General features: G+C 35.9%; 3 protein-coding genes across 4 annotated transcripts in view; 2 read left to right on the top strand and 1 right to left on the bottom strand.

The window, feature by feature from the left end:
• Nucleotides 1–3259: 3259 nt before the first annotated feature.
• Nucleotides 3260–17073, bottom strand: LOC122276860. The gene is made up of 4 exons (XM_043086756.1): nt 16822–17073; nt 4275–6847; nt 4103–4190; nt 3260–4009 (listed from the first exon to the last, which is right to left on the bottom strand). The coding sequence occupies exons 1-4, from the start codon at nt 17071–17073 to the stop codon at nt 3260–3262; spliced, it is 3663 nt and encodes a 1220-aa protein (XP_042942690.1).
• A 28734-nt stretch (nt 17074–45807) lies between these two features.
• On the top strand, nt 45808–49327 carry LOC122276259 (protein SRG1-like). 2 transcript variants are annotated; one of them, XM_043085850.1, is made up of 4 exons: nt 45808–46181; nt 46291–46538; nt 46979–47303; nt 48005–48421. In XM_043085850.1, the coding sequence occupies exons 1-4, from the start codon at nt 45915–45917 to the stop codon at nt 48209–48211; spliced, it is 1047 nt and encodes a 348-aa protein (XP_042941784.1). In that variant the 5' UTR covers nt 45808–45914; the 3' UTR covers nt 48212–48421. The 2 variants fall into 2 exon arrangements, with proteins under 2 accessions (XP_042941784.1, XP_042941783.1); XM_043085849.1 differs by lacking the exon at nt 48005–48421 and adding an exon at nt 48832–49327 and having other exon boundaries at nt 45810–46181.
• A 3309-nt stretch (nt 49328–52636) lies between these two features.
• LOC122276859 overlaps nt 52637–52656 on the top strand; it is a 4450-nt gene continuing 4430 nt past the window's right edge. Inside the window, exon 1 of the mRNA XM_043086755.1 lies at nt 52637–52656. This exon is cut by the window's right edge and continues 155 nt beyond it. Coding sequence (XP_042942689.1) covers nt 52637–52656 — 20 coding nt within the window.

Below are 52656 nucleotides of genomic sequence, written 5' to 3'. Positions count from 1 at the left end.
CCTGCTAAGCAAATGCTATACTCTTTGCCTTTATCATAATGCTTGCAATGCATATTTGTTATTGAAGATGTCCTAACCTTTTGGCAAAGTAGATCTGTCATTCCTAAGTTAAGGGCCAGATTGGAAGGGAAATGCCATGATTTTGTTGAACACGGTTTCTACCACCCTACTCTATACCTTCTATCAACAACATATTTACAGTAGATAAAAGAAAGGTTTTTTCTTTTTCAAGTTCATGGTTATAAAATGGATACCCCAGCATGAAAAGTTATTCCTGTGTTAAATGTCAAATCTAGCTGAGTGACCAATGTGTAAATGTTTTTACATTCAGACTGACTCACAGATCTATGTATGTTTAGAAAAATCCCTTCTTTTAACACAGGAAAACTTACATAGCTATAAACAGGAAAATCAGGAATCATCCATACAAAATAAGGCTGGGCTGAGTGTAACTATGTACCTGTTCTTGGGTATGTTCTGGTAATCCCTTTGTCACACTGAATGAACACGATGTTAAATCTGCAGGTCTGAAAATCTGATCCCGTGCAAAACCAATGGCTTTTGGGATTGTGCTTTCAGACACTACCCTCTTCTCAGTGCTTCATTCTTCAGCCAAGACTGAAAGTTCTCAATAGGTTTTTATTTGACAACCCTCTGGTACCCACGAAGCTGTGATGTAACTGGGCAGCTGTCACTTCAGCAAAAAAGTGTGGCGCGGGTTTTGTTAATTTTTTTGGAAGCTGAATTCCCGCCTCCAGCAACTCATCAATTGGTTTGAGACTATGTAATAGGTTATTTATTTCTAACAGGACGTTAATGTGCTTCAGGATTTTCTCTTGGGCTATTTGTACATGTTTCTATTAACAAACAAACCCATACGTGTAATGGAGAAAGTTTACCTTTGTAATTAATATCTTATTTGTAACCTAGCTAGTATGTAGGGGACACATGGGCCACATACGTGTAGGTAATGCATGCCACATGCATCCCAGCCCTCAACATTTGTCATTCAAATGTTAAATTTTTTTGCATGCCAATTGTGGCCCACGTGTACAGACATTATGGGAATGTACTCTTGCATGGTCCATTTCACATTTGTACCATAGTAGAACCCAATTAACATGAATTGGGCCTATTGTTTTGGACACTATATGCATAATGGTAACAATAGTTTCCATTTTCCCATTATAAATACAGGCCTGAACACGAATAACATTCTAAACTCTTACCTGTGTTCTTGTTTACGCATGCCCCATTGATTATATAGTCTTGCCCTGTTATTTGCATATGGTTTGATTACGTTCATGATCTCTGTGTATACAATGTTAAAGGATTGATTACGTTGGACATTCCCCCGTATACAGTGGAAACATATGCATTAGGGCATAAATATATTAATTCCCTTCTTAATTCTTTAAAAACTTATCAATATAAGTTTTGTTGGCCATTCCTAAGTTAATAACGCTGTTATATAATCTGTCGAAATATACTGAACAAATCTAGCTGAAAGTTCACATATTAAAAACTCCTCTTCCTCATTATCATTTATGTTGAAATGGCGATAATGATTGGATCATTACCTCCAACATTTATTGGAGGATTATGAATGTTAAAAACAAGTACTTTTCTTGCCCAACATTCTGTACAAAGTTTACTGCCACTGCAATATTGTTTGTGGATGTAAGTTATTCATATCTTATTTGCATCACAAGCCAAACCAATGTGATCTCTTCATCGTACCTGTATTGTTTTATGCATACTTAGTAACCTCCCTTTCATGCACTTTTACTAATGTTCAGCTTAGAATATTCATACTAGCCTCTTCACAAAATTATATCACTCTGCCAAATTATTTGTTGCACAGTTCCAATTCAGCCTTATTCCATAAATCAGTACGTCATTTACAATTATGCTGAACCATTCTTGAATGAGTTTGATGCTCTGCTTTGGCGTTGGTGACATAATGTGCCAAATATACCTTGCTTCATGCACTTTTAGTTATAATCATTTGGATTATATTCCATTCTGAAAAGCAGTGTTTGAATATGTCATACTTACAACAAATATGCCGTTAAGATATTTGCTGGTCCTTTATATATGTTTGATTGAGTGGCTGGTGTATGGTGAACTATATAGGATGATGATCAATAGGAGTCTCTTTCTTGTTAGTTGGGTGTTGATATGCTTTCAGCCATATTTGTATATGGCTGCTCCCCCATAAGCCATTCATGACACCGTGGTAATCATATTCCAAGGTGTAAATTAAAGTGTTTGCCTAGTTACATCAGCTAGGGATTAATGTAACTAATCCCTTCTGCGTTGTATCACATTCATTAACTCAATGCTTGGGAGTATGATTCATATCATTTAGCTACCCCAACATATCCTCTGCCAATATTGCTAACTACTGGGACAAAGTGGGGCTATATTAAGGAGAATTGAAATATATATATATGTTAATTTACCTGTAACACCCATACCAGTAGGTAAAATCCCTTCATACTAATAGGGACATTTTAGGTGATATAAAATCTTCCAAAATATACTCATGCATACTGCCACTACACACTACTTGACGACAACCTTATATCAACTAAATATCCTGGGCAGAAAGCTAAACAGTTTTCAGTACATGAAATATACTGTTACATAAGTACCATAATTAGACTACAGATTGCTTATAGTTCAATATCAGGTACGTCATAAACAGGCAGATCATTACAAAACCCACAAAATGCATCACCACATAATATGCAAATCAGTGTAACATGAGCATTTAATATATCACAAAAGTCAGCCTTAAATGCATATTGTAAACCAACTGAATAACAAAATGACCTCACATGCTGAACCACATTATCATTTGTCTACTCCCTTGACACATGCATTGTTGAAGTGTGGAGATGGAAGGGCACAAGTTGAAATACCTCACGCATTGTCTGCAAGGATAATCATTTACACCAAGTCAGGCCACAATATAAATCATCCTAAGTTAATATATACATGTTTGGTTTTTATGGAAATACTTAATATTTAACAGAATAAGAAAGTTGAATATGTGATAAGGTACTGCTTTAATCAACTGAAATACATGTCTGGTCGAGTTAAACTCTCTGAACTCTTTAACTTAATGAAAGCAATCAGATGTTAAGTGACCAACCACATTCACAAGAATTATATGGTATATAATTCTTTCCACAAGTGCATGCTGTTTATAACTGGAAATCAAGTGTCATATTTAGTACCACCATTATCCCCGTCATCTATGTTCTCCATCCAAAAAATCATTGTTCTGCACGTCATCATTATCAGTGTCCTCATCATCACTTCCTGGGGATAATTGTGATCTAGATATGGTTGATCGATCAACTGGTAATTGCTCTTCCCCGACCCGGGTCAATGGATTGAGAAATCCATCATTTTCATCAACAGGACCATAGTTCGCAGCATCAGTGTCACTATCGTCTTCTGCGTCAACAGTGGAGGAATCATCATCATCATCATCATGGAATTCTGATGATTTATGCCCAATATTGTAAACATTCCTAGTTGATATCTTGTGTACTGCATGCCAACTTCCCCCCAAAGTTGGGTCCTTAATGTAAAACACTTGCAATGCTTGGGAGGCTAGGGCGAAAGGCTCATCTTTATACCATTGCCTCGAAGTATTGACACTTGTGAAATGATCCCCAACTTGTATCCCTCTTCTCTTGTCGCCAATGTCCCACCAATCACATTTGAACAAGAAGCACTTACGCCAACCCATGTAGCGTAATTCTATGACCTCCGTCAACTGGCCGTAGTAGTCAACAGGGTTACCTTGATGGTTGCCATAAACAACAACCCCACTGTTTTGGGTGAGTCGACGCGTTTCGAGGTTCTTCGAGTGAAACCGAATTCCATTCATGATACAGCCATGGTATGATGCGACCAGTGGATCTGGTCCACATGCTAATGCATATATGTCATCTGTCACCTCGGGAGGAGTCATTGCATGCAACTCCGCAATCTACATTGAAATTAGACAAATGACTTCAGAATCATGTTCATGCTCCTTTTCCATTAAAGGGTATTGTTTATATTTAAATAAGGGAAATCTTACGCGTGCTCTGAACCATGATGGGAATTGACTTTGGTGCCTATGCTCGAAGTTACTCAAGCCCTCTTCCTTCATCTTGTTATAATGGTCACTACAAAAACCAGAATCGACATTAAGTTATTCCATCACAATAAAAGACAATTCCAAGTTAATAACATCATGAGGGTGCACTTACTCTATATAGTGCTCAATCTCCGGGCAATTATTAAGCACGTACCACTCAGCCTTGGACAACACGGTATCAGGCAATACAGATATTTTTGCCCCACCTAATGGGCGAACCTTTTGGGAGAAAACAGATAAACTTGGCTGTTGGGAGCATAAACCAACATCAATGTTCCTTTCCTCTCGGTTATGTCTAGTCTCGATATCATTAAGGTACATAGAGCAAAATGTCAAGCACTCTACGTGAACATATGCTTCAGCAATGGATCCTTCTGGACGAGCTCTATTGCGAACGTACCTCTTGAACTTACCCATATACCTCTCAAAGGGGTACATCCACCTGTACTGAACAGGTCCTGCTAGCAACGCTTCATCCGGTAGATGAATAGCAAGGTGTACCATGATATCGAAAAATGCAGGTGGGAATATCATTTCCAGTTTGCAGAGAATGATGGGGATATTAAGCTGAAGCCGTTCCAACACTGTTTTATCTAGTGTTCGAGAACATAATTCTTTGAAAAACAAGCACAACTCTATTAGGGCTCGACGCACATTAGCAGGTAGGAACCCACCAATTACAACCGGCAACAAGTATTGCATGAATATATGACAATCATGGCTCTTCATTCCCATTATTTTCCCGTCACTAACGTTGACACACCGGGCAATATTTGAGGCAAAACCATCAGGGAATTTGACGTCTGCCAACCGAGCACAAAGACTCCTTCGCTCAGTTGCATTTAACACGTAACATGCACACTGCATAGAAGTACGATCACCATCATGTTGTAGATGTAACTCTTTCCTTAGTCCAAGATGTTCCAAATCCCTACGCGCATTGGCAGTGTCCTTACTTTTGCCCTCAATATCCATCAAAGTTCCCAACACATTATCACAAATGTTTTTCTCAATGTGCATGACGTCCAAGTTATGTCTTAATCCCAAGTCTAACCAGTATGGAAGCAAAAAGAAGATACTTCTTTTTGTCCAATTAAGTTCATTGGGCAAACGTTTCCTCTTCTTTGAAATAGATTTACCAAACTGCACATCTGAGACCTCATTTAATTGTTCCAATAAAGCATGTCCTGTGATCAATTTAGGTTGGAGACGGTTTTCCTCCTTACCATTAAAAGCACTTTTTTTCCGTCTCCAACTATGATCTACCTCCAACCAACGACGATGGCCCATATAACAGTGTTTTCGGCCATGAACCAACCACAATGAATCTGTTTCAGCATTACAAGTAGGGCATGCCATCTTACCCTTTGTGCTCCAGCCGGAGAGATTAGCATATGCAGGGAAGTCATTAATAGTCCAGAGCAATGCCGCCCTCAACACAAAGAATTCTCGTTTGTATGCATCATATGTACGAACTCCCTCTTCCCATAATTCTATCAACTCATCTATTAGTGGACGCATGAACACGTCAATATCATTTCCCGGTGCCTTTGGTCCAGGGATTAACAAAGACATCATCAAGTACGGATCCTTCATGCATAACCAAGGAGGCAAGTTGTAAGGCACAAGTAGCACCGGCCAAATACTATACGGCTTGCTCATATTATTGAATGGGTTGAACCCATCACTCGCTAAACCAAGTCTGACATTACGAGGATCTTCAGCAAATGAGGCATGCTTCCTATCAAAGTCTTTCCAGACCTGTGAATCTGCCGGATGTCTCATGTGGGTGGTATCATCAACACGCTCTGTTTTATGCCACCTCATGACTTGGGCAGTCTTCTTTGACACAAACAATCGTTGCAACCGCGGCTTCAAAGGGAAATATCGGAGGACTTTTTTGGGTAACCTATGTTGGGTAGATGTGCTTGAGGCCCACCTAGATGCATTACATTTAGGGCACTCATCCTTCTCAGCATTCTCTTTCCAAAATAAGGCACAATCATTTGGACATACATGTATCTTTTTGTAACTAAAGCCCAAACCACGTTGTAATTGGCGAGCCTCGTTATATGAGGCAGGGAAATGTGCTTGAGGAAATGCAGCTTGCAACAGCTTGATAACCATGTCAAACGACTTCACAGTCCAACCACCAACAGTCTTTATATGAAGCAACTTGACTATGAATGATAGCTTTGAGAACTTAGAACAATTTGGATAGAGTGGCATTTTGGCATCATCTAGCAACTCATCGAAGTTAGGGGGTATTGGAGTATGAGCGGTGTGTCCTTGGGGAACTCGGTCTGCATCACCTTCTGGACTAGAGGAATTGTCCATGAAGGATCCAACACGGATGTCATCTAACATCTCGTCGACATCATCAATGTAGTCATTGTAGGAATAGTCATCAATACCCTCTTCATCCGACGATGTGGTGTATTGCAAAGTTTCCTCCTCGCCATGGAATATCCATTCCGTATAAGATGTATCTATCCCGACAATGAACAAATGATCCTCAACCATAGAGATAGGATGGAAAGATCGATTTCGGCATCGCCTACATGGACACCTAATGCAATCTCTCCCCGGTGCATGGGCCTTCGCCATATCTATGAATTTTTTTACGCCCTCAGCATATTCGTTGGAACGCATCCTATCTTCAATATGCATCCAAGCCCTATCCATCTGGTAACGACACAAGAAATTGTACAAGTTCAGAAGGATATGAAAGAATTCTTGGTAGACTAGAGAAAGTAGGAACGATTATAATGGTTTGGGGGAGGGAAAACTCTTTCATCTCAGAAAGAGTGGCAGAAGTTCCATGCTGACTATTCAGATCACATGAAAGCCTCATATAGTTTAGTTGATGAGGTCCAATTGACTTTACCTAAGAGAATTGGTTCAGGTAAACTCAGGCTAATGAATATAGGTTTGCTTCTATGGTCATTTATTCATGGTCTAAGTTGGACAGTTTTTTATAATTGTGTGATCACATTAGCTAGGAAGTTCTATGGTGTTAAGGTAGCTAACGTGCTTACTTCTGGGCCGTCCAAATGTTTTTTTCCAATTTACATTTGAAGGTAGCACAGAGAATGTCTACCATACAAAAACATTTAATTGCGAGAGTTTGAGGAACCATATGAACTGAAATATACATTAATTTCCGGTATAAAAAGATGGTGAACGGCTTATTGCTTCCACTTAGTTCTACAGAATTGGCCCTCTAAGCTATTGGGTTTGCAAAAAATGTTTTTACTGGCTTTTTTGTATACATAGATGTATTGATGGTGTTATGACGGACTTGCATGGGGAACAGAATTTCTGTAAGGTATGACTTGTATTGTTAAACTTATGTATGAATAATCCCAATTAGAGTGTAGTGGTCCTCAATTGTTGTTGTAAGGGAGAGCAGGTATTTGATTTAAATAGATTTCATATACAATGATCAGTTTATTGTACCAACATGTCATAATAGTATCAAATACAAACTTCGACCCAAAAATGGTTAGTGTAATTGTTCAAATGGAAAAAATTAATAAAAAACTGTATTAAGGGAAAATAATAACATTACACAACATTATTGTTTTGTCTAATCCAATGTGGAGTGATGAATAGGGAGGTATTAACATTTTAATTGAAAACATGTATCTATCAACAAAATTCTGAAGATGGCTTTGAATAAACCCCATAATTAGTATGATATCATGTGAGTATATAGAGACCCAAAATTCTGAGAGCCATTCTTGGGAAACTTACACATAACTGGTGTTCTGATTAATAAAAGTATCAGAAATCTGATTATTTAAAAAGACAACCAGGTTTTTTTATATAAGCAAAACAGAGAGGTGGTTATTACATTCTACCAATGGAAGGCATCATCCCCCTAATTTCCAAACCACATACCTGAATTTGTAATAAACGATCAATTTATATATGGGGGATACATTATTAATTTAATCTAATGTCCAGAATCAGTCCATTATATGATTAAGACAAGACTGTTAAAGCAGAGAGAGGTCTGTATCACAAAACTAAATTTCGTTGATAATTTATTAACCTTGACACCAGTGATTTTGACATTGGATTGGGTACCAACTGAAAAAGCAACTTCAGTACTGCTCTTTCCATGCATCAAGGTTAATAAGTACTACAAGGTCAACATCCTGGTTTGTGGCAAATAATTGTGGCATTTAACCTATTTATTTGGAAACATCCAAACATGCTCAATCATTTGCCATATCCTATCAATAAAATACTTGATAATTTGGGGTTGCTATCATCTAGATACGTGAATTTTTATATGGGAGTGTGGCTATCATCTATCACCCATGAACGGCTATGAGCACAAGAACTCAAGAAATCTGATGATTTCTAGCACTAACAGGGCAGATCTCCCTGTCCTGAGATATATAATCATGTAATTCCAAGTGTAAAACATTCATAAGCCTAATTCACATACCAAATAGCCTAAAGGGATAAACAATCCATCACATAAAAACTACTTGTCCTGCGTGATGCCACAAAACCACCAATCCAATTCAATTAAAGAAGCTGCAAGTGGGATTTTCACAATACGAAAAGTGCACAAAAATCGTACTAGGCCTCAAGAACCAGAGATACAGAAGCATAGAAATCTCTTCCTATAGGCGATAGAATTACCAGGGGAGAGAGAGAGAGGGAAATTTGAGAAGAGAAATTAAAATTAGGCAAATGAAATTAAGAGAGAGATTAACCTTTTTCCGTAGCTATTCAGCAATCAATAGCGTAGCCGTGAGTTGCGGCAACCATCCTACAGTGAGGTTCCACGGGGCGGCGAAACGAGAAACCACCACCGGCGTATTTGGTGAGATTATGCGGTGTTGAACGGGTCAATTTGGGCTAGGGATCTCTTGGGCACAGATTTAAGAGAGAGATGGAGATTTATTCCAGAAATTGCAGCAAAAACAAAGCCGGTGTGATTCTCTTGCCCGTTTGTGTCCTCAACTGGCGGTAGTGATTCTCTCCGAGGCCGTGAAAAGAGAAATTTTGGCCGGATTATCCCTCAGATTATCCGGTGTTAAAGGGCACGATTTGGGCGTTAGGGTTCTCTCGGGCGCAGATTGAAGGCATCGATTTCTGGTGTGTTTAGTTTATATTGTTATGGGCAAAAATTAAAATAGACTAGAGGTAACAACGGCAAACTTATTAACACGAACACTATCTCCTCGCTTTAATAGGTTAAAGGCCATGACTTTCCATCCGTCGCACGTTTTTTGGTGATAAACGTCAAAACCTATTCTTCACGGAAGGGATTTGTCCCATTATCTAGTATTTCCCACAAGCATTAGTCACGGAAAATAAAATCATAAAAAAAAACGCTTTTTCTTGTAGTGTGAAGATGAGGAAAATGATAATAAAGATGAAGAAGTTGCGATGATAACAAGAAGAATTCAGAGATTCTTGAAGCAAAATAGAACTCCTCCGAGGAAATCTTTCAAAAAGTTTTTCAAAAAAGATTCAGGTAAAAATGACACTTTAATTTGTTATAAATGCAATAAGCCTGGTCATATCAAGCCAAATTGTCCTCTGCTAAAGAAAGATCGAAACAAGGGCAAGAAAGCAATGAAAGCTACATGGGATGATGATTCAAGTAGCTCAGATAGTGAAGCAAGCAATGAAGAATCAGCAAATCTTTGTCTTATGGCTAAAGATGACATTGAGGTAACAAATCTTGATAATATTGAAAATCCTTCATATGAAGAATTGCAAAATGTTTTAGAAGAGATTTATGAGGAATTTGAAAAATTGGGTATCAAGTATACTGCTTTGAAAAAGAAAAATTCTTCTTTAACAAACGAAATTGAAATTTTAAGAAAAGAAAGTATCATTTTGAAAGATGAAAATCTTGAATTGAATAATAAGAAAACCGATTTAGAAAATATTGTTGAAAACTTTACGAATGGAAAAATAAATTTTGAAAAACTTCTTGGTAGTCAAAGATGTGTTTTTGACAAGGCAGGATTGGGATATATGCCAAAACAAAAATACAAACCTTATAAAAATTTCTTTGATAATCATTCTACATCAAAGACTAATATTCAAAATTCTTTTCATAAAAATAATTTTGTCAAAAAAGGATATTATTATAATCATTCAAGTTTTTCATATATGTCACATGCTATTTGTAATTTTTGTAATAGAAATGGTCATAATTATCATACTTGTCCTATTAGAAGAAATCATACAATGACTATTAGGGCCATATGGGTACCTAAAAATCTTGTTTCTTCTAATACTAATAAATAAAGGACCCAAGGAACTTGGGTACCAAGAAAAATCATTTTAATTGTTTTTATAGGTATGCATGAAGTCATCCACAAGCAAAAATAAGTGATTTTTAGATAGTGGATGTTCAAGACACATGACGGGAGACAAGACTAAGTTCTTTGATCTTAGATCTAAAGAAGAAGGACACGTGACATTTGGAGACAACTCGAAAGGGAAGATCGTGGGAATAGGTAAAATTGGTAATGAATCTTCTCTCATAATTGAAAATGTTCTACTTGTTGAAGGTTTAAAACATAATCTTTTGAGTATAAGTCAATTATGTGATAAAGGATTTACAGTTACTTTCAAAATGGATAAATGCATTATTTTGAATGATCATGATTGTAATATTTGTTTTATTGCTTTTAGAAACAATAATGTTTATACAATCGATTTTGAAGAAATTACCTCACAAGATGCTATTTGCTTTTCAGCTCAAAATGAAACTAGTTGGCTATGGCATAGAAGATTAGGTCATGCTAATATGGAACTTATTTCCAAACTTTCAAAAAATGATCTTGTGAGAGGTTTACCAAAAACAAATTTTCTTAAAGACAAAATTTGTGATGCATGTCAATTTGGTAAACAAACAAAAACTTCTTTTAAAACTAAGAAACATATTTCCACTACTAGACCATTGCAACTGATACACATGGATCTTTTTGGACCAAATAGAGTTGCAAGTCTAGGAGAAAAATATTATGCATTTGTTATTGTTGATGATTTCTCTAGATATACTTGGGTCATCTTTCTTGCTCATAAAGATGAGGCACATAATACTTTTACTAAGTTATGCAAGAGAATTCAAAATGAAAAGGGCTATACTATTTCAAGTATCCGAAGTGATAGGGGAAAAGAGTTTGTTAATAAAAATATTGAAACATTTTGTGATGAAAACGGTTTTGTGCATAATTTTTCTGCTCCTCAAACTCCTCAACAAAATGGGGTAGTAGAGAAGAAAAATATATCTCTTCAAGAGATGGCAAGAACAATGCTCAATGAGAACAAATTGTCTAGTTATTTTCGGGCCGAAACGGTAAGTACTGCATGTTATGTTATAAATAGAGTTGTGCTAAGGTCTAAGTTAGATAAAACCCTCTATGAGCTTTGGAATGAGAAAAAGCCCAACATTGGTTACTTTCATGTATTTGGATGCAAATGTTTTATTTTGAATGACAGGGATAATTTAGGCAAATTTGATGCAAAATCTTATGAATGTATCTTTCTCGGGTATTCTACTAATAGTAAAGCTTATAGAGTATTCAATAAAAAGACTTTGACTGTACAAGAATCTATGCATGTAGTATTTGATGAATCTAATTCTTCACTCTCCAAGAAATCTATTGATGAAGAAACATGAGGTATAAATAATACGGAAAGTCTCAATATCAACAAAGAGAAAACAATAGAGGAAGTTCAACATGGAGCCATCAGGAAAGATCATCAAAATTTAATACAAGATGCAACCAAACAGTGAAAATTTGTGAAAGATCATCCAGTGGAACAAATTTTGGGAGAACCTTCACAAGGTGTAAGTACTCGATCATCTCTTAGAAATATTTGCAATCATACTGCTTTTCTATCTCAAATTGAACCCAAAAATATTGATGACGCACTTCTTGATGAATCTTGGATTCTAGCTATGCAAGAAGAGTTGAATCAATTTGAAAGAAATAATGTTTGGACACTTGTTCCTAGACCCAAAAATCATACTATTATTGGAACAAAATGGGTTTTTAGAAACAAGAAAGATGAGTCCGAAGTCATTACTAGAAATAAGGCTCGACTTGTAGCCCAAGGTTTTAATCAAGAAGAAGGAATCGATTATGATGAGACATATGCACCTGTCGCAAGATTAGAAGCTATTCGAATGTTACTTGCATATGGTTGTTATAAAGATTTCAAACTTTTTCAAATGGATGTTAAAAGTGCTTTCTTAAATGGTTTTATAAATGAAGAGGTATATGTTGAGCAACCTCCAGGTTTTGAAAATCATATTTCCCCAAATCATGTTTTCAAACTCACAAAAGCACTATATGGACTTAAACAAGCTCCTAGAGCTTGGTACGAGAGACTCAGTGGTTTCTTGATTGAAAAAGGTTTTTCAAGAGGAAAAATCGACACAACTCTTTTCATTAAATATGAAAATGATGATATTCTTTTGATTCAGATTTATGTTGATGATATAATATTCGGTGCTACTAATGAAAATATGTATCAAGTTTTTACTAAGACTATGCAGGAAGAATTTGAGATGAGCATGATGTGTGAACTTACATTCTTTCTCGGATTGCAAATTAAGCAAGCAAAAAGTGGAACATTCATCAATCAATCAAAATATATTAAGGAATTACTGAAAAAGTTTGGGATGGAAAATGCTAAGGAAATTGGAACACCAATGAGCCCATCAACTAAACTTGATAAAGATAAATCCGGTAAGCCAGTTGACTCGAAGATATATCGAGGTATGATTGGTAGCTTATTATATTTAACAGCCAGTAGACTAGATATTATGTTTAGTGTGTGCTTATGTGCACGCTTTTAATCATCTCCAAAAGAATCACATTTAATTGCAGTTAAGCGCATTCTTAGATATCTTAGTGGTACAATTAACCTAGGGTTATGGTACCCTAAGCACACATCTTTTGATCTAATCAGCTACACAGATGCAGATTATACTGGTTGTAAAATAGATCGAAAAAGCACTAGTGGAGCATGCCATTTCTTAGGTCATGCATTAGTTTCCTGGTTTAGTAAAAAACAAAATTCTGTTGCACTATCTACTGCTGAGGCAGAATATGTTGCTGCGGGTAGTTGTTGTGCTCAAGTTCTCTACATGAAGCAACAACTTGAATATTTTAAACTCATGTATAATCACATTCCAATCAAATGTGATAATACAAGTGCTATAAATCTTTCAAAGAACCCAATACAACATTCTAGAACTAAGCATATTGAAATAAGATATCATTTTCTTCGAGATCATGTGCAGAAAGGTGATATAGTACTAGAATTCACAAACACACACAATCAGTTAGCAGATATTTTCACAAAACCTTTACCAGAAGATAGATTATGTATGATCAGAAGAGAAATAGGTATGATGCATGCTATGAATATCTCTTAAAAGATAGACCAGAGTCAATAAAAATAGAGATAGATTTTTTAAATACTTTTACATAAACTTGAGATTCTTAGCCTCATGTTTGAGACGCTCATTCTCTTCATACAATATCATGTCATTCTTATTCATGGGAACCGGCAAGCGGAATGAAGAATCTAATAAAGATTTCAACTGTTTATTCTTCTGCCGAATGATTACTTCCCTTGTATGAGACTCTTGAACAATTCGTTGAAGTACAACAATTTGTTCTTTGAGCCTTTCAACTTCATGATTTTTGGCTTGTAGCCGCTGAGAAAAAGCAACAATAGAGGAAGAGTAGCGAGTCCCAAGACTCACCAAGTCATAAATAGCATCAGAATCTGACTTATTAGTCCGATTATTATTTTCTTGCTGCAACATGGCACCAATGGCAGCTGCAGAAAGGACAGGAGGTTGAGATGCAGAATGCCTCATGGATGGATCTAGAGAAATGTTAGAAGAATGAGCCATGGAGAAAAGAATAGAAGGCTTAAAACAAGAATGCTGAAGGAATGCGGATGAGTTATAGAGATGAGATGAAAACTTGATACGGATTGGATGAACTTCAGGACTGATTTTATAGAGATAGCATAAAGAATAAGACAAACTATTTTCTCTTCAAATCTTATTTAGTCAAAAGAAATACAAGATATGCTGGACACACATTGTCAAAAGTTTTCTTACTAACCCAGCGAGATTAACAGTAGATTGTCCCTATTTTTCTAGTAAACGGTGAACCTCTGCTGTTATCTGCCGATGTTGACCTTGTATCTGAACCCTTTCTCGCTCCAACTCCTCTATTCGTGGTTGCAGATCATGAGCATACCAATCTGCAAATTTTTTCAACTCTTGGTTTTCTTGCTTTAGCCTTTTATTCTCACTATCCTTATTAGCAAGCTTCTGTCGTAACTCAGATATTTGCATGTTAAGATGATCAATCTCACTCACCCTCGCCATTAACCTTCGAGACAAGATCGTAACAGAGGCAGCATATTGACTACTGAGCATTCTTGATTCTGCAATAATCTCATAATCAGTCTTACTAGAAAAACGATTCACTGCTCCTATCATGGTATTGATGGCCTCAGGAGAGAAGATTGATGATTGATGCGTCAAGGGTTCCTGATTCAAGTCTAGAACATTAGTGGAAGAGAATTGCTCAGCCATTCTATCTTTGTGGAAAAACAGAACTCAGGTCAAGAAGCGATTATTTTTTTGGCAGCCGATAGATGAAAATGATCATTTTTTTATAGAAACTCGGAGCCTTTTTTTTCAACAACATCAGACGATTGTTTAAATCTTCAGCCGTATTAAATTCATAGAGTTAGGCCTCGAGGCTTTGCAGCACTTGTCGGGTCACGGACGGCTCCATTTTTTCAACTATCTATAGTGTCTACTAACGCACCGTTTTCTTCAGTCTATTTACTTGTTGCGGATCCTTTTTAATGATGCCAAAAGGGGGAGAAGTGTTAGACTAGAACATTAACATTGTTTGAATTGCTAAACTTATTATATATACTTGGAATTATATTTATACTTTTGCTTGAAAAACTAACGCACATTTTCAGGTGGAGCTTAAGTATTAATACAGGTTCAGGTTCTATCAAGTATTTGTCATCATCAAAAAGGGGGAGATTGTTGAACCCAAGATTTCAAGTTTTGTGTAATTATATATTTACACATGGATTTTGATGATAACAAATGAATTCAAAGAATAAAGAAGTCTCAAGCTCAAGTTGTCTACACAATGGAGTCAAGCACATCAAGGAAACAAGCATGAGCAAGAAGAGAACAAGTTCACATTAAAATTATAGAGTAATGTTGTAAATCTCTTCAAAATTCGAAATTAGGATTAATGCTCAAAATTAATATTTTATCATAAAGCATTAAAATACATTTTCCACATGTGCATGAATATTTTTGAAAATTAAATTTGAAAATTTTGAAAGATGATTGATTGTCATCTTTTGCATGTGCATGCCTTGATTAAAGGGTTGAATTTTGAAAATATTAAAGATGATTGATTGTCATCTTTCACATGTGCATGTTTTATTTGAATATTTTTAAAAGTGATTGATGCTTTTTTAGACTTATACAAAAGGTAGATGATTTTGTTTGAAAATTTTGAAAAGTAAAGTGTGCTCATTTTGTCATATGCAAAAAGTAAAAGATTAGGTTTGAATTTTTTGAAAAGGAAAATGTACTCATTTTGTCATATGCCAAAAGTAAAAGATTAGGTTTGATTTTTTTTGAAAAAGTGAATGATGTTGTCTTTGACAATTGAAAAAGAAGAACCTTTTATTTGAATTTTTTGAAAAAGTGAATGATGTTGTCTTTGACATGTGAATCTTTTTAAATTTGAATATGAAGTCTCATATGCCTATAAATAGATCATTTGAGAGCTTCACATTCACAACACCAAGAACATACAACATTCATTCAAAGTTTTCATTCTCTCTTCTCTAAGTATTGAGCCTTAATCCTTGTTCATTTTAAGAGATATAGTTTGCGCTGTATTGTTCTTATTTCACTCATTGAGGAGTGTTTTCTGATAACCTACCCAATGTCAGCTCTTGTATAAGAAAAAGGGTGTGTATAACCCTTGTGTGTGTAGAAAGTATTCTACACGGGGAATAGTTGAATCACCACGTGTAAGGTGATTGCAAGTGTAAAGGGTGTTCTACACGGATCCTTTGTAGCGGTGTTGTTCAAAGGTGTAATAGGTTTCTATCTCCACCTGAAGGAGGTTGAATAGTGAATTTGGGAATCCTCAAGGGGTAGCTTGAGGCGAGGACGTATGCAGTGGGGCCGAACCTCGTTAACATACTGAGTTTGCTTCTCTCTTATCCTTACTCTTTATATTTATTGTTATTTCATATTTTATTTATATTATATATTATATATTTGATTTATAATTGTTATTTTTTTTAATACAACTCAATTCACCCCCCCTCTTGTGTTAGTCATCTGGGCAACACCTTGTATGGAAAACCTGGATTTTCCACACTAGGAAGTTAATAGAACTCTCTAATGATCTTGAGAGTGATAATCATGTCAACTCTCCTAATAATAGTAAAGCATTGGAATAAAACTCCCTAACAATTTCGATATAGGGAGCTCCTGCTCCCTTAGTGATCTTCTCCCACCCTCTATTAGCAAAAATATGGACAATGAATTCAAACGCAAGATCATTCAAATCATTTAAAGTTACCTCTCTTTCTCCAAGTACATTCCTCTTGGAGAACACGGTTTTGTATGCAATCTCAGCTTCCTCACTAATGAATTTGGGTGGTTTTGAGCCTTTGGAGGAAAGCTTTGAAGTACTCCCTACTCCCTTATTAGAAGCTGACCCTTTGTCTGCCACCTTGGACTTCTTTGGAGTTTTATCATGTGAATCAGATTCCTCCTTACTGGAAGGATTTTTTGGAGATGCTTTGCGATCAAATTTGGCTTTCTTTGCCATTGTTTTGAATTTCATCTACAAAAAAAATAATCCTTTCTGAGCAAGATAAATACACAGTGTTCTAAGGTACTTAGATGCACTTTTCTCCACAAATATTGACATAAGCAGAGCCTAAAATGTGAAGATACCTTCTCAAACATTAATCCAATCATATACGTGTTTCCAGAAAATTTTCCAACACCACATATATATTCAAGAGTTTTTATCAGATGAGAAAAGTATCTAGCCCTAAGCACAGAGTCATTGCAGCATAGAGTGGAGAATAACTACAATGAGACTAACCAAACAGACTCACATGCAGACTTTATTCGTCACCTTTCACAACAGAAATCATCATGCATGTTTTTCAAAGCATTATCTAACCCCTTTCAACAGATTTTCAAGTCCTAAGCCAACTAAATTTTCGAAACTTCAAACATTTCAGAGAACTCTAAAGAATCAAGGACAGTAAAACCCTAAGCAGAGTCTTCAAGTAACGTAAAACAAACATCAGAGAGTGTATTCAGAAAAGAAAACTTACCTTGAGATTGTGTAAAAGGATCGACACAACTTTCTTTGAGATGTGCAGGATGATTTTGCGGTTTTTTCTCTCTCAAAGAGTAGTGGAGAAAGCAACAAAGTGATTGTGAATGAAACTCGAGGCCTAATGATAGATTAAAGGTGATTGGCATGCAGTTAATGTTGCAGAGCAGCTTTATTTTTAATTTCCCGCCCAAGGCCTAGAACGTGCCATGCACATAGAGTATGCCTTAGAGGCAACTCTCCACATTAATTCCAGTTATTCATGCTCATTTTTCTTTTTTCTTTTTTAATTTTTAATTTTATATTTTTTCTAATAAAAAATTTTGAAAAGGACAAACAATTTTAAAAAATCCAGAAAAAATATGTATATTTCATCCAGAAGGTTTGAGCCTTTTTGATTAATTTCTTTGTCCTAAACTTTGTTCCACTCAACACTTTTTCATTTATTTAGGAGAACTATTTCTAACTGGTCAGTCTTCACCATTGAGAATTTTTCTTAATAAATGACCTCCCAAGAATTCGTGTGTGTGTGAGTGAGGCAAAGAAATCTTTCCACTGTTATTATTTCCTTTTTTTATTTTTTTATTTTTTATTTTTTTCTCTCCTTTTTTTTTTTAAATTTTTGAATACGGTTGGACTTTTCTTGAAAGTCAAACTTTATGCTAGGGCTTATATACTCGAAAAAGCATTTACCTCCAAGCACAAAGTCATATGGCCTACATGTCCATTTTGTATTGCTCATCTTTTTCCATAATGAATAAGGCAATGATTTTTTCTTACAAGGACAATTAGAACTTAGATCCATGCATGAATGTTCGTCTCTTTTCGTAATGAATTTTGAACACCTGACTTTTTCTATAAGGATCAACCAGTGTGCATGGCAAGAGGAGACATTTTTCTGTTTGGGCAATAGGTTCAAATAGTTTTAGTCAATTCAAAGACATATACTCCCCCTTTCTTGGTGCATTATATGAGGATATGCATGTTGTCACCAACTTGTTAAGAGGTCCGATTTAACACCTCACAGTGCAAAGAATCGAATTCTTGAGTGGTTTTTCTTAAGAGTTGTGCATCAAAAGTAAGAACACATACTAGAGAAGAGTTACCTCGATCCCAACAAAATGAATTGATGAAGTCACAAAGCTCACGGACTCAGTATACTCAGAAAACATGTACCTCACATATGATAGCAACATAAAGATTTGGAAGAAACAAAAAAAACAAACAACCTCCTTTTTTATTATTATTATTATTTGTTTTATTGTTATCATAAAGAAAATAAAGCAAAAATCAGGGCATGTCACACACACCAATGACCTTCCTTATAAATTCAAATCTTAGACCATCTAAAGGTTTAGTGAAGAAATCAGCCAGTTGGTGTTCGGTATCAACATATTCTAGTGATACTACATTTGTTTCAACCACGTCTCCTATGAAGTGATGCCTTATATCTATGTGCTTGATTAGTGAGTGTTGCACAGGGTTCTTTGAGATACTAATGGCACTTGTATTGTCACAATAGATAGTCATGGTATCTTGAGAGAACCCATAGTCCTCAAGCATCTTTTTCATCCAAAAAAGCTGAGTGCAACAACTGCCAGCTTCAAGGTACTTGACTTTAATAGTGGATAGGGAGATGAAATTTTGCTTCTTGCTTATCCATGCTACCAGATTGCTCCAGGCATAAAAGCAACCACCTGTAGTGCTTTTTCTGTCATCAGCATTATCAGCCCAGTCAGCATCAGAATAGCCAACCAGACTTAGATTTGAAGCTCTGGAATACCAAATGCCATAATCAATTGTAGAACTCAGGTATTTTTGGATTCTCTTTACTACAATGAGGTGTGATTCTTTAGGATTTGCATGTAATCGTGCACAAACACCTACACTAAAAGCAATATCAGGTCTACTAGCAGTAATATAAAGAAGACTTCCTATCATGCTTCTATAGGGAGTAGGATCAATGTGCTTACCTGTAGAATCCGAGCATATTTTAACTGAAGTGCTCATCGGAGTGCGAGCATGTGTCTTCATTTCCATGCCAAATTTCTTAAAACGGACTACTGGTGCAAAGGTCTCTTCAAAATCAATTCCTTCAACTTGGGTGTATCCTTGTGCTACCAGTCTAGTCTTGTTGCGAACAATGGTGCCATGTTCGTCTGACTTGTTTTTTAAGATCCACTTTGTTCCAATGATGTTATGATCCTCGAGTCTCGACACTAGCTCCCATAATTGATTTTGAGTGAACTGATGCAATTCCTCTTACATGGCATTCACCCAACTTTCATCTTGTAAGGCTTCTTCCACCTTCTTTGGTTCAACTTGCGACAAATAGCAAACGTATGAGACTTGATTTAAAACTCGTTTTCTTAATCTCATAGCTTCACCCAAGTCTCCAAGGATGTTTGAATGATTGTGGCGGATTCTTGTAAAGGGCTCCTTTTCATGGGGTGGAATTGAGCTTGGTGAAGCAGGTTCCACTGAATTTGTGTCCTCTTGATCAATTGAGTTTTCTTTGAATTTTTCAATAAGGTGGTCAATTTCCTTTGTGGTCATCTCCTTGGAATTGTCATCCACAACTACATTGACTAACTCCATCACTGTCTTAGTCCATAGATTGTACACTCTGTAAGCTTTGCTATTTGATGAGTATCCAAGAAATATTCATTTATCACTCTTGCTGTCAAATTGTGGGTATTCTCTCTGTCTCTCAGAATGTAGCAGGTACTCCTAAAGACTTTAAAGTACTTTATCGTGGGTTTCTTCCCATTCCATAACTCATAGGGGTGAGTTTGTTGCCTGGACAAAAGACTACACGGCCAAAATGTGTCCAGCAGTGTTGACAGCTTCTCCTTAGAAGTATAAAGCCAACTTTTTGCTACTCAGCATGGTGTGAGCCATCTCTTGTATTGCTCTATTTTTTGCTCTCCACAATTCTATTTTGTTGTGGAGTGATCGGGGTAGAGAACTCTTGATGTATTCCCTGTTCATCACAAAAAGAAGAAAAATTAGTATTTTCAAATTCTCTACCATGATCCTACGTATATGAGAGATAGAGGAATTATTCTTTATTTGTAGTTGTCTGAACAATTTCTTCGCAAGCTCAAAGGTTTCTATTTTGTCTCTCAACAGAACAATCCACATGTATCTTGAATAGTTATCCACGATGACCATTATATAGGGGTGTTCAATCGGGTTTCGGACCGGGTATCAGGGTATACCCGGCCTGGAACCCAGGTTCAATATCCGAACCGGGTTCTGGCCCAATTATACCCAGGTTATGACCCAGTCCGAAACCCGGATTAATCCAGATTTTTACAAACCGGAAATCTGGGTTCCGGATCAAAACTGGTTTTTTATTTTTATTATTATTATTTTTTATAACTGAAATCATTCTGTTATTAATTTTTTTATGTTGAAAATTTTTTTATAAAAAATCCACAATTTATTGCAACTTTTTCAAGAACTATTGTTGAAATGCAAAAACTTTTTGTTATATAAAAGCTTATATTTTTTATATCATTATCTATGATGATAAAATATCAACCAATTATAATTGCTACATACATATCAGCTATAAATAACTAATTAATCTAAAAAAAATCCACTACATATTACATTGTTTGAATTGATTTGCCTAGACCATCCTGAAGATTAAAAGGTCAACATCTGAATTCTAAGTGGCTTGCAACTTTGTAATGAATCCCCATTTTTGGAAGCAATGAGTTGACTTTATTCAAATGGCCCAAAGTTCAACCACATTATTCCAGCAAATGCACACGAGACAACCTAAACCTGAACCACTTCCCAGAGTACTGAGTATATATGTCCTTCCTTGCCTGCACGACTTGGATCATGTTTTCTTCCTTAAGACCTATGTCTGTTACCAAAAACAAAATGGAAAGAAAGTAAGAGAATCATCCAAATCTTTCCAATTGATCATTTGACTGCTAGGCAGACACAAAAGGACTACAGAGAAATTTTAAATGGGGTTCATGAAAGATTCATGAAAATAAGTTTTAATCTCTTTCCTAGCCATAAAGCCAAACTATGTAAACTTCCCAAGTCTCATATTGAAGCATATTATCAAAGCATGTCATTAAATTAATATACATCAAAATGAGTTAAAAAGTCCGTTGTTCACAGCTCCATTTACCATTTACATATTGCCCAACAAGCATCTGCAATTCCTTCACCTATATCTCATATTAAGACAAAACAAAACCAACCAATAGTGCAGATAACGAAACATTGACCCACTCATTGACACCCTAATTACTTTTACCGTCAACTTTTAGAGTTTAAGCAAATAAAGATTACGAAATCTCAACTACTAGAATGAGTTTGGTGTAGTAGAGCTGCTAACCAATTTATCAGTCACGACCACCAAATCAGGTGAGAGTGGGGGAGGAAAATTGCTATCAAAGTATATGTATTCCCACGAAATTTAATTATAATATATTCTAAAACCCAAACTCAATATAAGATATATTCTAAAACCCAAATCAACATAGATCTATATAAAATATACTCTAATACCCAATGCACAAAAAGAAAAAAAAAGGCAAAATCAACAAACAGAACAAAAGAAACAGAGAGAGGAAAACATACCCAGGGATGAAGACGACAGCACGAGGATCTAACCCATAAACAAACTGACTAAAGGAGTTCTTCCTAGATCTGGGCAGAGTAGTGGAAAACGACCCATGTTAAAAAAAATAAAAAATAAAAAAGACAGATTTCAGAAACTTAGGCTTACCGAAATGCTCAAAGATGGAGAGAGAGAGAGAGAGAGAGAGAGAGAGAGAGAGAGAGAGGCTTACCGAGAGGAGAAAGTTTGGGGGACTGACTTGTTGGGAGTCTTGAGCGAAGGAAATCGCATCCCAGGGCCACTGGTTGAGCTGGCACACGTGCGTCTGGAGAGCCTCGGGAGCGAAAGGGTGGGAGAACCAGAGGGCTGAGAGCTTTGTGTTCTTGCAGATCCTCATCACGGCGGCGGTGGCTACGGTTTTGTAGCTAGGGTTCGGCGCGAGAGAGGAAACTGGGGGAGGGAGAGACCCACTTCGCATCGCAGAGAGAGAGAGAGAGAGAAAACGATCTGAAATAGGGGAGCAGGGTAGAATTAGGGTTTTTTTTTCAGTTTATAAATGGGTACCAGATTTTAAATCGGGTCTCGGATTTAAAATTCGGTACCCGGACCGGATTAATCTAGTTTTCTCAATCCAGGTTCTGGCCCGGATTTGACCCGGGCCGAAAACCAGAACTGGAATCCGGTTATACCAGATTCTGGGCTGCATGAACAGCCCTACCATTATATACTTCTTTCTTCTAAGACTCTCATTCTAAGTAGGACCCATCAAATCCATATGTAATAGCTCAAGTGGTCTTGAGGTCAGAATGTCAACTATCTTCGTGTGCTGTGACTTGGTCTGCTTTCCTTCCTGATAGGCTCCGCACACTATCCTCTTATTTTTCAAAATTTTGGGCACACCACATACATCTTCTTTCTTAGAGATCTTTTGCATGTCCCTCTAGTTGATGTGACCTAGATGGTAGTGCCTCAACTCAGTTTCATCTAACTCTACTTTGTGACAACGTATTGTGTTTATAGGAGAGATTCCATAGCAATTGTCAGCAGTTCTGGTGCCTCTTAAGATCCATTTTCTAGCACTATAGCAAACTTTGCATTCATCCTTTAAGAATTGCACAGAAAGATTATCATCACAAAATTGACTAATACTTAAAAGATTCTCTTTGAGACCATTAACAAAAAGAACATTATGAAGAGTAGGTAAGCTAGGGACATTCACACTTCCCTTTCCTTCCACTATGGCTGTACTTTTATCACCGAAGGTTACTGATCCACTGCCGGTGGACTCAATCTTTTTAAACAATCCTTTGTCTCCTGTCATATGTCTAGAGCAAGAACTGTCCAAAATCCATATGCTAGTGTTCATAGCTTTGAGTGTTGTGTATGCCATCAGGCATATGGCCTTTTCTTTCACTACCCACTTGGTCTTGATATCCATATTTCTCAATTTTTTTGGAAAACATAACTTGGATAGTTCACACAGTTTCTTACCTAGGTTGTTTATTTGATTGCTCAATTTGTCCACCTTAAATTCTAGATTCTTATCCTTGCTCAAAAAAAAAAAAAAAATTCTTTCTCTTTTCTAAGTCTAAAACAATTTGTTATGATATGTCCAATTATTCCACATAAATGACAAGTAGGAACAAACATAACTTTGGGCTTAGAGCATCCACATTGGCTTGGCCAAATGAGGTGCTTGGTCAAATTTTACATAATTTGACTCAAAAGTCCTTCACATTAGATTGGGCAAATCTAAAATAATTTAGACTTTTGCTACAGTGGTTGGCTAAAGATGGAAGACCACTATTCATTCATCAAACATTAAAATATTAATTTCTTATTCCAAACAAATAAATTAAATTAATTAGAATATAATTAACATTTAACATTTAGAATATAATTATTATTAACATTTAATAATATTTTTTAATATTAATTGAATATAATATAATTATTATTACTATTAACATTTAATAATACTTTTTTTAATATTAATTTAATTATAATATAATAATATTAAGTAATATAATATAATTATTATTATTAAAATTTAATAATACTTTTTTTAATATTAATCTAATTAGAATATAATTATTATTAACATTAATTGGTAGAATTACAAAATGTGAGAAAATAAATTAAATAAAAAATTTATTAATTTAATAATATTTTATTATTATATAGAGAATGAATGGCTAATCCAATGTGGGGATTGAATTTTGATGGAATAGGCATATGTAAAAAAGTGTTGATATTGGCCAAATTTGAAGATGAATTTGGCCAAACCAATGCCAATGCTCTTACCTGGAGAAATCATTGTTGACTTGCCTTTGTTAACATATTTCTTTGGGATATTATCCCAGTATTGTGCGATCGAAACTATCTCTTTGAACTTTTAGTCGTTCACTTAGTTTTTGAGTGAGAGTTTTTTCTTTGAATTCCTGATAGGCTGCCAACTCCTTTTCCAGCACCTCTTTTTGTTCGCGCAGCTTTGTTACTTCCAATTTTGTTAGCTTCAGTGCCTCCACCAAATTTTTCTTCTCATTCTCCATGGTGGTTAGATTTTTGTATAGCTTTTTATTTACTTTTTAGATTTTCATGAACTCTTCACATAAGTCCTCATATGCTTCCTGTACACTTAATTCCTGATCATAAACTTCTGTGGCAACATTAGAATCAGTATCACGCAGATCCATACTGTTGCCAATACATTGTTTGCTCTTGTCAGCATAATTGGCAATGGATGCAGAGAAAGCAATAAAAGCAGTTTCATTATCAGAAGATGTATATGAACTTTTAGAATTAGAATAATCACTTAGAGTGGTATTCAAAGCTTTTGCCTTTCTTTTAAAATTTGGACATTCAATTCTTATGTGACCAAAACCAGAGTATTCATGACATTGGACTTTATCTTTAGTCTCGGTTTTGTCTTTATTCCATTTTTCAGATTCATTATTTTTAACAAAATTCTTACCTTTTTTTTATTTTACCAGAATTCTTTTTATTAAACAGAAATTTTTTCAGTTTTCTGGCCACAAGGGCTAAGTCATCATTGTACAGATCTTCATCATCAAAGTGATTTTCTTCCATAGTAGTTTTGAGTGCGATGGACTTATCTTTCTTTTGCTGTGGAAGAGTAGATTCATAGGTTTGCAAAGAGCCAAACAGTTCTTGTACCCGAATTGTGTCTAAATCCTTGCTTTATTCAATAACTGTCACTTTTGGTCGGAACCTTTCAGGCAAGGATCTCAAAATTTTCCTCACAACTCGTGCCTCTTCCACCTTCTCACCGAGATTGTACTTGGAGTTTACAATGTCATTTAGTTTAGGATAAAACTCATTAAAACTCTCATCATCCATTATTTTTATCTCCTCAAACTTTGAGATCAATATATGCAATTTGGAATTTTTCACCATTTTAGTCCCTTCATGTGGGGTTTCTAAAATATCTCAGGCATCCTTGGCATTCTCACACATGGAGATTCTCTTGAATTCATCTAGAGAAACTGCCACAAAAATGGCATTTAGACCTTTGTTGTTCCAATTACAGCTACTAGATTGTTCTTTGGTCCATTCTTGTATAGGTGATGTGGGCCTCGTCCATCCTGATTCCAAGGTTAACCATACTTTCTCATCAAGCGATTTTAAAAATGCTCTCATCCTTACCTTCCAGTAGGCATAGTTATCACCATTGAATTGTGGTGGTGATGATAGTGTTGCCATGATCTTCTAGGGGAACGGATCACACTCAGATTGAGTGAATCTCACTCTGATGCCAATTGAAAATACCAAAGTACCCCTGGTTCTACACGTTAACACTCAACACAAGCTATTAGCACCGATTAGTAACCAATATATATTAATAATTTTAATACACTATTTGGTTATGAATGGAAACGCTTTGAAGAACTCCTCAAAGGTAAAACCCTCTGAGGCAACCAAACTCAGGAAAGTCTATTTATTGATTGAGAGTATTACAAGTAAAATGTTTACAAAACCTTTGTAACTAGATACGCTTACTCAAGACATGCGACCTGCTTGTCTTCTACCATAGTAGCTAGTCAGAATCTTTGATACTCTCCAATCATTGCCTTTCCTATTGGAACCACCAATGGTTGAATCTCAAACATGACAACTCCACCTTGGAGTGTGCTCTTACTCAATTCTATGAATTGAGCTTCTCGAAAAATTCTTCACTCAGGTATTTTCCCTTTCATGATCTCTTGAAATTCTGCCGAGATCTTCAAGCTATCAATGAATGTAAATGTATGCTGTTCAAGTATTTTTTTTTTCAACCCTTAGTCGACTCCTCTATATATATGCAATGTTTTCATTGATCTGGAGAAAGACTCAGCTGACATGTTTATCCAGTATCCCAGTCAGAAACGTTTCTAACAACTTGCGAACATTTTGGACTGGACTACTTCTTCTGGATTGCATTGAGTTCAGATTAGCTTCCATATCTTCAATAAGACTTGTGTCTTTATCTTTTCAACTAATGCTTAGACTCGAAACACACATAGGACTCTTATTGACTCTTATCTTATAATACAAACAAGATTTGATAAGAGTTACAATTCAAATACTTATCCTTATTGGATCACTGCAGTCATAGAGTTCAATTAAGGTTACATTTATTCCTAACAGCATATGCATCTAATCCTAGCCAAACATAAATTACATTTACAATCAAGAAGAGCATAAGTTTGACTATACTCAAGCCAGATTTAAAATAAACGAAATGTTCGTGCTATATTATTAATTACTTAGTTTTGCCAAAGTGGGACCAACAGAAATTTGTAATTCTACAGTAGTAAATATTAGATATATGCGCTCCATAATTTCTAGGATATTCTAGTACTATGCATATTTCATTAGTCACAATCATTTTTTTCCCTAAAATCAAATTAAAATGATAGATATAAATATGCAATGGTATTCTAAAATCAAAACAATTGACATCCAACTTTCAACCGAAGGATTTGTTTTGAGGAATTACCCATGCATTGCTCATTTTTTTACAACCAAGCTGCTAGCTAGGGCCATCAAGAAATCCTATCGAGGATTAATTTCTACCAACAGTCCAAAATTTTTATTTATTTATTTTATTTTTTAAAACATTTTTTATGTATTTTTTAGTACAGAAAAATAAAAATATAAAAATAAAAAATAAATAAACACAAATATTAAAAATATCACACATGATTGGTAGCTTTCGTCGTGGGATACCTTGATGGAAATATGATTTCTATCATGGTTTAATTATAATATTACTCATCATCCAATATCATACATCATATATATTTTAAATTTTAAATTTTTTTTATTCTTACCAAACTAATTCAATTATTTTATTTATCATCATCAGGTACTAGTCATCAGAAAAATAAAAATAAAAATTGAAAAAATATAGCGTGTTATTTGTGTCACTAACTAGAATTATTCTTCCATAAAAAAAAAAAAAAAAAAAAAAAAAAAAAAAAAAAAGAAAAACTAGAATTATTCTACCCTTCCATCATTTCCTTTTTCACAAGAGTCATGCTAGGCTGCCGTAAGCAATGACAACTAGGCATGCCGCCTAGCACAAACTTCTTTTTTTATTTTTTTTATTTTTTAACTTATTTAAATATTTTTAAAAAAAGAAAAAATTATATCAATATGTTAAAAATTACATTCTTAATTATTATGTAGAAAAAATTAAAAAAAATATATAAATACATAAGTGCTTAAAATGAGGAGACAAATAAAAGCATTTTTCATTTTACAAATGAAATATGATGTGACCGAGGGTGGGTGGGCTTTACACCAGTTTCCTCATCAGTACGGTATTGTACGATCCCCATTTTTGTAATACAAGGAAGAGCACTTCTATATGCAAGCACACGGCACACCAATATGCAGACGAAAGATGATGTGGCAAGTTAAAATAAGGAAAAAAAGAAGAAGACGGAATACAAGAAAAAGAGGGAAATGCGAAAGTGGCTTCCTTCAGAAGCTTTCATCGTTTTGTCCGTCCCATCTAGTTCCTGCGAGAGCTTCCCTGACCACGCACATACATTTTCCGGTGAATCTTCTCTACCATTTTCAGTGTGGCGACCAACCCTCTCATCAGTTAACTTTATTTTCATCTATCTCTGACTTTCTCTATTTTGATCCTCAAGTGGTCTCTATTTTTTTTTGACAGGTTCCTCAAGTGGTCTCTGTTCCGGTCCATTTTATACCATTAGAGTACATGGTAGTCTCAATAGGAGAATCTCACGTAGCATTCGACTTTCACATGTAAAAATGTGTTTCCAGAAAAGGTATTTTTAGTTTTCTTGTTTATTTGAAAATAAGCATGTAACTTTTCGTCATTTTTTTACTCTTGTATAACGAGGTGGTGTTTTCCTTTACCTTACAAAGTGTTATTTATTTTGGTTTACAACCAAACATAATGTACATAGCTGCTAATCGAGGAAACCAGTAGAAGAAGGGGGGGTTGAGGCTGCGTTGGTTGGTTTCCTGAAAACAGGGGAGATTGAGGCCAGAGTGAGGGTTGGAGGCTTGTTGGAATAGAAGGTAATTTTTCCTGACTTGGGATTTCATAGGGATTATACAATTTATAATAGTTGATTAGTCAAGTAGAAAGTAGTGAAATAATCGGCCCTCATATCTCAAAAACATTACAGAAGTGTTATACATGGTCTTAGGGGCATTATTAGCAACCAACATGCTGCATTTCGGATAATGTTGTTAGAATTTATTGTCATGTGCAGGCAAAATTTCACGTGTTTTGGTGGTTCAGAACATGAAAAGAGGAAATTGACGTTGAGTTTATGCATAAACTAGTGAATAAATTCACGTTGATTGTAAAGTAGTGATTTTTCCTCTCCTTTCGGTTGTACTGTTTTTTTTTTTCTATCTCTGTTTGATTTGTGCTTGATCTCTGTCTCCGTCCAAATCCATGTGGGGGTATGTTCGAGTGTGTGATCACGTGGAGGAAGATAGTCTTCAGGAGTAGTTTCTAGTTTTGGTGTTTGCAAGCTTTGAAATTCCTAGCTAAAAATAGGTAAATGTTTGGTTTGAATCAGAGTTCATGTGTCTCTGATCCGTGCTACAGTCCTTGGAAGTCTCTGTGATTATATTGGCTGCTATGCTTGTGGTTGTTGTTTCTTTCATGCTTTTAATTATTGCTAATTTTTCTTTTTTATTTTTCTGAAATATTTCTCCTCTTTTAATAAACATTTTGCTGGACATAATGACTCTTAAATTTCTTGTAAGATTGTCCCTTCAATTGTTTCTTTGATCCTCACCATCTGATGGAGGGTGTTCATTTTTCAGTTTCAGAATTGAAAGATTGAGGCTTTTGATTTTCTTTAACCTCTGTTTGGACGTGCAAATTAATCTATGTCTTACTGTGTTTGGGTTGCTTAGTTTAGTAACAAGGAACAGTTTGCTTGGTCTTGGGTCTTGGGTCCTTGACAATGAAAACGCCAAGTATTAAAACTTATTCATTCTCTTTATCCATCCCGGTTCTTCGTCTTAGTTTGGCAAAATGAAAGTGAATGTATTGTTAGCAATTACACAGGATAGTATTGTTAGAACCAATATTTGTGAAGTAACCAATATTACACTGGCTAGCTTAGCACCTATGTTAAGCTTGAGTTGGAGGAAACACGACCAGATTAGCTAGTTGGTTGTTATACTAACATAGACCTGTGACTACATTAAGGCACCCATCCCATCTCATGCTTAAAGAACTAATTGGATATCATGGGACTATCAATCCTATACTAACGTGAGACTGGTGAAGACAAGCTTAATACACAACAATGTGTGAAACCATGGTAATTCATGGAAAGTTCTCCTTCCAAAAAGGCTAGAGCTGAACTCCAATTTGATACATAGCCGAAAGAAGGAAAAAAAAGGTTATAATTTGACAAATCAGATGTACATGCTTGCTCTTCTTCTTCTTCGCCCTTTTTTTTATTTAATAAATTATTATTTTTTTGCTTAGAAAACAAATATAGTATGCATCTATTAATACATACAAGCATTGAAATAGAAGTGCACATTAATCAAACTATGAAAAACTGAACGTGGTCAACAGTAATGTAGAAGACATAATTTTCCATATTTAGTCTTGTACTACTATCTATTTTAGCTAGAACAAGCATGCACATAAACTCTACATATGCAATCATGCATGGTTATATGTATTAACTCCTCTTGATAAAAAGTTGCAGCCATATCAATTTAGTTTCTAAATGATACATTATTCTGAGCATATATAATATCTATTACTGTATACTGCTACCAATGGGTTTAGGTAATATAAAGCTAAGCTCCAAATTATTTATTGCTGTTTCTCTTCCAATATGTGATTCTCCCATTGTAGCATTTCATCGAACACTACGTGTCTCTTTATTGGGTGTTTAGTTATTTAGTTATAATTTTACCAATTTAATACTTAAATTAACTTAATTGTTTAATCGAAATACTTAATTTTTTATTCATTTTGGCGGACAATCTTCTATTTTGATGTGTCGATATGCATGGCTGTCTAATCAATTCGGCCCCAAAATAGTGCAAAACTTACCCTCCGGTGTTTGATCACATTCGGGTATTCTATTAATGTGTAAAACACACTTGTGAATTGTGATATTTGTTGTAGTTGATGAGTATAAGCTGGCCCTTGCCTAAAATGTAGTGAAAAAGTTTTACCTTTTGACAGGAAAGCCTCTCCATCCCGCTCATTATATTGAGGAAAATTCGAGATTTGAACAGTAATTGCCTAGAGTTACTATTCATCTTTATATTATTTTTTATAAATATTTTATTTAATTGAAAAAACAAAATTTTTTTCCCAATCATCTATACTTTATCTTGATCTATTCATATATGTTATAGTTGAAACAATTTACCATTTCGGGAAAGATGATTTTTTAAAAAAATATTATTGTTACTAAAGTACTGATTCTGAAAGCATTACCGATTAGAGAGTTAAATATTTTTTTAAAAAAAATTCGTTACATATGTAAACTCAAAAACACGAGCACAATAAATAATTAAATACTTACGAAAATGTGAAAAGAATTATATTAGAAAGCACAATGGAAAAGTGCCTCAAGCTTAGCTTAAAAAGTTTCTGCAGATTGACAAATTCCAACCGTTTCCTCTTAATGGCAAAGTGCACTATGTAGGATGAAACTAGAGTGACACTAAACAAATCCAATACCTAAATGCTTATTTCAAGAGAAAACAAAAAGAGAGAGATTTCACTGTTGTGGTAAAAAACAAGAACCAAATGATGAGGGCTATATATAGCCCACCCTACACTTTAAGGCCAGCTTTTACTCTGAAGGTAACACATGGCTTTAAAGCCATGCGTGAGATGTTACAAGCCTTGTAACGCATGGCCTTATGCTTGTAACACACAAGAAGGGGAGGGGTCTGCCCACGTGGGCGCTCCTCCATCCAACATCTCCCACTCGCACACAGTGGGCATGATCCCAGGTCTGCATCTCTCTAATGTTCTCAATCTTGTTCATACAAGTAAATAGGCCGTGCCACCACCAAGCACATCTAAAAAAATGAGAGTACTTACACCAAATCTCTCCTAGAGAAGACCAGCATAGTAACATCCCTAAAGTGTCTCGTCATGTCCTAGGCTCATTCGATCACATCAGATCAATCATTTTCGAACCCTCTTGAGTTTAGAAAACTCAGAACAATACTTGACTACCTCCAAATCATTTCAATATGTTCATAACCTTAGTCGCTACCAGTATATAGCGTCATAGTTTGACGTCAGCAAACACTATCGAAAATGCGACATCGAAAAATCTTCCCTTTGCACTCATATCATTCAACTTTAGTCGAACCACTTTCTCAGCAATGCCTCTTTAGACCATTTTAATCATGGCCATAGACAACATGTCAAAGTAGCAGACATCACAACCTCCATCTCGTGACATAGTCAAAAGTAAATGACACTTAAAAAAATTAGACTCACACAGCAAGAAAGAGGGGAACCATTTACTCACTTACTCATTTAGTCGAATAAGCACATGTAGTATGAAACATATGCTATGGTGGATTTGTTTTTCTCAAAGAGCATATGTCTATATCAACACCGTATAGATCTTAGTCTAGCCACTCCTTAAGCATCTAACCCATGTTCCTCCATTTGCTAGCCTCTAAGGTGTCAAAGAGGATCTCACATCTGGCTAACCATAGGCTACATAGGTTGTGGGGTAACCCATGCATAGTCCTCTCATTGGATCTTATCTTAACTCCCACTAAGATGATATATCTTTGTGTCAACTAACTTATCCCTTTGGACAAGGACACAATGTCTCATCTCTATTCGCTTCTCAAGCGCTAAAGGTGATCACTTGTGTGAGTGAGCCGATCTAAACTTGTTGACATATCTTGTGTGTGTATTAGAAAAATAATACGATAAAGACAAGAACTAAATCATATTGTATTAATATCCTAAAGGAAAGGTTACATCTCAATGTCATTTGAAACACAAATTACATTTACAGTCTACACAGTCCTAGATTCCCAACATGAGCCTCAAAGACATCTCTTACTATAGGTTTCGTTAAGGGATCAGCAACCATGCGACTCATAGAGAGATGTTTCAGAACCACTTCCTTTTGTGCTACCATGTGTCTGATGTAGTGATATATGATATCTATGTGTTTGGTTCTACCATGATATTTTGAGTCCTTAGCATATGCGAGAGTTGTCATGCTATCGCAGAATATTGTCACTGGATCTGAAGTATCCGTGCCAATGTCTAAATGCTTGAGGAACCTTCGTAACCAAATAGCTTCTTGAACTGCTGTCGAGCAAACTATGTATTCTGCCTCCATGGTGGATAAAGCTATACAGGGTTGTTTCTTGCTACTCCATATAATGGCGCCATTGTTGAGCAAAAAGACATACCCAGTGGTTGATTTGCACTCATCTAGGTCACTGCCCCAATTAGCATCATTGTAACCTCTTAGGTGCAAATCTGAACCCTGATAGCACAGCACATAGTCCGCAGTTCTTTTGAGATATCGCATAATCCTCTTGACTACTTTCCAGTGAGCCAGTCCGGGGTTAGATTGGAATCTACTCACTAAGCCAACTGCATAGCATATGTTAGGCCGAGTACACATCATTGCGTACATCAGACTACCTACAGCATTAGCATAAGGGACATGTGCCATCTTTTCCTTTTCTTTTTGAGTCTTAGGACACAAATTTTTGGACAAGTTCTCGCTTCTTGCAATATGGGTGTTAATGGGTTTACATCCACTCATTAGGAAGCACTCTAGAACTTTATTTATGTAAATTTGGTGGGACCAACAAAAAAGTCTCTTTGAGCGATCTCTGAAGATCCTAACTCCCATAATGTATTCTACCTCATCGATATCCTTCATTTCAAAATTAAAGGATAACCACTCTTTTGTGGCGACTATCAACCCTTAATAATTTCCAACTAGTAGTATGTCGTCAACATACAATAACAACATAATGAAACTCTTCTGGATCTTTTGACATAGACACAATGGTCCTCCCTGATCATTGTAAACCCATTTGAGAGAATGGCTCGATGGAATTTGAGGTACCATTGTCTAGTGATTGTTTGAAGCCATATATAGATCGTTTGAGCTTGCACACTTTACGCTCTTAACTACATTTGACCACAAAACCTGTTGGTTGATTCATATAGATCTCCTCATCTAGTTCTCCATTGAGAAATGTTGTCTTAACATCCATCTGGTAGAGTTCCAAATCCATTTTGCTACTATAGCTAGAATTAGGCGAATTGAGGCAAACCTCACTACTGGTGAAAATGTTTCCTCATAGTCTATATCCTCTTGTTGAGTATATCCTTTAGCCACTGAGCGAGCTTTGTACTTATCTATTGATCCATCCGACTTGCGTTTGACCTTAAGAACCCATTTGTTCCCAATAGTCTTACACCCTAATGGTAAATCAACCAGATCCCAGACTTGGTTAGTTCTCATAGACTCAATCTCATCATTATGTGCTTTCATCCACTCATCTTTAGTAGAAGATGAGAGAGCATCATGAATTGTCCTAGGCGCATCATCATCATGCGGAGCTACCATAAAAGCTTCCCCATCAATCTCAAAACAACGATGGGCAATACTTTCACGTGTGCTTCTACGTAGCTGAGGTTATTGTGATTGATTGACAAGTGATGTGCTCCCACTCGGATTCAAGTCATTTTTATAATTTGTAGGAGCTTGAAGAATTTCTTCCCCATTCTCAACTAAATTTCTTGGAGTACTTTCCTCTTGTTCTACAATCTCATGAAGTTCTAAACTCGTATCAACCTCACTTCTACTTGGAAATTCATCTTCAATGAAATTCACATCTCATGACTCAATCTCAGTCACACTTCCATTACTTTGTTCACCTATTAACACATACCCTTTAGAGTGTTCTGAGTACCTTATAAAGATAGACTTCTTCCCTCTAGGGCCTAACTTCCCATACTTATGAGAAAGATCATGAACAAAACCCGTTGAACCCCATGGTCGCAAGTTACTCAAATTGGATTTCTCGTTGGTCCATAGTTCATATGGGGTGGAAGTTATTGATTTGGAGGGCACCTGGTTAAGAATCTAGGAAGCAGCCAAAAGTGCATCCCCTCAAAAAGAAATTGGTAGGTTTGCTTGCACCATCATTGACCAAACCATCTTAAGTAGTGTTCGATTTCTCCTTTCCACCACACCATTTTGCGGCTGCATACTCGGTATCATTAATTGTCTTTTGATTCCTTTTTCATCATAGAGCCTTTTAAATTACTCAAAAAGATATTCTTGTCCTCAGTCAATTCTTAGAGTTTTTAAACTCTTGTGTAACTGATTCTCAACCATTCTTAGATATCGCCTAAAACACTCCAATGCTTCAGACTTATGGGAGATTAAGTAGACATGACCGTAACATGAAAATTCATCTATAAAAGTGATGAAGTGAACACCTCCGTGTCTTTTCCTCACGCTCATTGGACCACAAATGTTTGAATGGACTAATTGCAGTAGAAAAGATGCCCTAGCGACTTTTCCGAAGGGTTTTCTCTTAACTTTTCCTATTAGACAATGTTCACATGTGGGCAAGATAACCTTAGCAAGATTGCCTATCTAGCCTTCTCTAACTAATCGAGTCATTCTATCTTGCCCTATATGGCCAAGCCTAACATGCCATTTATATGAATCCAAATTATCAGATGCAAAAAGAAAAACAATAGACTCATTCATATTGGAATAATCCAAATCCATTGTCATAAAACCGTCTTGAAGAAAAGTATTGTCATAAAACATGTGGCCCAAATAAAAGAAAACATAATTGTTTTCAAATATAATACGAAAACCAAGTCTTAAAAGAGTAACTACAGAAAGTAAGTTTCGTCAAATTTTGGGAGCATATAGCACATTGTGGAGGAAAAGAGTGCGGCCACCCTGCAAGTCCAACTTGTAGGTACCAAGTCCTAGCATCTCTACGCTAGCTCCACTCCCCACCTTGATATCACGGCTCCTAACTGGAATCTGACGATACTCCACAAATCTGACTCTATCTCGTGCTATGTGTTCGGTTGCTCCTAAATCAACAGTCCACACAAGATAGGAAAAAGTAACCATCACATGGCTAGTTACAAAAACAATACAAGAAAAATCAGAGTGTACCTTCTTTGGCTCAGTGCAATCACGAGCGAAGTGGCCTTTCTTTCTGCAGTTGAAACAATCTAATTTTGACTTGTTCTTCCCATGCTTGCCTCTCTTGCTGCGTTGAGAAGTTCCTGACACCTTCTTGATTTGTTCAGCAGCTACCCCATTCTTGGACTTCTTGCGCTTAGGCCTTGACACCTTGCATGAACCAGAATCAGCCACATAGGCCGTATGATTGGGCTTTACAACCTCTAAGAGCTCAGCTTCCAATTCTAAGTGACACGAGACATCATCAAAATCTTTGATATTCTCGTTATGCGTCAGGTTCTGGCTCATATTCTCCCAAGAATTCAGTAGTGATCTTATCACTGCCTGGACTTGCTGTTCATTTGTCAGGTTATTTCCTGCTGTCTTAAGTTCGAGGATCATGGTCAACATAACCTTGAGATGCTGCTTCATCGTATGGTCATAGCGCATCTTATAGGAGTCAAACTTCATGGTTAATCCACTTAACCTTGTGGCTGAAGTTCCCCCAAACTTCATTTTCAAGGCTTGCCGCATGCTTTGGGCAGTGTCAAAGGTCTCGGACTCACACATTAGATCATTATGCATGCTGCTCAACATGATTATGCGTGTGCACCTATTCTTCTTAGCCCACTCCGTATAGACTAGTTGATCTATCTTATGTTGGTCTGAGTCCTCTTTCTCGGGCTCAGTAAAGGAGTGAGATAAGGCCTCCAAGACCTCTTGCGATGCCATATGTCATAGTTCTTCCCATCTAATTTCTTGGATGCCATTTTAGTACACTACAATATGAACCATCTTTGTAAACTGGCTCAACAGGTTGCTCTAGTCTGACTTTCTTTGTAGACTGGCCCAACATGTTGCTATAGTATGGGTAGCTGTCCTTGTAGACTAGCCCAAAAGGTTACTACAGTTTTAGTAGATTATGTCTTTACATGTGACTAGGGCTCGATGACTACTTAAGATCATAGGAGTATGGTTGAGATTTATGATGATAAATTCTCCCATATTTGTTTTTTAAAATTTGCGCGGGAATTAGTTTAGAAATTTAATAATTGGATATTGTGGCGTAAGAGATGATTCTGAAGCCTAGTGATTTTTTGATCTTACGACATTTCTAAATTATTCTTTTTCTAGCTTGAATTACATCCATTTCAGGCCAATAGTCATCGTCGTCAGGTACTTTTATATGTTGGTGATTTTGTTTGGGTAGTATTAACTCGTGATTGTTTTTCTGTTGGAAAGTATAATAAGCTAAAGGAGCGAAAGATTGGACCCTATGAGATTCTACAGAAGATCAATGATAATGCCAACAGGTTGCGTCTCCCCAATCATTTGAGGACTTTTGATGTCAGGTGTTTCTCTATGTTTTTAGGCAATTCTCTTATGTTCTTCCCTGTGAATTATCTTTTGAGACTAGCCTGCAGAATACTCGCTATTCTGTCTAGCATCAAAATTTCTTTTCCTACTTGAGATAGAGTTTTAACTCTATAGTTACTGAGTCTCATTCTAATATTATCCAAGATGCCTTTGAAGGATTTAAGTTTGTCTTTACCTACCACAGATGATAATCCTGGATACCTTTCATAAGGCATAGTTGTCCTCATACCAACAATTGACAAGATGGAGTCTTGAGTAGGTCTAGCTGTGTTCTTGCTAAAATTGATGGAGGTTTTCACAAGGTTTAGTCTTTGTCTAGATGCCATATCGTATATTCTTAAGAGGCTTATCAACCTACTCCATTCCATTGTTGTTGCCTTACAGAATAAGAGGTTTTCATCTACAAAGAAGAGACGAGAAATCCTTAACTGACTTCTTGCAATTGGTATCCCATGTATCAATCTGCCTTGTCTTACAGATCCGATTGCGTAGTGCTTCAGCACACATGATGAAGAGGTAAGATGACAATGGGTCACCTTGTCTTATGCCTTGAGTAGGTAGGAATTTTGTTTGAGGGTCACCATTCACTAAGTGAGCATTGGAGATAGATTCAATGCATTTCATCACTAGTTCCACCCATTGGCCACAAAATCCCAGCTTGTAAAGAATTGCTCTGAGAAAGCCCTACTGTACTCTATCATAGGCCTTGCTCATGTTTGGCTTTAAGGCCATGTAACCTTCTTTTCCTGTCATTTTACATTTCATTGTATGCAAAGCCTCAAAAGCAACAATAACATTATCGGTTATTAGTCTATTAGGAATGAAGGCAGATTGAGAATGTGATATAATACAACGAAGCACCTTCTTTAATCTATTAGCTATGCATTTAGAAATGAGTTTGCAGAATACATTACAAAGTGAGATGGGCTTGAATTCTATCACTTTTTTGGGGCCTTTCTTCTTAGGGATGAGAGCAATGAATGTGATTTTGATGTCTCCCAGTTTGCCATTTGAGTTAAGTACATTCAACATAGCTTTACACACCTAGGGTCCCACTATTGACCAATGTTTTTGGTAAAATATTATAGGGAATCCATTTGGTCCTGGGAAGCTTAAACCATTCATGTAAAAGAGAGCTTCTTCAATCTCCTGTTTGGTGTAATGACTGGTCAATATAGCATTTTGTATTGCAGTCACTTGAGCCTCCAATAATGCTATGCATGCTGCTGGATTAGTGGGGTTAGAAGAGGTAAACAAATCTATAAAGTTTACTTGGAAAAAATGACTAATTCCCTCTCTTGAGTCTATTACTTGTCCATTGCTATCCACCAACTTTTTCATCCCATTTGTGTTCCTCCTATGTGAAGCACATTGGTGAAAATATTTTGTATTTCTATCTCCCTCATGCAACCATCTCTATTTTGCCCTTTGTTTCAACTTGATATTTTCAGCCTCAAGAATTATGTCCACTGTTTGTTGTAATTGCTTGATCTCCTCAGTTAGCTGGTCAGTGTTCCTTTCCTGTAATTTTGAGAGATAGTCTATTTTTTTCACTAACTTCTCTCTTTGAGTTGCCAAAGGTCTTCTTACTCCATTGTGATAGCTTTAGTTGACAGTTTTTAAGACCTTCAGCAGTAGATTGCATTTTTTTTATAGCCTACCTAGGTATCCTCCAAGTTTCCTCAACTAATTCAAACCCTGCTTCCCTTAGTGACCAGGTAGCCTCGTACCTGAAAGGATTAAGATGTCTGTTTACAGGAGGTTGGATTTGTTCCATAGCAATCCATATACGATTGTGGTCTAAGTTAAGTGCAGGGAGAGTGAATACTCTCAAGTCATTGAATAGGTCTAACCAGGCAGTATTGCAAAAGGCCATATCAAGCCTTTCTTTGGTGAAAGCCTTCCCTTGCCTACCATTTGACCAAGTGAATTTGCTTCCAAAGTAGCCCATATCACTAAGTCCACAGCTATTCAGAACATTTCTGAAGGCTTCCATTTGTTTATTAGGTCTCAATGGTCCTTCACACTTCTCTCCATAGCTCAATATTTCATTAAAATCACCTACGCACAACCATCCTATTGAGCTTGTAGGTTTAAGTGCCTATAACAAATGCCAGCTTTCCTGCCTCTTTGTTATGATTGGATTACCATAGAACCTAGTTAGGAGACAGGGAACACCCTCCTTCATACCCTTAACTTGCAATGAGATGTGGTGTTGAGTATATGACACCACCTCTACTTCCATATCTCCTTTCCATAGGAAGGTCATGCCTCCACTGGATCCTTTCGAATTAACCACGAAACTGTTTTCAAAGTTCAACTTCCTCTTGAAAGCTTCCACCTTTGGTCTGTTGCATTTAGTTTTCACTAAAAAAACAAATGTTAGGGCCTTATTTTGCACCATCAGATGCAAGTTATCCATTGTCCAAGGGTTCCCAAACCCTTGACCATTTCAACTTAGACTAATCATTGCAAAGGGTGGGGCTTTGCACCAACCACCACCACATCATTTCTGTTGGCACGTTCATCAAGCACCACCACATTTTTTCTTTTTTTGTTTCCATGAACTACATCTTTTCAATTATCTGAGTAAGATCCCTCTTAGTACCACTTGGGAAGCTTACATTACTCTCCCCTAACCCAGTTAGTAGGCTATCAAGATTTCTATCCCTAGCTTTTCTCTCCCAACTTGCTCTTTTTTTTATATTCTCTAGGGCTTGGACCTGGCTACAGACCAACTGGGCCAAGGATGACGCTTGGGCCCTCAGGTCAAGGTTGCTCTTAGGGCCCAGGGTTGACTTATGGTTATTACCTTTGCTGGCAATGACTTTTGGACAATTTGATACCTTAATGCCTTGCTTGAGACACGCACCTCCTACAATAAAAGTCTGCTCAGAACTATCCAAAACAGGCTCACTCTAGCTTTCCTTAAAAGGTGTCTGGGTTGTTTCTGCAGAGATCCTAGGAGAAAGCATTTTTTTAGATGTCAAAACAGTGGTTGCATTGTCAACATCAAGCAAACTAGTATCCTGAAAATCCGTTTTTGACTCACGATTACTATTTGGCCCTTCATCCCTGTTCTCCCCTCCCTTCTTCAATGACTACTCCTCTTCAATATGCTGAAGGTCTTCTTCCCCATATTTCTTGTTTGTGCTAACCCTTCCTTCACTATTGGTGTTCTCAACCAAACCCCATATTGCAGCTTACTACTATCAAGTGAGCTAACAAAACAGTCTTGTTTGGTATGCTTTATCACCCCACATTTGAAATAGAAAGTAGGCAAGTGTTCATATTTAATAGGGACCCAAGTCTTCTTGCCTTCAGAGTAAAAAAAATCCCCCTGACGAGTGCTGCAATGTTCACTTCTACCCTTATCATCAAGAATTTCCCCCAATCAATACCTCTGTCACAAGCCTGGACTTTTATTACTCTACCAATCTTGACACAAACCTCATGTGTCATGCTTGCAAAAGGTAAGTTGTAAGTCTACATCCATAACTCTTCCTTATTAAAGGGAACTTCATTGATGGATCTGTTACCTTCAAAGGCTTGAAGACAAAGCAACCATCTATCAAATGACTATGGTCTACCATGTAAAATATGTTGAAGATCCTTCTCTTGATTAAACTCAATAAAAAATTATTCATGCCAATTTACCAACTCTCACCCCTCTATACTTTGACCATTGTAGTCTTGAATGCTTCTCGGTTAACGGGTCTTTTTACTATAATCATGGCCAATAAACAAAATTTGCTCAAGGCTTTGGTAGTAGAGTTGGGAACTTAGGAGGTAAAACCACTACCTTTTTTACCTTCTAAGTAAGACATAAGTCTTCTCACTGTTAGCTAAGTCCTCTTCTATTGTAATCACTTTAAGAGCATCCTCATTGGCTTGGCTAAATTTAGACTAATTTGACTCAAAAATGCACCGCATTGAATTGGGCAAATGTAAATTATTTTAGACTTCTGCTACAGTCCCAGTCCAATTATGAAAGATGGTTTTCGTTGGCCAAATAATAAACAATTATTTTATCACTTGAACCGAGGAAGCTGAAGTCAAACACATAGAGGCGGGAAGGAAAAAGTCACTCCCTCCATTTCGGTACCGAACTCCCTTTCTCCCTAAACTCTTTCTTTGTCTCTCTCAATTTGCATACATGGAAACGGTCCACGACCCACGGCTACACCCGTCGACTCCCACGGCTGCGCACGTCTACTCCCACGGCTGGGCCCGCCACTCTCTCTCTCTCACAGACGATCCCGATCAGTAAGTTTCCTTTCATTTTTTCTTTTTAGGCTCTCGATTTTTCAGTGATTAACGTCTGTTGGTTTGTATTTCTTACACTATGGATTGTCTATCGTTTTCTTACCATACTGAGAAACAGATTTAGAAGTGGGATTGCCAGTTAGGGTTTTTCATTGAGCACAAAAAACAGGTGTAGTTCTATTTGGTTTCCGAGAACTGAGTGATTGAAGACGAAGTAAGATAGTTTTCTGTTTGGTTTTCGAGATGGTTTTCTGTTTGGTTTCCGAGATGATTTTCTCTTGGGCACTCGGAAACTCTGTTTGGTTGGTAGGATTGTGTTATGATAATCTGATAAAAATCCCAAAATTTGTTTGGCTCCAGAGAAAATGTGGGGGAGGTAGAAGGGAAAATTGATTATTTGATTTAAAAATGGTAAGACTAATTATTATCATTCTTAGGTCATCAAAAATGTGGGGGAAAGGCTTGAGCATATTTCAATTCTTTGTTAGTTCTGTTCAATGTGAGAACAACTTCATAGAAGGCAGAAAATGAGAACTAGATATAACTATAATCTACAAGTAATCAGTCTACACCGCCTAGTTTTTTGAGTCGCAGTTAGGCCACCTTTTTATGTCAAAAAGGCTGTTTAATCAAGTATTACCAAACCTCCATGAGATCTTAGCAAGAATGAGCATGATAAAGAGGTTAGACTGTTTAATCAAGTATTACCAAACCTCCATAAGGCCTTAGAGGATGACAATAGATGGCTTAGGAACTATTCCATGTCCTAGATGCATTTCCAGAATCATAAAGATAAGGAGTTTAGTAACCATGAAGGTAACCATACTTACATTTTCATGGTTCATGTGGCTAAGAAGCTTGATTTCTCTCAATGTCTGCTTGGCATCTATTATGTTGTCAAATACATTACCAATCTTCTTCATGGCAACCTCCTGATGTGTGTTTGAATTCACAGCAGTACTGGACAAAGAGAACTTTTGTTTTCGAGTGATGCCTTAATCAAACATAGAACTCGTCAAGTAAATGAACAATCCCTTTCTTTTGAAGCTTCTTAAGCTGAGCATTAAATTAGGATATTCTAGAAGACACATGGTGAGTGGGAGGAGGGCATGGAAGCCACATTTAACTGTGCAGGAAAAGGAAACATGTTTCAGTGACTCATTCCTATATAATCTGATGAAAGGAGCAATATGTGTTGTGATTAAATACTTAAATATATATTTCCTTTTTTTTTCTTTTCCACCATTTTTAGCAACCAATTGGTCTTACTTGCTCACTGTTTTTTGGAAGTGTTCTTACTTGCTCACCATTTTTAGAAGTGTTCATACTTGCTCACTGTTTTTTGTATTACTTGCTGAATGATGCATTGACTTTATTACTTGCTGACCATTTTATTTAGGATGGATTCACACTTATTGGATGATCCCTTTTTCACCACACTGTTGCAAAGTGGTGGAGAAGGTATTATTAACCCCCCCATGGCTCGTGTCTTGTATGATAATATTGTTTATGAGGTTGAAGTGACACAATTCGAGGGGCAAGTAAGGGCACGAACTAAACTATCCCAACGGGGTGTGTCCTTTACCGTGGAGGAAGACAACCTCCTTGTATCAGGGTGGCTCAACATTAGTATAGACACTATTAGGGGGACAGATCAAAAGTCCACCCAATTGTGGATAAGAATCCATGATTACTTCAATACTTATAAAAAACCTAATTGGCCTGAACGTTCTGTGGGGTCGTTGACTAATCGATGGTCAACTATCCAAAAAGCCACAAACAAGTTTTGTGGTTACTTGGCCCAAGTCGAATCAATGCATCCAAGCGGTACCAATGAACAAGATAAGGTATGTTTCTAATTATCATAAATTTGGATTGTAATATGTACTAATATTTTTATGATTGATGTTTAGATTGACAAGCCAAAGGCATTGTACCTATCGACACAAACAAGCAATTATAATTTGGATCATTGTTGGAACTTATTAAGGCACCAACCAAAGTGGCAAGTGCATATGGATAATTTGCCAACAAAGAGAAAGATGGGCTGCCCTACTGTTCCAGTTCCCAATGCCATAGATGTTGAGGAAAATAAGAGCATGTCTACCAATTTGGAGAGGCCGCTAGGCAAGAAATCTGAAAAGAAAAAGAGAAAGGAAAAGGAAACATGAAGAATCTTGTAATAGTCAATTTGATGAAAAGTTAAGTAACATGGAAAGTGATAGGAGGATAATGATGATTGAGCGACGGGAGACGGCAATGAAGGCTGAAAAGGACAGGGCTGAGATAATCTCACTTAAGAAGATGAAGATGGAGATGGAAGTCATGATGTTGAATGTTAATAACATGAATGCAGTGCAGTGAGAATACTTCAAGTCATTTCAAATTGAGATCATAGAGAAACATAGAGCTGAATTGAATGAAATGCAGTAGCTGGAGGAGGGAGAAGTGCAGTGGAGTTGCTGTTTTGCACACCTGGTAATACCATGTAAATTTAAAAATATTTTGTAGTTGCTATTTTTGGTTAATAAACTTATTTGCTTATGGTTTTGCACACCTGAAAACAATTACTAGTTGCTGTTTTTGGTTAAAAAAACACATATTAATATTGCTCTATCTCTCTGTTTTGCAATTGGTACTGATTTATGAAATGGAAGACTATTTTTTGGATGGAAGACTACTCTTTGGTAGAATATGACAGATTGGGACCCACTGACACTGATTTTTTGGATATATATTAATCACTTGTAACTGTTGTTATGTATAATCTAGGGGTTTATTTTTGTGCTGCTGTACATGGTAACTAAAGTGCAGATTTATGTATTTCCTCTAGGTGTTTATGTAAGTGTTTTTTGTAATTAAGATGGTGTTGGAATATTTGGATCCTCTAGGTATTTATGTAGATGTTTTGTAATTAAGATGGTGGAGGAAGTGTAGATTTTCTGATGTTGTTTATGTATATGTTTTGTAATTAAGATGACAACTATCGGTGCATATTTCCTAATTCTGTTTATGTAGAAGTGTTGAAATTAAGATGTTTTCTTGATTAAGGTGTTTATGTATGTGTTCTGTAATTAAGGTGTTTCCTTGATATTGATTTATGTAAGTGCAGTTTTTTTTTTTTTGCATGACTTCTCATATGTTGCTAGATATTTGGTTAAAATATTTAGTAAAACAATTATTAGGATTAAATGAGATTTGGTTAGAATTTTTTTCTTGATATTTAGTTGATAAAATTTTGTTAGGATTAAATGAGCTTTGAAAATGTGTTTTTTTAATATTAATTTAATTATAATATAATATTGCTTAATATTAAATTAGTAGAATTATAAAATGTGATAAAAATAATTTTTTAAAAAAATAATATTTTATTATTATATAGAGAATAAATGACTAATCTAATGTAGAGATTGAATTAGATAAAATAGGTAAATATATTTTTAAGTTAATATTAATTAAATTTAAAGATGCTAATGCTCTAAGCCACACAAAAAGACTTTACCCTTTCCGAGAGAAAAACCTTATCCTGTTAAGAGAGGACCGGTCCTTGTAACGAGATAAGTCAGCATATTACCATTCTAGTTGCGTGAATGAGGTGGTATTTCAACATCGAACTTTGCCACGGGCTTTTCTGATTTGACTTCTGCGAATGATGACTCGTACATGAATAGAAGAATTTTTGTCTGGTACTGTGTGTGATACAGGTCGTCACATGTGATCAGAATCGTAGAACTGCAAGGCGACTTCCCGCGAATTGAACACCGAATTACGTACTAACGACGGAATTAACCTAGTTGGCTTCAACTTTCTCGTCTCGTCTAATCTTTCTTTTCTCAAGTTTCTGTGCTGTCATCTCCTGCAAAAGCAAATTTCACTGTAAAAGATATTTGAAAAGAAAAGAAAATTATTTCAACCTACCTTTTACTTAGAATATATTTAGACGGTGAGTTGATTTCAAATTATTTATAAATAATAAAAAATAATAATAAAAATTAATAAAATATAGATAAAATATAATAATACAATATTAAATAACAATTGATTAATTTATTATTTTTCAATCATAATAGCAAAGTATTTTGATAGTGGACAAATACAATCTTAATCAACTCAATTTATTTCTTACATTTTAATCTAAAAAATTAATATAAAATATTTATACTCATCTCGATCTAATATATAAAATATTATTATTTACGAGCCAACTAACCATCTCTACGTGCACACTCGACCAGGCAGAATTTATACACCGACTTTAATATCTAACCTTACTCGTTTATAAATAAGAGTGGGAAGTTAGCCATCAACAAAGTTGATACAGAGAGGAACTTATTATAAATACACCATCGTAGATTGTTGGCTTGCCATATCTGTTAAAAGCTATGGATCTTCAAGAACAGCTACAGAATCTGGGAAGATCTCTTGCAGTGCCATGGGTTCAAGATCTGGCCAAGGAGAATATGACAACAATTCCACCACGATATGTGAGGTCCCATCCAGATCTTCCCCTCATCTCGAATACCTCCTCTTTATTACCCCAAATTCCTGTCATCGACTTGCAAACCATACTTTCCAACAACGACGATTTTAGTACCCACTCAGAGCTCGACAAGTTGCACCTTGCTTCTCAAGAATGGGGTTTCTTCCAGGTATTTTCTCGCATCTAGAATTAACAATAATTTAAAAAAGAAGAATTGGTGATGGAGTACTGTACGTTATCTTAAAATTAAGAATATGGATTAATTATATATATTACAGCTGATAAACCATGGGGTGAGCAGTTCGTTGTTGGAGAATGTGAAGTCTGGCATCAAAGAATTTTTTGAACTCCCGACGGAAGAGAAGAAGAAATATTGGCAACAAGGAGGAGATATAGAGGGATTTGGGCAGATCTTTGTCGTCTCTGACGAGCAAAAGCTTGACTGGGGAGACCTTTTCTACATGGTCACTCTTCCTACCCATTTGAGGAAGCCCCACTTGTTTCCAAAGCTCCCTCTCCCATTGAGGTTCTCTCTATATATAAATTATCTCTAAATTTGCACAATTCAATAATTGGTTCTAATATTGAGAAAGTATATGTAGTTTGCTTAATGGAAAAGTTAGTCATATATTCATCTAATTAAGAGTGCCGAAAGGAAGGGAGATCCATTTTACCAATAAAGGCTTTTTGGACATAACAATGAAAATAGGAATTAATATGGAGACCAATCTAAACCCATTAAATCTAGACGCAAGAGCTTTAATATATAACCTCATCAATATATATATATATATATATATTTTTTAACAACATCAATCTCATCTTTATAGTTATCTCTATATTAATATATATATTATATAATTTGGCGAGTAAGACTGAAACGTGCATTTCTCCGAACTTTAGATATAATTAATGCACTTGATCAATTGAGTAAAAGATCAGTACTGAAGCATATCTTCTTTGCAGAGACAACTTAGAAGCTTACTCAGCTGAATTAAAAGCTCTTGCAGTGAAAATCCTTGACGTAATGGCAAAAGCTCTGAGAATGGAAGCTAGAGATATGAGGGAGTTGTTTGAAGAAGGGTGGCAAGCTATGAGGATGAACTATTATCCTCCATGTCCGCAGCCAGAGCTTGCCATTGGTCTCACTCCTCACTCTGATGCAGTTGGCCTAACAATCCTCCTGCAAATCAATGAGATGGAAGGCCTACAGATAACGAAAAACGGGATGTGGATTCCTGTTAAACCTCTGCCTAACGCTTTTATTGTCAACATCGGTGATATTCTGGAGGTAAGTAGCCCAAGATTTCGAAAAGAATAATAAAAGAAAAACCTCGTTTGTCGCCAATTCAAGCTGGCCGGGCAACGACCCACTTCAAGTATTTTTCATATTTTTTTAGATGAATCATTGCATATATAAACATATATTTATATATAAAAATATATAAGACGTGACAAACTAGTATGATGCTCGTGAGAATAAGTCAAGTCTGTGTTCACTTTTTATATATATATATATATATATATATAAGAAAGAAAAAGTCTATTGCAGGCATAAAGGGGGAAGGCTCCGTGCACACCAGCTGAGGTGACAAAATGCGACGACGTCGTTGTTTAAAATTAGAAAAATAGTGTTTTCAAACGTTGGGTTGGGTCCTCTTATTAGATTTCCTTCTCCTCATCGAAAGATCAGCATTTGCCACATTTCCTTTCTTTCTCCGCTCGATGAAACGTTTATCTGGCCCTTTTAATCACTTTTTATTTTGAAAACGATTCATCTGCTTCGTAAAAGACTTGCTATCTATTTTTTTCTTGTTTTAGATTTAATTTTTTTTCCTGGTCTGTGTTCATTGATGAGAGTTTTGATATCATGTATATTTTGCATCGAAATCTAACTCACTTTTTCTAAGTTTCTCGAAATCGAAAATTTTAGAGTGTACCAGTTAGAACTTGGAACTAATTTTCATTTTTTTTCCTGAGTTTTCTCGACAGCCAAACAGAATATCAGCCAAAAATTTCTACTGTGAACATTGCGCAACTCAGGATATAATTTATTTTGATTGGGTGGTTTTTATGGACAAAAGATCAAAAAGAAATCACATGGAGCAATGGTATATATTCAAGCTGAAGAAAGAAGCCCCAGGAAGAAAAGCCCGGAAAACAAATCGAGAAATAATTAGTAGCATGAAAACTGGGTAAAAGCAGTAAGAGAAGAAGAAGAAAACTCGAAAAGAAAAAGTAGAAGAAAAATTTCAGAGCAGTCCTATGCAAAGTTGCAAACAGACCTTTTGCTTCTGAAGCTGCTTTGGGGGATACAATTCGAAAAGAAAATGGGCGAGATGAAGTCCTGTACAAAACTCAGCTTTTTCGAAATCAACAAAGATGAAAACCAAAGAAAACTTTACTTCTTCCTCTGTTTTGCTTTTTTTTTTTTTAATAAAATAAATACTGACGTAATGTGTTGCCACATCACAGGAGTGCGCGTACAGGCACAATTTTGTGCCTGTACGTAGCAGCTCCCATGTTAAGAAGTATTATATTAGGAAGTGATTTAATAAAAATAATTTTATAAATTAATATGATTTCATATGTTATATTAGATATATTTTATAATAAATTTAATTTTAAAATTTGACTTAATATATCAAACTATATTAATTTGTAAATTTACTTTAATAAAATATACAATATTTTCTCATATAACAACATAGAAAAAAGGAGATTGAAAATTAAAGCACTTATGTCCCGTAGTTATTAAAATATTTTGTTGATGCATATATGTGAAATTAAAGGGGCTTTGCTACATGACGTACATGCAGATCGTGACAAATGGAACATACCGAAGCATCGAGCATCGGGCCATGGTGAACTCGGAGAAGGAGAGGCTCTCTATTGCCACATTTTACGGCCCGAAGCTGGATGGAGATATGGGACCAGCACCAAGTCTTGTTTCTTCGGAAAAATCACCTGCTTTGTTTAAAAGAATTGGTGTTGCCGATTACTTTAGGGGTTTTTTTTCACGGGAACTCCATGGGAAATCATATCTCGAAATCATGAGGATCCAAAATGAAGAGGCGAGCATTTAAAGTATTGATCTACATCTACTTATTTGTGATCAGTTATTGTCATATATATATATATAGTTCAATAATTAAGTACCAACGGCAATGGAGTACCCTTAATTTCCTTTCTAGGCATGGGATGAGGGGGGATTCGATTGATATAGAATGTCATGACAATTGAAACCACAATTAATTGTCATATATACATATTGTAATGATAATTAAAATAATACTTGCCCTCTTGGAATGGTGATATTATTTAGTCTCGAATTTCATTAACTGCGTACTGCCATGCCATGGTTTAAGCTTTAGGCTCCATAGACGGAACTTTTTTTAAGTGTTAGGGGGGGCACCACTCAGCACCTAAGGTGGGGTTCAATGCCTAATAAAAACGGCCAAAAGCAAAAAAAAAAAGAGAAAAAAAGAGATGTATGGCTGAGGGGAGGAGAGAAAGAACGCATGCATGGAGATCCCGTCTGTCGGAGGTTCGAGAATCTATTTTATGAAAGGACATCTAAGGCTAAGAAAGAATTTAAGGAAGTCCATTACTGAGAGAATTGGTGATCTCGTCTTGCTTCCTGGGAGAGAGGAAGCTTCTGGAGCTAGGGTGGACTTCTATGGTTCACACTGCGCACAACCGAACTTACTAGACTCAAGAGTACCTAACTCTAACGGAAACGATCAATCCCGTTGCCACATCGAAACCCCGTAAAATTGGTGACAAAGCAATTTCCCTTCTAACGAGCCTACTGAAAAGTGACAACTTGTCAAAACCCCGTCTTTTTTGGCATAAAGACCGATTCCACTCATAATGGGAGAAAAAAAAGATTCTTCTTTTATCTTACTTCACGGAGTAATAAAGAATAATGTTAAGGGTAAGTGCCAAATATATAAGTTTTGTGCAAACGTCTTTTTGTAAAAAAGTAATGTCACCAAGGAAAAAAAGAGACGAGTTTTTCTTGTTCTTTTATAGTGGAATTCACTTTTTCATTATATGTCTTCACAAGATTTGCACACTTAAAACTTATATATATATAATTATTTGTTAACAAATACCATTGGAGCTACGAATTAGGGGCTTCCCAAGTCTCAACGCCAAAGGCCAATTCTTCCACCGTCCTATTTGTTAATAAATACCATTGGAGCTACGAATTAGGGGCTTCCCAAGTCTCAACGCCAAAGGCCAATTCTTCCACCGTCTTATTTGTTAATAAATACCATTGGAGCTACGAATTAGGGGCTTCCCAAGTCTCAACGCCAAAGGCCAATTCTTCCACCGTCCCTTGTTTCACCCACCAAAGAGTTACACCATCTTCACCAGCATGTGTTGGTCGACTGGCAGCTGCCAATCTCCCTATTAATTTCTACCACCAACATCCCACTCTTCCCATTTCCCAGCACGTCCACACCATGAAATATGTGTGCTCCATTGTTTAAAGGAAAATAATATTTGTAGTCTTAAGGTACTTATGTTCAAATTCTGTATTTTTTTTTTAGAAAAAGTGAACAAATCTGTAATTTACATGAAAATAAATAATTTTTTAAAGATAGACTCTATTTTTTTCAAAACGAGTGTGCGAAACTTGCATAAATTAGCTAAGACTGTAACTAACGCTCTGGTTTAAATAATTGTTTTGTAAGAGTTCATGCATGATCACTTGTACTGTTCTGGTTTTACTTAATTAATAAATCTTAATTCATCAACAAAAAATGGAAATGATACTTAGCATATCATTTGACAGCCCAACTTGACCGAATTGAATAAAGATTTTTTTTTCCCTATTTTCTTGAAAGAATGAATTTTCATACCATTTGGCACTATTTTTTTTTTTTTTTTTTCCACGAAGGTTTCTCGTAATTTTCTAGCAGAGAACCGTACAATTAAAGAACAAAACGTCCAAGATCGTCATCAAATTAATGAGATCGAAACCTAAATTTTAGAAATATGATGGAGGCCCAAAGAAAATGTTTTGGGCAATGCTAGGCATCCTGTTGTGGGATATCGTTATCCAGTCTTGTTAGTCTTTTTTTTTTTTTACATCATTTTTTAATATTTTTAAATATTTTAAAAAAATTTACAATATTATTAAACAATACTTTTTTAACCACTATTTTTTTTTAAAACAATAAATTGAAGCGGGACTGGACAATAGGATTCCCATCGGGATCCCTATCTTTTTTTAAATAAAATTTAATCTTAGCTAGCTAGCTAGTGGTCGAGGAGAACTAAATGGAAAATAATAAAGTTTTGCTACATACAAATGAATTTACGTATCAATTTACGTATTAATACTGCTATTTTCATATTCAAAATTTAAATTAACATAATTTTCATTAAAATCTTACTTACTAACTAATCACATTTAATAGATATGCGTATTGGTATGCAGAATCACTTACAATCAAATTTTCTAAAATGATAATAATTGGCAAGCAGCGCCCAAGAAAAAGTTCTTCATGGCTTTAATCGTACCCACTTGTAACGTTCTTCCAAGGGCACATCATTGAAGACGTCGTAATTGTACTTTTTCATGAAACGTTTTAATTTGCACGTCTTTCTCGGCGTCCGCAAAGAATTCTTCGATCTCGGACTCCGTTGGCATCTTCCTCTTCTCCACTGTTGATTTGGGATGAGAGTTCGCCTCGGTTGGCCTCGCCTTTGATTCCAGGTTGGTCGACTCTGCTCGAGGCTCGCTCGATGGCGTCGTCTCTCTCCTGCCAGAGGATTGCATTGCAAATTTGAAATGAAGCACATATACCATTTGGCACTAACTTGATTGAATTGAATAATTTTCTTTTAATATATTTTTCTCAGATTTTTGTATGTTCATTAACAAAAGTGACTTTCTAACTGAATTTTCTTATGAACAACTTATAAGATCAAAAAGGTATTTTTTTTTAAAAAAATTTAATTTTAATTTTAATTTTACTTTTATTAATTAATTAATTTATTTATATATTTAAGTTTTTAATTTTTTTTTAAAAATTTACAACATCATTAAAAAATATTTTTTTAATCATTAAATAATAAAAAAAATTATGGAGACCTAATAGAGACCTAAGTCTCGGTAAAACTAGCATTTCTATTAACTTTATTGAAAGTTGCACCCATATCGAGCCCACAAAATGGTGGAAGGAAAAAAGGGATCCCATATGTACGTTCTAGATCGCCTACTTTTTAAGACCGGTGATTAATGAGATGCATTAGTTATTTATTGGCCTTTCTATATGTTGTTTGTGAGATTCGTGGGAATAATTTAAAATATTTAGATCAAATATATTGTATGTATCTATCAAAAACATCATATATCTATGTTGAAAATGTAATAGGCAAAAATTAAGGGATCCCACAGACAGATCCCATACATTGATATGGCATACTATATGTCACGTGTCTCCATAATTTTTGTTCTCTTCCCCACAGTTACAAAATGAGAAATGTAACTCCCTTGATCTGCATCAATCACCCTTTACTAGCAATCACAAGGCTAGTCAATTGTAGGATTCAGATGTTAGGACTGGCACGGTTTCAAAGATCCGTCAATCTGAATTATTGGCCAGTATGAATACAATTAATGTCCA

Source organism: Carya illinoinensis, chromosome 9 (assembly GCF_018687715.1).
Source record: "Carya illinoinensis cultivar Pawnee chromosome 9, C.illinoinensisPawnee_v1, whole genome shotgun sequence".
Classification (NCBI taxonomy): domain Eukaryota; kingdom Viridiplantae; phylum Streptophyta; class Magnoliopsida; order Fagales; family Juglandaceae; genus Carya; species Carya illinoinensis.
Note: the sequence above shows the minus strand (reverse complement) of the source record. Positions and strands in the feature narration are given on the sequence as shown.

Coding starts and splice junctions, on each gene's coding strand:
- LOC122276259 (XM_043085849.1), top strand. CDS start 45,915: ATGGATCTTCAAGAACAGCTACAGAATCTGGGAAGATCTCTTGCAGTG. Junction 46,182..46,290: donor AAGAATGGGGTTTCTTCCAG/GTATTTTCTCGC, acceptor TATATATTACAG/CTGATAAACCATGGGGTGAG. Junction 46,539..46,978: donor AAGCTCCCTCTCCCATTGAG/GTTCTCTCTATA, acceptor TCTTCTTTGCAG/AGACAACTTAGAAGCTTACT.
- LOC122276860 (XM_043086756.1), bottom strand. CDS start 17,073: ATGGCAAAGAAAGCCAAATTTGATCGCAAAGCATCTCCAAAAAATCCT. Junction 4,191..4,274: donor GAGATTGAGCACTATATAGA/GTAAGTGCACCC, acceptor TGGTTTTTGTAG/TGACCATTATAACAAGATGA. Junction 4,010..4,102: donor CATCATGGTTCAGAGCACGC/GTAAGATTTCCC, acceptor ATTTCAATGTAG/ATTGCGGAGTTGCATGCAAT.